Raw genomic sequence first — 58,661 nt, forward strand, 5'->3', positions numbered from 1 at the left:
GTTCTTCCCTCTTGGGGCCAAACAGAACAAACTAATCCTTCTTCCCAATGATAGACAAATATAACCCCCCTAAGTCATTTCCAGCCTACACATTCCCAAATCCCACTCCATTCTGACCTTCTAGAAGGCATTTGCTGTTTAATCTAGGAGTGGTTTCTAAAGATTTAGTAGAGTTAAGAGTAAAGTGTACAAGAAGGACCCAAGAGCCCTTCAAGATCTTGGAGTCCCTTCATGCCATCTGCCCAGAAATAAAATCAAGTCAAATCAAGAAGTGTTTATTAAGTTCCTATTACATGCCAGATGCTCTGTTAAACCAAATAGAATGATAGCTTAGTGCAGTGAAGATTGATGGATTTGGAGTCAAGAGACCTGGGTTTCCAATCCTATTTCTGCACTTTCTACCTATTTAAGCTCATACATGGAATAGTGAAAAAGTCTTGGCTCTGAAGTCAGAGGTTCTGCATTCAAATTCCTCCTCAGAATCTTACTACTAGTAAAACCTTCTTTTCATTCTGCATAATCTCACTCAGTAATCTCATCAATTCCCTTAGGTTCAATTTTAATCTTTATGTAGATTTACACAATATGTACATATATTATATTGACATATATACATATATAATATTCATATATATAATCTACAGGGAGGGTGTATGGATGGATGGATGGATGTGTATGTGTGTGTGTGTGTATTTATCCTGATTCAGTAAAAATATCACCAACTACTTTTTGGACATTTTGAACTAGATGTGTCCCAAGAACATCTCAAATTCAATATAAACAAAGAGGACCTCATGATCATACCCCAAAACAACCCTGCCCTCTTCTGAACTTCCCCATTACTGTCAAGGACACCATCATATTCCCAACAATCCAGGCTCACCTTAGTAACATTCACATCTTTCTTTCATACTCTCCAAATATCCAATCAGTTACCAAATCTTGTCTTTTTTGGCTTCCAGGATCTCTTCTAAATTTTGTCTTTCTTTCCACTTACACCTTAGTTCAAGCCTTTATTATCACACACATGAACTACTTTTCTAGGAGTCTTTTCATTGATCTCCTGGCCTTATGTCTCCTACCTCCAAGCCATTCTTCACTCAACTGACAAGATTTTTCTAATATGTAGATCTGATCTTGTCACCTGTCTGTTCTAATGATTCTCTAATGCTTCTGCTGTTATTGTTGTTTGCTCAGTTTAGTTTTATCCAACTCTTTGTGACCCCATTTGTTTTCTTGACAAAGAGAATAGTTTGCCATTTCCTTCTCCAGCTCATTTGACAGATGAGGAAACTGAGACAGAATTAAGTGACTTGCCCAAGGTCACCCAGCTAGTAAGTATCTGAGGCTAGATTTGATCTCAGAAGAGTTTCCTTACTCCAGGTCCAACACGCTATCCTCTGTGCCACCTGACTGATCTAGGATCAGATTTCTTCTGGGATCAGATATAAAATTCTCTGACTTTGAAAGCCCTTCACATCCTTTTCTCTACTTCTTTCACTTTACTCCCTTCTACAATCCTAGTATTTCTGTAGTTTTTCTAACATGACACTCCATCTCCCATTGCCATGCCATTGTACAATCTATTCTGCCCCCTTTGTTTTTCTCCTCTTTATTTCCCTGACTTTGCTCAAGATTCATCTAAAATCCTATATTCTGCGAGAGGTTTCCTATCTTATTGCCTTTCATATAGTTTGTATCTAACTTGTTTATACCTGGTTATTTATATGGTGTCTCCACCACTAGAATGTGAGCTCCATGAGTTCAAAGACTGTTTGGGTCTTACTTTGTATCCTCAGTACTTAGGACAGTTCCCATCATGGAATTTCATAAATGCTTATTGACTAGTTGACCATTGGCAAGTCACTTAACTTTCCCTAAGTCTCAATTTTCTCAACTACAAAATGAAGGCACTGAACTAGATGTCCTTTGAGATTGTTCCAATCTAAAATACTTGCTCAGAAGTTAACAAAATCTCAGTGCAAATTTATATGGACCTGGACTTAACACTTGTGCTAAATCTTTGCAAAGATCCACCCTCTTATCAAAGCCTGAGTGCTGCCTAGGCAACTTTAACCTAGGCCTGGATGTTTCAGGATGCATTTCCTTGGATGGCAGACCAGGAAAAACAGTCCCTGAATCTTTTTGCAGCTCCCAGAAGGACAGTGCATATCCTGGTAGGCAGATGTCTTGGAAATTAGACCTTGAAGTTCATCTTCCCAGTTCAGCCTACTATCTCATTGCATAAGCCTCAAGCCACTAGAACTCTCTTGACAAGGTTATTAATAGATTCCCATATCATTAATTAATAATTATTAGGATATGTGATATAATTAAATAATATAATAATAATTAATAATTCCAAGATTATTAATAGAACTGTTAGTCATTTATATATGTGCCAAAGACCCTTTGTATTATGGACACATTCATTGGAAGCTCTTTGTTCTTTGGATTTGAGAGGGGAAGGGATCCCCCACTGGTTGTTATCTTTCCAATGTGAATGATCTTAGAGACCAAGAGTGGACAGTAGACCAATTCTTCTGTCACCCAATTAATAAATATTTACTAAGCATTAGCTACATATCTGCTGAATCCCAGGGGATACAAAAATGTAGAACAAACCCCTATCTTCCAGGAATTAACTACTGCTGTACTACTGAAAAGACAAGAGATGCACATAAATGAGAAATAAATTTTTCTAGGCTAAATGCCATAAGAGTGGGAGAGACAGTAGGTCCCCGGGTCTTCAGAATAACAAAAGCAATCAGTTTCAAGTAAAGTTGTTGGGGAAAAGGCAACCTATTCCAAATTCCTAAATCCTAATTCTTGAAGGAGTTAGGCTATAGGAAATCACTGAAATTGATTTAAGGAGCATAAAGAATGCCACACGTAAAGCAGGACGTTAGGAAAATTAGTTGACTCTTTCTTCAAGATGGTCCTTCCCATTAATGTCTAGATCTCTTCTTCAACTTCCTCCTAGGGCTACAAGACAGGAAACAGGAGAGTGATGGAGGCAATATTCTTCCTTCTTTCTTCCTATGAAGAATATGAAATTTGTAAACCAGAGACAAAGTGAATTTCCCTCCAGCCTTGGGGGCAGACACAGTATCTTATAGTCTCAGTCTCCTTCTATCTCTTTTATAATCTCACATCATTGAGGAGAATGCCCCAGAGCAGGGGTCTGTATGCATATGTACCTGTCCTTACCAAGGACTTTGGGATCAGCTCCTCTCTCCCAGATTACAAAGGGTTAGTCTGAATAGACACAGTGGTATATCACACATTTCTGGGGGAGCTTCTCCTTCACTGAGAAAGGAAGGTAATAGCCATTTAAGTACCTATTAAGTGTTAAATGCTTTAGAAATATTATTTCATTTGAACCTCACAACAACCCTGAAAGATAAATACCACTATTGTGTTTTATAGCTAAGGAATCTGAGTTCAAGTGATTTATCCAAGGTTGCCCAGCTAGGAAATGTCTATTTTATGCTGATAAAAGGATTTGAACTCAGATCTTCTAGATTCCAATTCCAAGGCTCTATCTACAATGGTAGTAGGATAACAGGCCCAGAACATCATACTTGAGGGTCTCTTTAGACAAGTATCACACTGGACCATAAAGCTTTCTCAAAAGTTTGAGATAGAAAAAGAGAAAGAAGTCCAGAAAGAGATAGTAAATGAGAGATACAGTATATTAGGGAAGAGATCTGAATTTTTCACCCTAGAGAAACCATACTTTAAATAGTAGAAAGAGGATGATAGCAAAACCAAGGTGAGAGAAAAATATCCAGGAAAGACCAAGTGTCAGATTCAAGGAGGTTGCTTAACTAAAAATGGAAAGTCCCAGAGGGAGGAGGGAAGGAACAGAGTAACAGAGACATGGCCAATTAAGCAATGGAAGGAGCTGTGCTCTGTATGTGTCCCTGAAGGCTCAGTGCTCTGAGCTGGACAAGGTTGTGGAAGGATTAATGCCTGAAGTAGATGGGCTGACCAGTCCCAGCAGGCCCTGTCCTGACCAGGTGGTAATGCTACCCAGAAGCCATAACACAACGAGGCTAATGCCTGGCTCTGTACATCATGTGCTGAGGCTACTGCCAAGGAGTTGTTCAGTCACCTGGTCTGACCCTCATCAGAACAGCCAGCAGAGCTTTATCTGGTCAGAGTTACAATCCCCTGATGCCAGGCCAGGAAGATTTCAATCCTATAATTCTGATAGGTGAACTCCAGACCTAGAGTCATTACTGGGACCCTACCTATGGCTGAAAGCCCTTTGGGGGATAGGAAACTGTAACTGAGACCCCTGAAGAATTCAACTTAGCCTCCCCTTCTAGAGCTGGGTCAATCCATAATTTTTACTGTCATTATTCAGTTTTTCAATCATGACTGACTCTCTGTGACCCCATTTGGGTGGTTTGTTTTTGTTTTTGTTTTTTTGGGCAAAGAACTTAGAGTGGTTTGCCATTTTTCTTCTCCAATTTACAGATGAGGAAACTAAGGCAAATAGGGTTAAGTGACTTGCCCAGGGTCACACAGCTAATAAGTGTCTGAGCTCATATTTGAACTCAAGGATATGAGTCTTCCTGACTGCAGGTCTGGTACTCTATCTACTGTGCTACCTAACTGTCCTAACCCCTAATTACCAGACTTTGATTCATCTCCTCAGCAGAACAAATTGAATCAGTTTGAATTTCCTGACCCACTGAAGTTTGGGGGGGATGGAGGGGGCATGGAGAGTGGTTGGAGAAGAAATAAGAAAATCCTCAGGGATTTGTTTCTAAACCTCAAGGACATTGGTCAATTTGGCAAGGAGTCAGACAGCATTCCTTATGTTCAAAATACTATATTCAGTACAGTACATACAGGGGAGAGGTGGGGTCTGTTGGATCCTGATGGATGTGGTGTGTTCCCCCAAAGAACTTGGTGAGATTTCAGAAGCAAATGTTTATTTGATGAGGCAGCTGAATGTTGGAAAGTTCTCGATTCCAATGCTTTTCTTTTTCTAATTATTTTCTATTTATCATATATATATATATAATTTGCTATATATATATTAATTTTCATGTTATCTTCCCCATTAAATTGGAAGTTGCTTGAGAGGAGGAACTGTCTTTTGCCTCTTTTTGTATCCTCACCACTTAGCACAATACCTAGCATATAGGTGTTCAATAAATGTTTATTGATTGAATGTTTATTGATTGGTCCTCAGGGATTGGTGCTTCCTCCAAGTTCAATGACAACTGAGAGTTTGGGAAATAAACTTGCTAGAGTAGCCTCTTCAAGGTCTAGATAAAACAAAATAATGAGGCCCTCTTTCTTTTCAGCATTTCTTCATCTTTTTTCCTTGCACCTTCTTGCAGAATGAGACAAAATGGAAGAGTGAAGTAGGCTATCTCCCTTTCCTCTTCCTTTTGCCAGGAGTAGTTAATGATGGCTTTCAGGAGAAATGGAGTGAATTAAATGTTTTGATTGCCAAAGTAGTTTAGAAGGGTAGTTCAGAGATCTCAAATTTCTGGATGCTTCTGATTTTTTGCTTCCTTTTAGGGATACCATTAAGAAATTAGAATGCCTGAGAATGAACTTCCCTTGCCCAATAAAATAGCAGTAGTCAGGTCACTGAAAAAGCACATAGTAAAGGAAGTCACATAATTTCATGCAGCCTAAGAGGAAAGACCCTAACCTTAGGGATTACCTGGTGAATAAATCTAAATTATAGTGAAATAGGGCATTGCACATGCCCACATCATGGAAGATGGAGGTCCTCATGTGGGAGATTAGAAGGATCTACTTCTGGGAGAGGGCATTCTGTATTCCCAACCTCATGAACAGGCATTGCCTCAGGAGCCCGGGAGACTCTGAATCTTTAAAACTCCCAGTTTAGGAGAGTCTCACTCTCTTCCCAACAGCACTAAAGAGGTAAAATAGGGGCCAGGGTGAAGGTGCTATTCACTCCTAACATGGGTATACCACACTGAGCTGAGTAGGGTAGAAAGGTTACATTTCATCTTTTCCTTTTAACTCCTGGGACCCCAAGAAACAGACTTGGGAGTTAGATCTCTTTTGTTTATCCTTCTCAGTTGTAAACACAAGCAGTAAAGCCACTGGACCCAAAAGCTCAAGCCACAAGAACAATGGAGACAGAGTTCCAGGTCAGATGTTGCTGCCAACCCAGCAATGAAGGCCTGGGAAGCTAGGGTATGGAGACACAAGTGTGGGACTATGCTACATAGGAACTAAGCTAAACTGTGAATATAATCCCTCTCTCCTCTGCAGATACTGATATAAGAAAGGATACATATATCTACATGTGGAGAAGAGATGTTTGTAAATGTCTTCTTATACCTTGAAGGCTTATTCTATGTTAAACCTTTGCTAAAACTAATCTGATTGTTAAGTGAGTTAGGGGTACAGAAAACCCCTAAAATTGGAGGAACACAATCAGTGTTGAACCAATGGCAAAGTCTGGACACTTAAACCCTATTTATGGTACCAGAGAAGTTTGAAGAGAAAAAAGTGTAGCTAGTCCCACACTGAGGCAGTGAGGGTTAAGGCAAGCATCTTGAAACTAGAGTTTGGTCATTAGCCTCATCAAGGAAGATTTCCCTAACTGTGTCCATTAAGGAAAAGGAGATTGCCAATGTGTCTCTTGTAGTTGAAGGACCAGTAGTAGGAGATCAAAAGATCTGGATGTTGTCACCCATCCCTTTTATTGCCAAGAGTTACATGACCAGGATAGGTCTTTTGGGAAGGGACTATTTTATCTTGGGGCCCTAATTGAATGAAAGGAAATGTTTGCTCTCTAAAGGATGTGTGAGAAGTTATGGAAATGCCTTAGTTGATTCTACATCACTTCATGGGTTCCTATAAATATTTTGCATCATGCATTTCCTGGGTGGGAGGAATAAAATCAGTCACATGCCTAATATATCTTTAATACTTAGATACATGTGTGACAGTTAAAGATCTTTTTATCCCCTTTTGGGGAAACCTAGATAGAACTATATCATGAGTATATTTATAGAATTTTTTCCTACAGTATTCCTGGGGATGGCAAAGAACCAAAGAGAAAAACTGTCTCTGGGCAAATTCCCCAAGAGTGTACCTGGTCCATATGAACTCAGAGTCTAGGGAAACTGGTCTGGGCTGTAGGTCACACAAAGAGGAAAAGGTACATGATGTCTTCCCTTAAGACGTCTACAGTTGGAAAAAGGAATAAGCCTAAATATAGAAGATAGAATATGCTAGAGGTGAAGGAGAGCTCCAGATAGAGTGCTCTAGGGACCTTCAAGAGTAGAGTTCACATTGATCTATACTTTATCATGATTATACAAGTAAGGCCTATGTTGGATTGTTTTCTGCTGTGGGGAGGAGGGAAAGGGAGGGAGAGATGGAGAGCAAATGTAAAATCCAAAACTTTACAGGATAAAATGACTTTAAAGCTACAGTTTTATGTAGTTAAAAAAATAAATTTACTTTATTATTTCCTTTTTTTTGCAAGTCAATGGGGTTAAGTGACTTGCCCAAGGCCAGGCAGCTAGGTGGTTATTAAGTGTCTGAGGCCAGATTTGAACTCCTGACTCCAGGGCTTGTGCTCTATCCACTGCACCACCTAGCCACCCTGAAAAATAAATTTTAAGAAAAGGAGAGGAGTTCATCCTGAGCTGAAGCATTCAGATAGTAATAAATGTAGACCTCAAAATTCCCTGGTCTCTCCTAGGATAGTTAGGTACTCCTCTTCCGGGTATGTCCAGTAGAAACAACAAGGAAACAATGAACCAAGTGGCATTTTGAATCTAGGTAGAGTAATAGGAAGACTTCCTCCAGAATAAGCCTATAATAACTTTGCCCCATTCTCTGACTTCTCATAGTGCTGAGCACCAAGACTACACAATTGAGGAGGCGCCTGGCAGCCATCTCTCCCTCCGGCGGTTGCAGAGCCCTCGGCAGCATCATGTTGGGGCAGAACCTGCGTAGGTTCTCCACCTCCTTGGTTCACAGGAGCCACTATGAGGAGGGCCCAGGAAAGAACCTGCCCTTTTCAGTGGAAAACAAATGGCGGTTGCTAGCAATGATGGCTGTATTCTTTGGATCTAGATTTTCTGCACCTTTCTTTATAGTAAGACATCAGCTGCTTAAGAAATAAAATCCTCCTAATCAGAAATCAGACTTACAGAAGAAAAACAACCTATTAAAGCAGTTTTGAAGAATGGAATAAGCAAACTATTTACCATAGTGCATGCCTTTGTAAATAAATCTATTAAATGGAAAAAAAAAAGATTACACAACTTAGTGTGCTTGTTCTCTTACTTGTTACTTGTTCTCTAACCGCTCAATCAAAGCAATGAATGGAGTAGAGAGGAATGTGCCCTGGACTGAGTCAGGAAACCTAAATTCTACTCCATATCCTGATACTAAGGTATTCCAAGACTTCTATTATTAAAGAAGAATGAATCAAATTTTAGCCATTCAAAAACTTGCTCTCACTCACTTTGTGTTCAATTGGACTCCCCAATTTTTTTCAATCAGAGATTTCTTCCAGCTCTAGAAAATAAAGGCCATGATGATAGAGAACACAACCCAAGGAATTGATTAAGGTATCCAAATGACATAGGCAGAGAGCAGGACAGGGACTTCCCTCCAGGAGATCTGAAAGTTTTTCTGGAGTCCTGGGTGACATCACTGTCTCATTATAGATGAGAATCAGTGGTCTATAAGTTGAGTATATGCCTGGGTGAAGGAGCAAAAAAAATGATCATGTCCTGGTCACTAAAAGATAGGAACAGCTAGATATTGGAGAGTGCTCTACCCAGTCTAGGCAGGAACAACCCCAGGACTATCAAAATTCACCCAATGAAGAGACATGGGACTGGCCTCCAAAACCCAGGCTGCCCAAATCTGGGAGTAGATACCCAAAAAGAGTATTTACAGAAATGGGTTGTAAATCCACTTTGGCTCACACTCACAATTTCCAGTCTCTGCCCAAAGTCAACTTTGCGCCATTGATTTTTCTCTAGTCTGTGGTCTGGATACTGCCAGATATGCAGCCCCATGAGAACATGAGCAATGAGTGAAGTCATTCCCAGAAGGACTGGTCCTGCAGTGTCCTAGAATTAATTACCAATAACTTGTTGTGAAGACTTAAGTAGATCACATCACATCCCTAGGACTCATATGATAAATGAGGAAGTTTGTCCAAGTAATCACCAATATCTCCGCCTCTTGCTCTAAAACTGTTAGGAGTTTTTAGTTCATTTGAAATGAAATCAGCTCACAGAATCTCTAAGTTGGCAGGGATCTTGGGGGGGTCCACTAGTCCAACCCATACTCCAGCAGGAATTTGTCTATGACATCCCCCCCAAAATGGTCATCTAGCTACTACTTGTACACCACCAATGTCAGTGAACCCCTCCTTACCAAGGCAACCTATTCAACTTTCAGACTATTCTATTTGTTTTGAAGTTTTCCATCACATTGAGTCTAAATTGGTCTTTCCAACTGCACTTAATTGCTCTTAATTCTGATTACTGTCTTCTGGGTTCTATCCAGTTGACCAATGTCCTTCCAAAATCTCCATTATTTGAGTGAGGAGAAAGATGGTGGCTTAACACATTCTTCCAAGATGAGCAAAGAGGTCTCTCCCCATTTTTAATTCATATTCTTTGAAATGTTTAATAACTAAAAACAGCTGAAGTATCTCTCTTATCAGGGATATTACATTTTTAACAGAGGAAAATCTTTTACCAAAGCATGAAACTCTAGTAATAGAATGTCAAGCCCTGCCAGTGGATAGGGATAATTAGGGGAAGGGAATTTATTTAAATGACCATAGCCAATTCTATAGTCTATAGTCTATTCTCCGTTTGAATCGGGAAAGTTTTCTCTCCATCACAGCTTTCACCTTGGGAGTAAGCATAGGATGGGATAAAATCCAAAGCCAAAACGTTTTCTGGAAGTCCTGCAGTAACAGAGGTCTTCAAGTCCAGGAGAGAAAGCCTAGGTTGGCAGGTGCTCACCCAGGTGGCCAACAGGCCACCAAGAGGATCATGCTTTCCACAGCAGCAACTGTGACTGAGATTGTTTTCCCCAGCTAATCATTGGGATTTTATAAGGTCCACAGGTGGTTTGGCAGGATCCAAGCCTGTCTGGGAGGCCAGGATTGGAATAACAAAAGCAAAGGTTAATGATTTCCCAGAGGGCTTGCAAAAGCAATCTCCCAGACACTTTTGAAAATATCCGTGGCTCCCTTTCCCTCCTTTCTCTAGTGTCCCAAAGGATTCCTCTTCCTAGGCAGCATCTTTCTCTTAGGAAGTTAGATAGAGACTCTTGTCTAGATTTCTGTTCTCTCGTCAATGTAGCCCTGTCTAGTCCCACTTGTCTGTCAGTAAAGCATAAATGGTTACAAATGACCAATCCTTGTCTAGTTCCCTAGTACCTCAGATACCTGGTCCCTCACTTAAAAACAAAAAATCCCAGTATTAGATTTTGAATAACAGTAGCTATCATTGATACAGGAACAATTCTTATATAAATTAGCTAATCTGGGCCTCAAAACCCTGTGAAATAGATATAATAATCATTATTAGTGCCAGTTTGCCTCAGAGGAAACCAAAATTCAGATTTACACACACACACACACACACACACACCATATTTCTAATCATGCTACTTTTCAAGGAAATCAGTAACTTCATTTTACATATGAGGAAACAGGGTCAGAAATGGTAAGTGGTTTGCCCAGGTGAGTAGGAAATAGTCATTTTTATAACAATTTTCGTTTCACTGCTACTAATTAGCTTTCTTGTGAAACTTTGTTTCCAAGTCCCTCAGTTTTCTTCTATGTCAAATGAGAGGATTGTTTTCTGGAAGAGTGGGAGGGGAATATTTCTTAATAATTCCTCTGGGGCAACTAGGGATAGATTTCAGGAAGCCTATGAATTTGGTTGAGAAAAAAAAATACATCTTTGGTTTCACTAACCTTTTATTTTCTTTGTAATCCTATCTATTTTATTTTATTCATTTAAAAACAATATTCTGAAAAGGGGTTCACTGATTTCACCAGATTTCCAAAAGAGTCCATGGCACAAATAAAAAGGTTAAGAACCCATTAGATAGATCCCAAGATCCTCAGCAGGTCTGATATCCCATGAATCTGTGCTTCTCATAGTAGTCCTAAGGTGTCAGAAAATGAACACTCTGACCCTGATTCCTTCTGATTTCTCTTTAGGACCAAAGATCACAAGGCATGCATAATCACCATCTCCTAGGCAGTCCTTGATGGGCAGTCAAGATATCCAAAAGCTCCTATGGAAACCTGCATCCCCATGGGACTCTCCAGGTCTCCATCTATCTAATATGGACAAGGCAGTGAAGGCCAAATCAGAGGGGACTAGAACTCTAAAGCTCCGAATTCCAAGAAAACAGATGGAACAGCTGGTCCAGGCTAAAAATGGGAAAGGCAGACAGACAACTGCCTGAAAGTCAGGAGCGAGGTTTGAGAAATTCCAAGCATTTCTATACCTCCATAAAACACATCCTCAGGCCCATTGGTGGACATGGGGTGAGAAAAGAAGGGGGGAGAGGAAATATGGAGGGGGAAGAAGGAAAAAGTGGGAGGGAAAGACCAAGTGATAGGGCCAAGAAGCAACAGAGTTCAACTCAGAACAGCATACATAATTGGAATGGGCCTTTCCTGAATCCTTCCAGACCACTGCTACAGGTTCAATTAGTCTTCACCACCCTACAAGTCCCCTTCCCAACCTTGCCGGGCTTCCAGGACTAAAGGGTTCTTCCCCAAAGCAAATTCCCATTGGGCCAAGCGCCATCTGGTGGTAAGAATAGAGAAGTAACATAAGTCTTCCCCTGGGGTCTGATTGTGAGTCTAAAGAAAAATATTCCCAACAGCAAAGACAAGCAGGCTATGTACTGGCTGTTTTTCCAGCTGGATTCTGGCTTTCCATGATGTGAATTAGAATATCCCATTGACCACTGGTACCTCCAAACTCTGATTTCTGTCCTTTCATCAATCTACTTCCAGTTTTGCTTTCAATCATTCGCTTCCAACCCCCAGTTTAGTCTTCTGCTGTCTTAGAAAGATTACTGACTCTATAGTCAAGGAACTGGGGTTCAAATTCCAGTCAACCTATTTTTACTGCATGACCCTGTCCAAGTCATTTCCCTTTTGTGGGCTTCAGTTTTTCCATTTGAAAAGTAAGAGTTAGGGGCAGCTAGGTGGTGTAGTAGATAAAGCACTGGCCTTGGAGTCAGGAGTACCTGGGTTCAAATTTGGTCTCAGACACGTAATGATTGCCTAGCTGTGTGGCCTTGGGCAAGCCACTTAACCCCACTTGCCTTGCAAAAACCTGAAAAATTAGAGTTGGACTAAATGATCACTAATCTCCCTTCTCCATGCTATGTTATTCTTTACTCCAACATCTGATGCTCTAAATCTTTCTTTGCTTACAGATAGCACAGGGCAATTTGACAATGCTAGGAAGGACAAAGTTTTTCCCTCATTGAAAGGATACCTGTCTTCTACTGGCATGCACAGTTAGAAACCCTTTAACACAGCTTGCAGGGATCATCCCCAGGAGGCTAGGTCCTACATAGACTGACCCCCAAGCCAGTTGGCTTTCAAGGAGTCCTCCCAGCTCCTCTCCCCTGCCCTGTTCTCACACACCTACTTCTTTCCCCTCCCATTCTATATACCCCTGCATTGATGCCAAAACTTGGGCTTCAACTTGCCTGTGAACCTTTAAACAGGAGGTCTGAAAGCTGAGTTAAGACCACTGTTCCCAGCCACCTGTCTCCCCCCTTCTTAGGCCTAGCTTTCCACCACCCCTGTTCTCCCTAATAGTTGTAACATATGTGCATCTGGAATTTTTTCCCTCCCTTTTTTCCCTTCCTGAGCCTACAGCGCTGGCTCCCACCTCACAGCAGGCCCTGGGGTTTACAGCTGTGAAGAAACACATGGTGTAGAGACACATACAGAGAGAGAGAGAGAGAGAGAGAGAGAGAGAGAGAGAGAGAGAGAGAACCAATTGTGGAATGTTTTCTTACTCCTGAGCCCCAAGTGTGTTTTATAGCTCCAGAGAAATTTCTCCACCACTGGCCAGGCCTAATGCCTATTGGCCAATCCTGTTTCCTCACAGCACAATTCTCGCTCCTGCAGGAAGCTGAAGGGGGTGGCTGGGCTCTGGGCAGCCTGGATTTGGGGGGGGGGGCGGTATGAAGGAGATAGAGGAGTAATTGCTGATCTTGAACTTAATGAGTCCACTGGGATGTCTCATACTGAGTGGCACAAGCTTTTTAATAAGATATACAGACATTGACTTTCTGGGTTTAGGGGTTTTTGTTTTGTTTTGTTTTGCTTTTCAGAGAAAGCTAGTACTACTAAGGATTGGTTCTAAGTAAGCTACTCTTTCAGCTTCCTTTAGATTTTAATGAAGACTTAGAAATTGTCACTTGCTTTGCCTCTGCCAAGCTCAGAGCAATGTAACCAAGCAGTAAAAACTGCTGAAACAATGCAGCTAAGAAGGAAAAGGTATCATTTTTTTGCTCCTATGATCAGCAAAGCTAATTCTGGGAGGAAACAGAATAGTAAGTAATGCAGGTATCTTGAGAGGCTGTGTCTTCTTGTCCACAAGGCACCTTTCATTATAGAATTTCCATAATCCCTTTCTCCTACTATTCTGGTACCTTTGAAATAGGTGTCAGGCCTGAGAGATAATAAGCAATCAACATAAATGCCCATTTGTCCCAAAGTCAGTTCTAACTTGGGACCCTCCCAACACTACTTGCTTTTTCAAGTCTAGGGTCATCGGAGGCAAAGTGGGTTAATTAGGTTAGTAGTTCTGCAGTGAGGATATGGTAAGAACAGACTCCAAGTTCGTTTTCCTCAATTCAATTTAATCCAATTCAATAAACATTTAGTAAGGAACTACTAAAGTGACTAGCACTGAGAATATAAAATCAAAAATGAAACAATCTTTGTTCTCAAGGAGCTTACTTTCCACCAAGGGATACAACATGCAGATCAATGGTCTCAAAAAGTGTGATAAGGCAAGTTTCACTAGGTGTGCCAGGAAATTTTAGACATTATGCTAGTGCAGATAAAAGAAAATTTAAAAATAATTTCATGTTAGAGAAAAGTCACTTAACCAACTTACAGAATATGGGAATCATGATGTTTGCAAAATAAGCAAAATGTACCTTTTTCATGTATGCATTAGTCTCACGACATCTTAGACCTTGAACTTGAAAAGAACTCAAGCAAAAATAGCAGCTCTTACATAAGAAAACTACATGTGAGAGTCTTACAACTGCCATCTTAAATATTCAATATACTACAGTTCCTCACAGCAAAGCATAAGTATACTGAGGGAATAAAAACAAGTTTAAAAAACCAATGATGCTAAAAAAAAAAGGACCAGTGATGTTGACAGAGAAGTCTAACATTAGTCCCAAAGTCCATTAGCATGGGACCCCTTCCTTACTGAAGGAAGATGAAGGCTCCAACCTTCTTCAGTCTTCAGCAGGATTCTTCAAACTTCCAGTTGCCTGATGCTTTGCGGTCACTTCAGGTTCTTTTATCCAACTTCAAGAGAGAAGATGGAAGAGCCCAACTCCCCTTTAGGTTGCTTAAGAAAAAACTTCTTGAAAGATATTGGAGGAGCTTGATAGTTTTTATCATGCCCCTATCCACAGCTTACTTGCTATACTACAGACTGTGAAGAGTTTCCCCTTGAGTGAGATCTAAGTCTAGAATAGTCTCTCTCTCTCTCTCTCTCTCTCTCTCTCTCTCTCTCTCTCTCTCTCTCTCTCTCATATTGAATCCTATATGTACCTTCTATGGTTTCTGTTTTACTGTGGTTTGAATAAATGGGTTTCTTTGCTATTCATTGTGTTTTCTTTTTGAAACTGATATTATTTAGAAAAGGGGACAAGTCTTAGATATAGAGCTTGGGGTACCTTCCCTCAATAATGAGAAATCACAATCCAAATTAGCCTGAACCTGATCGTATCCCTTAGACTAACACTAAGGGAGTAGAGAGATACATTTCTGGCCTGTAAACATTTCTTTCTGAAGAAAACAGAGTGGCCTCTGGCCCCAACTTACTGTTTCCCCTCCCAGCAGGAATTGATGTCTCCCTTGGAGAAGGGTGAAGAGAAAAAGGCGCTAGGGGTATCTATTCTGCCTCCCTAAGAGCCCCTGAACACTCCCATACTACCTGAGGGATTTTTTAAATAAGTAAATACAAGATACATAAAAATAAATACAAAGTAATTTAGGAGGCAGGGAGAACTAAGAATTTATCAAGAAGGGCTTTTTGCAGAAGAAGGTACCTGAGCTGAGCCTTAAAGAAATGGTGGAAATGAGGTTTAGCATTCTAGATATGGGGTACAGACAATGCAAAGGAATGGAAATGAGAGATAAAATTTCCTAAGATGGGAATAGATATTTGATGAAATCTAGGTTGTATTATAGTAACATTTAATAGATCTGGATAGGATAGATTAAAGTCATATTTTGAAGGGTTCAAATAGGAGTCACTGATGTTACTGGCTTATATCCAAGGTAGGCTGTTAAATTTTGAATATGAATTCCTGTAGTTGGAAATAAGCAAACAATAAAATCAGAGTTTAATTTATAGTTTTGTTAATTATCTGACTTAAGAAAGTGATAAAGAAATTGTTAATAGGACAAATTAGGTTAAAAGTGTATTGTGGGCACTTTTTTCCCCAAAAAAGTCAGTTGTTAAACATGGAGTAGTACACTACTACTTACATAGGATTGAAGAAGGGGTTGGGAAGGAAAAAAACCCATGAATATCGTGCTACTCTCTCTTTATGCTGATACTAAAAAGTAGGACCAGTTCCTTCCTAATTTCCTATTATTCCCATCCTCTGCCCCAGGCTAGCAGACCTCTTCACCATTCCTTGCACCTACTATATTTCATACCTCCATATTATTGCTTATGCTATTTCTTCTACCTAGATTCCCTCTCCTCTCCATTTCCTCTCTATCTATACAATTCCTACCTCTCTTTCAGGGTCCAGCTAATAAAACCTTTCTATTAGTTCTAACCAATGAAACTAATCTCTAGCTTTCCTGATCATCCTCAGAATTTAGTGCTTGCCCCTTAATTTGGCACTTGGTTAGAATGAACTTAGCATACTGGTATTATTCTCTCTTTTGAGTATCTATATTTTGTTTAGATTGTAAGCTCCCAGAGCACAAGCATCATGTGATCATTAATAATAATTCTAGCAGGCATTTATATAGCTCTTGAAGTTTTACAAAATGCTCTGTGTGCATTTCCTCATTTCATCCTTTTTTGTATCATTGACAATACTAATCATAGGTTAGGTTTGTTGTTACAATTCAATAATTATGCAAATTTATGAATCCCTAATTAAAACTATTCAGCCACAGTACAAGAAATCATAAACTGGACCTCTCAGCTCCTACTGGATCCTGGGAATAGAAAGGCAGAAAAGGAAGACAGAAGTTGGTTTATTGAGAATGCTCCTTGCTTCCATTCATTAATCCAATTAAAGAAGAATCTATTAAGCACACATGTTTCAGGGTCCTACACTAAGTACTATGGGAAATAAAATACAGCAATAGAATAGACGTTTACCAGCTATGTTTACCTCCTATATGTAGAGCTCTGTATCAGGCTCTGAGGGAAATGAAAAGGTTAAAAAAAAAGACACATTTCTTCACTTCAGGGAGCTTGCAATCTAGTAGGGGAATGAAACCAAAACTCAGATGACTGTGAGAAATTATATTATACAGTAAGTGCACTGGAAAGCTGTAAACATAAAATTTGAGAAAAATCTTGACTATTAATATCTAAAAAATCACTAAAAATAGCTAATAGTAAGTTAAATGTACATCAAAACAACATCATGATTTCACCTCACACTCAGCAAATTCAAAGATGAAAAAGGTCAGAATGGAAGTGGCCATAGGAAGACAGGTTACCAGTATGATGTTGGTGGACCTGTGAATTGCTTCAAACAATTTTAAAACAACTTGGAATTACACTAAACAAAAAATAACCAAACTGTACATCACTTTTGACCCAAGAATCTCAGCACTAGATAGATAGATATACCATGGTGATAAAAAATGAAAATAAACAAAATGAAAATAAAACAGAAAGCAAGATCCCCAAAACACCAAAATATTCAAAGTAACATTTGTCTCTGTAGTAGCAGAGTCGAAACTAAGTAGATGCCCATCAATTAGAGAATGGCTAAAAAAACTGTGGTACAAGAAGGTAATGGAATATTTTCATACCTTAAATTATGAATATGAAATACTCAGAAAATAGTAATATTAATATGAACTGATTAGGAATAAAATAAATAGAACTGGGAAAATAATATTCACAATGACTGCAATAACATCAAGTCAATAAAATAAAATAAAATAAAATAAAATAAAATAAAATAAAATAAAGCCAAGTGCTATGTAATTATAATGACCATGCCTGACACAGGAGAACAGCTGAGAAAGTGCAGCTCTCTCTTTGCAGAGATAAGGGACTATAGGTGTGGGAAATGACATATCCTATCAAACACAGTTAATGTGTCAACCTTTGCTGAACTTTTTCCCCCTCTTTTAAAATATCTTTGCTATAAAGAATAGCTCATTGTCTAGGGGAAAAGATATATTTGGAAATTAAGGTGCTATAAAAATAAAATGTACTAATAAAAACTGATTAACTTTTTTAAAAGAAAACTTCTAAAGTGAAGTGCATTATGGAGGCTGAAGGGGAAGGCTGTTAACTGACTAGGGTAAGGTAGGTCAATGAAAGTAGAGGAAAGAAGGTAGAATTTGAATTGAACTTTAAAGAATGGTAAGGAATCAACAAGTGAAGGAGGGGAGAGCATTAAAGAACAAAAGCTCAGAGATGGGTAAGACTAACACATAATTCAGTGAGTATCTAGTTTGGATGGAACATAGAGAGAGCATAGAAGGGGATAATATGAAATAAAAGGAGAAAAGAGTGACACCAGATTGTGGAGGGTCCTGAATATCAAGAAGAGAAGCCTGTGGAAAGTTTTAGAAAGAATAGTAACTTGATCAGATCAAAGTATAAAAGGGTCTTTGCATATAAAAATAAATGTCATTATCAAAAGTCTATGGGCTAGGAGAGGTCAAAACTTAAGGATATTAATAGCCATAATACAAAGAAGGTGTTAAAGGTTATAAAAGAGGAATAAAATAACAACAAATAAGCAGAACACAGAGAAAAGAAAGGAAATTACTGCATGAGAGACCAGGGAAAAACTTCATAAAGAAGCAACATCTGAACTGGGCCATGAGAGATGGGTAGGGTTTTGATAAGTGAAGATGAAGAGGAGATAGATAAGTCCATGGAGAGGAATTCATATTAGCAAATTGAGTTGGGTGTGCATATAGTCTGAATCCGACCCTGGTCATCCAGCAAACAGAGAAGGGAAAACCCTTGCTATTGATCACAGGGCATGACCAAAAATTCTGCTCAGAAGGTATAGAGGTCAAGAGTTCCCTGGGAGCCTGTGTCCTCAGCCAAGGTCAGGAATTTATTAGCAACATAACAGGGCTGGGAAACATTCCCTACAGAAGCAGTCAGAGACATCAGAGAATACCCATAGTACCTACATTGAAATGAGACCAGAGAAACACAAAATTAGAGAATCTCAGGGATAAATAGGAATCTCAAAGGCTAAATAAAATGCCTGTAAATCTCTGGTACAAAGCAGGGAAATGTATTTCCAGCTATAGATCACAGTGAAAAAAGGAAAAGAAAGAATAAATGGAAAAAACGGAAAATGAATGAGCATCAAGACTGGGGTGGTATAGAATGAAAGATAACTCTCAGAACCTCAGCTATGGCCTCTCCCAGAAAAGCAAAAACAAATACCCCCATCACACCACCCATCAGCTGTTAACCCCTCCATGTGTTGCTTGCCATCTGAACTGACATTGCTTCTCCCTGGACATTTAAATTTGGGAATGTGTGGTCTTTGATCACAGCTGTGAGTGAGCCCAACTCTCTCCCGGACCACGCTGATTGAGAACATTCAGTTTGTATCTTTTGGCCTCTTTTTTTCCTTTCTTCTTGCTTCCTTTCCTGAATTTTTTGAGAGGAAGAACATTTGGATTGAACAGAACATTGCCCACTTGCACAGGACCATGGGGACCCTTGTTACCAAGTTGCTTCTCCCCACAATCAGCAGTCTCGCCTTCCTCCCCACCATCAGTATTGCTGCCAAGAGGAGGTTCCATATGGAAGCCATGGTCTATCTTTTCACCATGTTCTTCATCGCGGTAAGGATGGGATGGGAATCCTCCTTCCTATTGTGTTCCCTGACTTGAAGTACCTGGTTGGCGGACAATAAGAATATATCATTTGGAGGCAATGTGTGATTGAATGGAACGAGTTTTGAACCTGAGAATTAGAAAACCTGTATTTAGATTTTCTTTCTCTCTTGCTTTCCTTCTTTGTCTTTCCCCTGACCCTACTGGCTATGTGATCTGAACCAAGTAACTTCACTGTGTGACCTTGAGCAAATCACTCACCTTCTCAGAACCTTATAGTTCCCCTCTGTCAAATGAATGAGTTAACTGAGATAATTCCTCAACTCCTTTCTTCTCTGATATTCTGTAAGTCTAAGACTTCCTCTACCTATATGTGTCTGTCTGTCTCTTTCTCCATCTGAGGTTATCTTTCTGTTTATATTCTTCTGTCCAAAGTTGTTTTTCCTTTGTATATTTAGATTCTTCTTCTTCTCTGTCAGTCTTCAATTTCTCCTTCTGTGAAGGGGTTCCCATAATTTGAAAAAAAAGGTCTTTGAATCATCTGCTTTCTTCTTTTCTTGTCTACCATTAAACCTGTCCCTCAATGACAGGCAAACCTCCATGAGACATTTATCATGGAGAGGGAAATATTCCACTCAGATTCAACCAGCAGGGACACACATACACATATATGTGTAGATAAATGTGTGTGTACACACAAATATATATTTACATCTTTATTGATATGCACATATATGATATACATATATATTGATATGCATATAAATACATTGTAAATATGTGCCTGAATCCAGGTAGATACCAAAGACTCCATATGTGACTGTATCTGTATATACAATTTTACTCTATAGGTCACTGTCTTGTATATGTCAATTCCTTTGAAGGTCAAGTTCTCCTGAAATTTCTGAACTTTCACCTTTTGTTTCTCCTCCTTAGACAGGTTATGGGGGTGGCCCTCTGACTTTTATTTTGATCATTTGAGACTGGGCCTGAGTACTTTTAGCAGAACTTCTTTGTGTCTGTTTGTGTGTCTGTGTGTGTGTGTGTGTGTGTGTGCGTGCGCACGTGCACATTTGTGTTATCGGCCCCTTTGACAGACTGGGAAGAGCTGTGGAATTCTTCTCAGAACTTTTTTAAATGTATAAAATAAAATGCATAAGATTACAAAGAAACCCAACTTTGACATACAATGACATGAAACTTTTAAATTTTTTAGCATCAATCCTACAGACCCCAGGTTAAAAATCTCTGTTTCAGAGAACATTTTTCTACAGGGAGCAATGACCATCATGCCTTACATTTGCATTGATGGTAACCAACACATTTATAGGCTCTTTACAATTTTCTCATGAAGTGATTCTTGTGCCCATTTTTGACAGATGAAGAAATCTAGTCCTGGGCCTCAATTTGCTTGGAAGCAAAATAGCAGGGGGAGAATTGAGACTAAAATCCAGCTCTCCTGATTACTGAGTAAGGACTCATTCCATTGAACTGCTGGCTCCCTCTGCTCACAGTCAGCCCTAGGAGCTAAAACAGTCTAGTGAAGGTGAAGGCAATCAGAGGACAGCTGATTCCCCACCCTGTTCCTTTTCAGAGTCTGGGCTCAGAGCCATGGAGGGGGAGGAGAAGAAGAGGGCCTGGACCCAGCAGCTGCTGTTGTGGTCAGCATCAAGTCTTCCTATCCCTGTCACCTCAATCTGAAACATAGATGAAGCAACTGTCCCCCTGAACAAGAGTGTTTTGACATTAACAGACATGCCCCTCTCAATTTCCCCCAAAAAAATCCAGGCCTCCATTCCCAGGAGATTGATCAATAGATTGGCTTGCTTGTTTTTCTTTCTTTCTTTCTTTTTCTTCCTTTCCTCCTTCTTTTCTTTCTTTCTCTTGCTTTCCTTCTTTGTCTTTCCCCTGACCCTGCTGGCTATGTGTTCTGGACCAAGTAATATAACTTACAAGTGTTTTAGGCAACTAAGACTATAGACTGGGGGCAGCTAGGGGGTCACAGTGGCTAGAGCACCCATCCTGGAGTCAGGAGGACCTGAGTTCAAATATGGCCTCAGACACTTAATAATTGCCTAGCTGTGTGACCTTGGGCAAGTCATTTACCCCACTGCCTTAAACAATTTAAAAAAAAATTTTTAAAAACTGAGACTATAGGCTTCAACAAAGGTGCCAACCGGCATGGGTAGAGTTTACATGCTTGGGAATTCCTTACAGTAATGAAAACACAAGTCTAGTCTTCCTTCATTTCTTTGTCTCATTTGTCTCACCTGTCAAATAGATCCCTGCCTGGCCTCCCTTGAGGGTTATTGTTAAAAGTCTGATGGAACAGCTTTGTAAACTATTAAACATTGTGAATGAGTAAGGATTATTATAATTTTAAGCAAACCCTGACCAAAAATTTACTCCTTTCATCTGTTTACTGGCCTCCTAAGAATGAGCTAAACTAATTTGTCTCATTCCCAAGTCACTGACAGTCCTTTGTATGATATGCTTCTGTTTTCTGCTAGATATACCATGCGTGTAATGGGCCAGGCTTGTCAGTGCTATGCTTCATGCGCAACGACATATTGGAGTATTTCAGCATCTATGGGACAGCATTGAGCATGTGGGTGTCATTAATGGGTGAGTGTCAGTCTCTTTTATCTCAGCCCTACCAACAAGGACCCTGTCTACCCATTCTTGAATAAGCCAGCCTACTGATTTTACAAGGAGCATGGAAGGCCACCTGACATTCTTTTTTTCCAGTCTTTATACATGTCTTCTTTACCTTCCATTACCACTTCTCATTGCAAAGGCAATACTTAATCCACATTAGAAAAATAACTTTAAAGAACTTTAGAAAATTCATTTCCCTGACAGAGAAAGAGGAAAAAGTCATATATATATTTCATCCTCTCTCTCCCATTTAAGCACTTTCTTTCCTTCAGTTCCCTCTTTCCATTACAAAGATATTGTTTAACTCATTCTTTAAAATAATAATACTTTACTTTTAATAGTATAATAATAATTTGCATATTATATAAGTATAATAATTTAATAATTAAAGATTAAATCTCTCATTTGAACTTTACAATCCCTAATTATTTCATCTTTGCATTCTGAGTTATCTGCATATCCCTGATTACCTCATCTTCCTGCCCCTTTAAAAATTCAACCTCTCCTCATTTGAATTTCTGTCTCCCTTTGGAGAACCAGCATGCTCCTGATGAGGATGGTCACCCAAATAAATACCCTTTGCTTGAATTGAAAAAAAAGGAAAGCCCTATTATTATTTCTATTTTATAAATGAAGAAACTGAGGGAACTAGAGATTAAATTTGAACTCAGATCTTCCTTGCTTCCCTAGGTATAGTTCTCTATCCATCTAGCTATACCTAACTGTGTAGCTAACACTATTTTCAAGACTTTAAAAAACAATGACAGGCCATCAGTCTTTGACTTGCTGGCCCAAGCTCAGCTTGACTGCTCTTTTGTCTGTCTTTCTTTACCTACCATTTTCATATATGTTGTAACTTTAATAAATTTTTGTTTTATTTCCAAAAAAAGACAAATGTTTAAAATTATCTTTACATGCAATTGATAAAAAAGTAAAATGTTATTTTTTAAAAAGAACTATCTACTCATATTCCTTCATTAAAACAATTCCCTAAAGAATTTTGTTAGCCTCATTCAAGTTGATAAATGAATTGATTAGTAATTAATGTATTTTCTTCAAAATATATATATTACTGGATTTCACTATTATAAGAAATTTCCAGTGAGGAAATTCCCTCTACTAATGCAGACCCACAACTTTTCCACAATTAAGAGTTTTAAAGAGAGATTACCATATTTCCCATGCATAAGATGCTCCAATGTATAAGGCACACCTAATTTTGAAGCCCAAAATTTGAAAAAAAAATGTATTACATAAAGTTATTGAACTCAAGTTTTATTCATCGTGAAATTCAAGGACCTTCTGCTCATAGCTTTCAGGTATCTTTTGGGCAAGTCTGGTGTGTGGACACATGCTTAGACCATTCCATTTCATGAACTTGAAGCACCAATTGTGCCCTCTTTTGAAATCAGTCACTTCTTTTTCATCAGCAATTCTTCTTGCCTCATGTTGAACCATCTTTGGGGACACAGGAATTCCAATTGCCCTTTGATTTTCAATCCATCTCTTCAGTTCCCTCTCTAACTCAGGCCATTTAGCGGACTTGTCTCACACGGCCTTCTTCTGCCAGAGGTTTCAATAGGGTTTCTTCTTCCCATAGCCAGTCTCAGCTTGTTTTCTCAGTTGGAGGAAGACCAAACTGACATTCAGCAGCATGATTTCCATTTACTTTTACAAACTGGATCACTTTGAACTTGAATTCAGCACTTTCTGAAAATCTTTTCTGAGCCATTTTTGGGGCAAATGTGTCAAAATGTAACCTAATATACTGGTCATGAATGCAAAACAATGAGCACAAAGATAACAAGTATGAAAAAGTGAAAATGCAAATAAAAAAATCTACAACCACTGTTTAAGACGCTCTTAATTTTTAGACCCCAGATTTTTCAAAAAAGTGAACATCTCATACGTGGGAAAATACGGTAAATGAATCTCCCGGAGTCCCACAGCTAGTTTATGTCAGAGGTGATTCCTGAACTCAGTTCTTACTAACTCCAAGATGAGGCCAGTTCATTACAATGGATTGCTTCTTGTATGTGTGTGTGTGTGCGTGTGTGTGTGTGTGCATGTATATGTGGTTTGTAGGTATAGCCTATGTCTTTATATACATATGAATATATGATAAAGCATTTTATTAGAAACTTAAATTTGTGCCTGGCATTGGGCTGTGATAAATATGTAAAGAGATGTATATATTTATATAGAGAGAGATATGTATATATTCATTAATATATATGAAGATATGAATATATCTTTGCATTTGTATACTAAAAATCAGACATTTAAAAGAAATCATCATGCTGGGAGTTTGGTGAGATATTAATTCAGAATAAGTATTCGGGAAGCACCTCTCCTTGACCTGTACATGCTGCTATAATTAAGGCCCCAATCAGGTTATTAACAATGGAAAGAGGACTAACCAGGGAGTTGGGAGATTGATGTTCTGGTCAGCAATTCAATTCAACAGACACTTAGTAACAGTCTACTAAATGCAAAACTCTGTCCTGGACACTGGGGATACAAAAAACAACATGGATTCTACCATTAAGAAAATCAAGGCGGGGCAGCTAGGTGGCGCAGTGGATAATGCTCAGGCTCTGGCGTCAGGAGTACCTGGGTTCAAATCCGGTCTCAGACACTTAATAATTACCTAGCCATGTGGCCTTGGGCAAGCCACTTAACCCCATTTGCCTTGCAAAAACCTGAAAAAAAAAATCAAGGGGAAGAACAAGCAAACAAATATCTATGATACAAAGAAGAGATAAATACAAGACACTCAAGTTTTGACTTTGCCACTAACTCTGGTAAAGTCTCTTCTCCCTCACAGGCCTCAGCACCTCCATTTGTAAAAAAAAAAAAGTGGGTCTTATGTAATAAATAAATGAACAGACAAATGGATTAATAGATACAGATAATGTATGTCCTTCATTCTTGAAGAAGACCATGACATCAGGAAGGTAATGCCATGACAAGCACATGAATTGGATTTGAGGAGGGGGTATGCTAAGTCCTCACTTTCTCCTCCAGAGCCATCTGGGTCCAGTGGTCAGATATGAATCAGGACTACTGAAGATGGCTCTGGATGCAAGGCAATCAGAGTTAAGTGACTTGCTCAAGGACACACAGTAAGTGCCAAGTGTCTGATGTTAGATTTGAACTCCCATCCTCCTGACTCTGAGGCCAGTGCTCTATCCACTGAGCTATCCAGATGTCAGAGACAGACAGTCAGGAAGATAGATAGATAGATAGATAGATAGATAGATAGATAGATAGATAGATAGATAGATGATAGATAGAGACAGACACAGACTACTGATGGATAGAGAAGCAAAGAAACAGACAGGCAAAGACTGATAGACAATAGATATAATATAGGCAGACAGATAGAAAGATAGTTAGACAGAAAGTCAGATACAGAGACAGATATATATATAGATAGATGCAAAGATAGACATATAGGTGCAAAGATAGAAACAGACATATACAGTCAGATAGACACAGAGATAGACAGACTGATAGACAGATAGATACAGACAGACACAGACAACTGATAGAGAAAGAGGCAGACAGAGACAAATACAGACAGACAGAGACAGACTGCAAACTGATAGAAAGACAGATAGACAAATAGATATAGATAGATAGCTACAGACAGAGACAGACACAGACTACTAATGGAAGAGAAGCAGAGAGACGGACAGAGAGACAGATGATAGAGGCAGATAGATGCAGATAGATAGATGCAGAGAGAGACAGACAGACTGATAGAAAGGCAAAGAGAGACAAATAGAGACAGAGATGGACAGACAGAAACAGACTGACAGACAGACAAATAAGTAGATAGGTGGATGAATGGAGAGAGAGAAATATATAGTCAAATAAATGTCTAAGTCCCCTTCCAGCTCTGACATTCCATGTTCTAAGGTTTCTTCCAATTCTAACCTTTGATGTCCTAAGGTCCCTTCTAATTCTTTCCATCTCCAGTACCCTGTGTTCCAAGATATCTTCTAGCTCTGACTTTCTGTGTTCTAAAATCTCTTTCAGCACTGGAAGAGCTGTCCTATTTTACATCCTCGGGTCCCTGTTTGTTATGACATTACCACATTCTAGCTCTAACATTCTGATTCCTCAAAAACTAAAGAAATTCCTTAAATGAGAAAATTAGAAATGTCCTCTGAGTCCAGGTGAGTTCTAACCTTTGATTTCTGTCCCCTTCCTTCCCTTTCCAGCCCTAGCAGAATTTGATGAACCAAAAAGGTCGACCTTTGTGATGTTTGGTGTGTTGACCATTGCTGTGAGGATCTACCAGGACCGATGGGGATATGGGGTATACTCAGGGCCTATTGGCACAGCTGTCCTCATCATTGCAGCAAAGTGGGTGAGTGATCAAAAATGATAAAATGAGATAATATTTGCAAAGCACCCTGCATACCTAAAAGTGTAATGTAAATGCTAGGCATTACTATTCCTATTTGTCTAGTTCAGTGATCTTAAGACTGCCCTTCTCATGACTTCAGTTTCCCTATCTATAAAATGAGTGTTGAAGTAGATGATTTCTGAAGTTCCTGCCCATTCTGGTATTTTGTGTAATTGAATCTGTGTTTTTTCCAGCACTTTAGGCATCTTGAAGCACTGTCAGAAAGAGCAGTTAATTGGGAAACTGTCAGGCTTTGGAGGTCAATTGTAGGCCCTCACCTGTTAAGGACAAAGCAATGTGATGACCTACATCTGGCCTCCCAAGTGATTGGCTGAGTTTCCTTACCAGACAGAGAAGAACTGAGGTTCCAGCTGGCTTTATCTCAGTTTTTTCTGAATTACCTACTTATTCTGAAAAATCCTAATAACTGGGTCTTCCCTAGAGATAGCAGGGGGAAAACCCTGGGCTATCAGAGTCTAGACTCTATTCTTCATTAGTAGGCTGACTTGTGGGAGTCTCTTAACCTCAGAACCTTAGTTTCCTCTTTTCTGAAATGGAAGTTGAAAGTAACTTCCCATCCAACTCTGGCATTGTGTTCTAAAATCACTTCCAATTCTGACATACTATGTTATAAGCTCTCTCCCAACCCTACCATTCTGTGATTCAAAGTCCCTTTCAGCTCTGGCATTGAGTGTTCTAAGGTCTCTTCCGGTTCTGACTTTCTATGTTCATACCAGGGTCCCTTTCAGCAACAATATCCTAAGATTCCTTCCACCTGTAACTCTGACTTTAAATGCTGATTCTATTTTTGTTTTCCTATTAATGCTGGCTATAGCTGTCTGATACTGTAGTTACAATTTCCCTTTAAACCCAATGATTTCATTGCTGTTTTTGAGTCTACATCTCACCCTAGTTCCTGATTCAGAGATGTGGTGGCATCTTGAAGAATGAGTTCGACTTGTCAAGCTTTCTATAAGAAGGAAACTTGAGTTTGGGATGTTGAGAAGAGGACCAGGAAGGCTGAACACCAAAGAAAGCTCAAATCAAGAAGCTGGGGAAGTTAGGTGGTGCAGTAGATAGAGCACCAACCCTGGAGTAAGGAGGATTCAAGTTCAAATTTGGCCTAGACTTGATACTTAATAGTCACTTAATCCTGATTGCCTCACAAAAAAAAAAAAATCAAGGATCTGGGATAGGGGAATGAAGTATAGGTGGTGGGTATTCAAAAATGCATTGGTCTACTTTATCTCTATAGACTACCAAAAAAAAGGGGAAGGTATTTCTTTTCCCTATTTGAATAATGTGGCACAGAGATAAAGCAATTTGCAGAAAATCACACAGCCAAACAGTGGCAAAGTCAGACCTTGAATTCAAACATCTTGACTTTTTTGAATGCTCTTCCAGAGAAGGAAGGTTGGGGAAAGAGATTATTTTTTTTGATCCAATTTAGCAATTGGAATTGATGTTACTTGGGGTGACCCAAGGCAGTGCCTCTAAGTTTCCTGCCTTGGGGAGGAGAGACTTGGGGTGATGCAATAGCATGCCTTATTAATTAACATTTTGGAATGCATAAACAATGCTGGCTTCCAGAGATAATCACTGAATTCCAAGTCTCTGTTTATGATAAAAACAGCTCACCCCAAGCCGGAAATGGGATAATTCTCTTCTGATTCAGTCCGGGTGGATTTCCCTCCTCACTCCCCCAACTAGACATTGGGTAATTATCCTCAGAGAGGTTTGGTATGAATCTGCTTCTGAATTATAATTAGGTAGAACAGTATTTACTCATTAAAGCCTGAATGAAATACCACACAGACTTTCCTCTCTCTGGGCAAAGAGACTCAGCAATAGGAATAAAGGGGAGCAGGGAGGGGGAGAAAAGAACAACGCACTAAGTTCTTTAAAGATATTATCTCATCTGATCATCATAACAATCTTGTGAGGTAGGTATATTATCCCCATTTCACTATTGAAGAAACTGAGGCAGGCTCAAGGTCATATAGCTATTAAGTATCAGACTAGTGAACTTAGATCTTCCTGACTCAAGCTCCAGACCTAGTGCTCTACCCAGTTTACCACCTAGTTGCTCCCTTTGGGGAAGGACCAAAGCAAGTTGGCCATATTCCTAATTTAAATAGCACCTAGCCCACTAAGAATGGAATTCAATCTAGGGCTGACTGGGAAGGGAGTTGGTTTCTAGAGTAAGCCCCTCAGGGCTTAACCATTCTCTAAAGGCCATTCCCCCAGTTGCTAGAGGTTTGGGACCAACAAGTTCCACAAGGATGGGTTAGGTGGTAATTGCTGAGGGTTAGCATGGTATAATGGAAAGTTGACTGGATTTAGACTAAGGAGAACCTGAGTTTAAATTTTGTCCCTGATCCTTAATAACCAGTGAACCGGAGAAATTCACAACCTTTCTCAGTCTGAGAAGCTTCATCTGTAAAATGGGGATGATAATAACATTTATTTTGAAAGATTCTTTTAAAATACAAATGGGATAGTGTACATAAAATGTTTTTAAAACCTTACAAATGCTATATAAATATCTGATATTATTATTATTATTATTATTATTATTATTATTATTATTATTGACTCTAGTGTCCATTGCAAGTAAAATGTTTTCTGCTTCCCTTTTTTCTCCTCTCAGAGGGTGGAGAAACAACCTTCAGTATGGATATCCCTTATGGGAATAGAGACCTTGAATAAAGAAGGCAAGTACAGAGTTACATTGAGCCCAGGAATTCATATGATCATAGATCTAGAGCTGCACAGGACCTTAGAAGTCAACCGATGAGAATACTGATGTCCAAGAAGGCCAATGGGGCTTGCCCCAGTTCATATGTGTGATCTGATGCTCTCAACACTGGACCATGTCCAAACCATGCCCTAGATCTTTGCCTTTCTCAATTAACACATTCTTTATTTCACAATGCTTTATTTTATTTATTTATTTTTTTCACCATGCTGCCCTCTGGCCCAGTCTGCATCTCCAAATTAATGTGTTAAGGGCCACTAGTTATTTCTTCTTCTCAAACTGCTTATTCTTCTAACTTCACAATTTCTGTTGGGAGGCCCAGTGGCTCAGTGGCCCAAACTTGTTGTAACCTTGAGGTTAGGGATGACCCTTCTCTGTCCCTCATTTCTCATATCCAGTATTACCAAGGTTTGTCCATTCCAAGGCCTGTCTGGGACATTTGTCTCATTTGTCTCCTTTTCTTTGTTCTCATTGCCACCTTTTTTAACACCACCCCCAGCCTGTCCCATTCTCCTGATGCCATCTAATTTCCTTTGAAGCCTTCTTCCCTCTCCAAAGCATGAAAATTACCAGTGTCAAAACAATCTTTCTTACTCTACTCAGAATTCTTCAGTGGTTCCCTTAGTGCCTTCCAAGGAAAATTGAAACTCCTTTTCTGACATTCAAGATCCTTCACACTCTAAAACCAAGTTCCTACTTTTATCATCTTCCTTTACCTCACTGTGACCCATGTACTCTACACTCTAATCAAACTAGATTGCTTTTTTGCACTTCTCCCCCTTGTATTTTTCTCTCTCTGAAGCCTTACTCACCTTTTTGACCTCTGACTGAAAATTTTCCTTCTCATTTACCCCCTTTTGAATTATTACAAGTCTTTTAAAATTTCTTCTCAAAAGTTATCACCTACATGAAGCCTTCCCTAATCCCCCCGTTGGTCATGATTTTGCACTAAATATTTATAAATACACTTAGTTCTCTAACTCCCAAATCCTTGACTAGTACTATTGTAAAATATTCTTATGGCTTAAGCCTACTAAATCATAACTCCGTGAAGGTAAGGATCATAGGTTATCTAAATGTTGTCTCTCCATCAGAATCTATTACAGTGCTCAGTAAAATACCCTCTATTGAATGTTTAGTAAATGTATATTAATTAAGCAAGTAAATGAATGAATTTAGTAGCTCCCAAGCTCCTTAATTCTCTTACCTTTCCAACTATCTTCAATCTATCAACAAATAATCTTCAGAGCTCCTTTATTGGGCAAGACAAAATATGAAGAGAGGTGTATGCTAAATTCAATGTCAGAAAGATTTAGGTTCCTATGTGACCCTGTGCAAATTACCTAATCCTCTTTGTTTCCCAAAAAAAGATGGGGAACTGGGAGGATAAACATATGGGGTGGAATGGAAGGCATATACTGAGACTGGTGATTTTTAAATGAAGCTCTTCTACTTGCCTCTGATAAGAATATTCTATGCTATCCAAACCAGTGTCTGATCTTAAGAGAAAAAGCATTGCAGTAAGTAACCAAGGGAAGTTACTAGACAGAAGTCACTAGACAGAAAGCATTCAGATGAACCTAAGGATCAACTTGGAAGGGACTCCAGAGGTCATCTAGCCAAAAATGAAGTAAAACAAGAATCCCCACTCCACTATATCTCAGACGAGTTGTGATCTTGCCCCTGCCTGAAGTTCACCAGTGACGAGAAACTCACTATTCACCCAGACAGCCCACTTTTGGACAACTCTAATTGTAAGGAAGCTTTCCTCAGATGGAGTCAAATTTGTCTCTGCTTCCACCCACTGCTCCTCCAGGCCTGCCCTCTGAAGCTGATCTGAATGAGCCTAATCCCTTTTCCAAGTACCAATTCTCCTAGTAATTGAAGATCATGTCCTTACTCCCCTTATAGAACCAGAACTACCCTAGAGGTTTAGAGTCACCTGTCTGAAGAAAGAAGATTAAATCTAATGACTGAAAGTTTCTTTTCTCTTCTAGGATTCTAGAGTTTCCAGGGTTCTAAGATTCTGTGACTAGTATTTTAAATTTCTGTGATTGTGACTTTACAACATTCATTGGGTGATTCCAAATTAGTTGCCTTCCCAGAGGCTGTCAGGAGGTCAGTTTCTTCTTCATCATTTTTGGGGTTCCTCTATATGTGGGGGGTAGCTAGATGGCACAGTGGGTGGAGTACCAGCCCTGAAGACAGGAGGATCTGAGTTCAAAATCAACCTCAGACACTTAGTAGCTATGTGACCTTGGGCAAATCACTTCACCCTGATTGCCTCACATCCAAGGCCTTCTCTAGTCATCCTGATCCATTATCAGGCCACTGAACCCAGATAGCTCTGGAGGAGGAAGTGAGATTGGTAACTTAGCACAGCTCCTTCATTCAAATCCAATTCACTAGCATGTCATGACATCACCTCTCTGATGTGATGGTCTTCTTTGAGAACAAAGAACAAAAGGAATGATGATGATAATCCCCTATTGATAGCTCCAAATGAAAAAGGCTTAGCACTATAATAGTTCTGATATTTATATGGTACATTAGGGCTTTCCTAGCACTTTACATATTTTATCCCATACCCTTTGATGATGATGATGATGATGATGATTAAAAATAATGGCTGATATTCATATAGCAACTCAAGATTTGTTATTTTCTTTTAATCCTGAGTTTTAATCCTTTTAAACTTGACTTCAAATATGGTCTCAGACACTAGCCATGGGAGCCTGGAATAGTTATTTAACACCTGCTTGCCACAGTTTTCTCATATGTAAAATGAGAATAACAATAACAGCTACCGTCCAGGGTTGATATGAAGATCAAATAAGATAAATGGATTAGGACCCTTCTAGCTACATAGTAAGCTCTGTATGGATGTTAATTATCATTATGATTAATCCTCACAGCAACTAATAAGGCTCAGAAAGATCCTTTGTCCAAAATCAAACAACTAGCAAATATGAAGATTCAAACCTGAATCTATTCCAATATCAAGCACATTGACCCTAACCTCACTTCCTCAGAAAAAAGACAAAGCTGTTATGTTGACTATGTTACATTTTTTAATGAGAATTCAGACAGAAGCCAAGTTTTCCTAACTTAGGCAGATTAAAGAAGTATTCTACTTGTCTCCATCTCTCTGTTTCTATCTCCTCCCTGTCCACCTGGACAAATTTCTAAGTAACAACATGTCAACAATATGCTGCCCGTGTCATTAGGTGCAGGGAGGAAATGTAAAGCAAAGAAGAACTCTGTCCACTGTTCTCAAGGCACCTGAAAACTGGAAGAAGTGAAGAATCAATACTAATCAATGTCAGTGTATCAGCAAGGAAGAACAGACACATTCACTGAGTGACACTGTTTCCTCATCTGTTAAATAGGGACAAGAAGTTTTGCTCCATCTCCCTCAGAAAGAAAGAACTCTGGAAACCTTAAAGTACCATAGAAATTAATAAGCCACATTGATTAAAAGGAAAAACATCAGACTTAGAGTCAGGAGGAAACCTAGGTTTGAATCTCAGCTCTAAAATTTAGAGCCTGTGTGACTCTGGGCAAGTCCCTTAGCCTTTCTGGGCCTCAGTCTGCTCATCTGTAAAATGGTGATGATGATACATACACTACCTACCTCACAGGTTAATCACAGAGAAAGCACTTTGCAAATTGGAAAATGTTATAAATGTGAATTATTATTACCTAATTTAAATCTTAGAACAAAGAACAGAACAAAGGAAGGAAAAGATGGGAGTCAAAGAGTTGAAAGAATCTGTTCTTTCACCTAATGGTTTGTTTATTTTTTAACTGATGGCTGTTGTCCCCTTGGGGCACATCAAGGTGGTCTATGTTGAGTCTGGCAAAGTGACTCCTTTTATTCCAGGCTTCCCAGAAGGGATGCATTTTGAGTCTGGCCACCCAGAGCTTCTTCACTGACTTCTGTATTTCCTCCCCAGCTGCAAAAGATGAAAGAGAAGAAGGGTCTTTACCCGGACAAGAGTGTGTATACTCAACAGATAGGACCTGGTTTCTGTTTCGGAGCACTGGCACTGATGCTACGGTTCTTTTTTGAGGTAAGGCCCCTCTGGGTGAGGTTCCTTGGGGAGGGGGGAAATACAGAGAAATTAGAATCACAGTTCCTGTCCCCAGGGAACCCCTGCTGCTGGGGAGACAAGATATCACAATGTGATTGAATGAACCTGAGAGTCACAAGTCTTAGGTCCTAGTCCAAACTATGACACTAACTAGCCCATGTGATTTGGGGAAAGTCATTTACCTTCTCTTGTCCAAGACTACTTCCAGTCCCTTCGCTTCAGGAGGATCTGAGAATATTTCCTCCGGAGGTAGAGATTCCAAATCCATCCAAGCCTTCTCACCCAATGGGATTGTGGTCTGTAGCTTTCCATAATTCTTCCATAGAGTATCCATTTCCTTCTAAAGAGATCACCTTCATCTGATTTGCCCAAGTCATTCATTGAATGAGTGCTGGGCCTGAAGTCAGGACAACCTGAGTTCTAATCTGACCTTAGACACTAACTACCTGTATGATTTGGGGGCAAGTCCCTTCAACCTCTCTTCTATAAAATGAAGAGTTTGGACTGAAATACTAAAGTCTCTTCCAGCTCTCGATTGGCTTTTGATCCGCTCATGTTCTGCTTCTTTTCATTCAATCTGTCCCCAAAATCTTAGGGCAATTTTAAGCTACTAACAACTTGAAATGTTAGTAATGGTATGCAGGCACTTACACCTATCATTCCATTAATCTTGGATGAATCCATAGTTTGAAAACTTCTAAGATTCTAATGGTTCACAGTTTTGCAGCCCCTTCATATCATGGGGAGAATATTGAAGTGGAAGAAACAAGCTTCTGTAGTAAAGAACAGTCAACATGCTGAACAGTTTTCTAAATTATGTTGCAGACCTATGTCCTCACTTTCTATACTGTTCTGCCCAACTCATTGTCCATCTATTTGCCCAACTTAACTAGATAAATACATACATATTTGCATATGTGTTTCTGTGTTGTATGTGTTACATTGGATTTCTCTGATTTTCAGTTTCCACATTCATGAAATGGGGATTGAAAACACTTTCAGTGCCCACCCACCCCTACTGTGGGGAAGTTGATGAAAACTCTATATACAAATCATATATATAATATATATATATATATAAAGTTTGTGATCCGCTTAATATGAGCATTTCCTCCAACAATACAGGTCACATCCTGTTTGTGGTAATCTTATGCAACTGTAGCTATTGTCCTAATCAAAAAGCCAACTGACATGCTGTATGCTTTTCTCAGTGTCTCCTGCCTGAGTATACAAGCAGAACAAATAATTTGTCCTTCAGTTTTCCCTTCCCCAACTCATTTTTCTTTTCAATCACTCATTTTTCCTCTGACATCTTTTTTCATTTCTCCTGCATTATTACTCTATATTGTAATATAGCCTGTTCACACCCACCATAAACCTCTCTTGACATTCTTTGATTAATCCCCAATTTCAGTTTTTGAAAGACAAAAGTGTTCTGTGACTTACTAATTTAACAAGGGCACTTGTTTCAGGGAGAAGTTTGGAATCACCAAAGGTACTTCGTAATTTTTCAAAGATAATTCAGTCTGCTCACCCCTCCTCTTGTTCAATGTTAGGGTCCAGTTTATTCTCCATTGGCAGTGTTTGTCTAAGATACATAAACATTGTTCATCCATTTGGTTTTTCTCATATGGATAATTAGACCAAACTCTTTTGAGTGGTTATGGACCTCTTCCAGAATATTCTGTAATGTTGTAGCGTTTGATACAAATAAGCATGTTATATGTATACAGTAAACCTTCATCTTTAAGGAACCCCTCTGACTCAAACATTATATTAGATCTCCTCCACAACGGTGGTCAATACTTTTTGACAAATTCACACTACTCTTTTTAAAGCTTCATTTGATATAAAAGGTTAATGATAATTAATATCATTTAATCATCATTTGTTATTAATAGCAAGTGAGTTGTTACATATGATTTTCAATAGTACATAAAAGCAATACTTGAAATGTCATAAGGTACTGGGTGATTAATGCTCAGTGTGTAGACAGTGAGTATGATTAATGCCATAGGACTTAGAACAGAGGGATCACTATCAACTGGAATAATAAAATTTTTGTAGAAAATTTTGTAGAAGGCAGAAGGATGAGAAGGTTATCTTAATGTCAGTTGATCATAGATTTAGAACTGGAGGGCGGCTAGGTAGTACAGTACATAGAGCACTGGCCCTGGAGTCAGGAGTATCTGAGTTCAAATCTGGCCTCAGATACTTCATAATTACCTAGCTGTGTGGCCTTGGGCAAGCCACTTAACCCCATAGCTTTGCAAAAATCTAAAAAAAAAGAACGGGAAAGAAATCAGTAAGTCACTTAGGGAATTCCTTGATTTTATAAATTATAGTTAAGTCATATTCAACTTTTTGTGACCCATTTGGGGTTTCTATGGCAAAGATACTGAAATAGTTTGCCATTTCCTTCTCCAGTTCCCTTTATAGATGAAGAACAGAAACAAACAGGGTTAAATGACTTGCCCAGGATCACAGTTTGAAGTCAGGAAGAGTAGTATTCCTAACTCTAGGCCCAGCACTCTATCTACTGTGCCACCTACTTACCCATATTTTATAAGACAAGAAGCTAAATCCCAGAAAGGTAGAAATCACACAGGAAGTATACAGAGGGAAGAATGTGAAGTTATCATTTAGGGGATGTTGTCACACATTAAGAGATCATGGAGTGAAAAATGGCTATGAGGAAGAGCCTTCCAAGCAGCATGAATGTATGAGCAAAAGTGTGGAGGTGTGAAATCATGAATGGTAAAAGATGGTTGGATGGGGAAAATAGGGAAGATTAAGAAGTTCCTTAAATACTGATTTGAGCTTTCTAAGACTGAGGCAACTAATTGACACTTTCTTTCTTTCCCTCCCTCTCCCCCAATTTTCAAAGGAGTGGGATTACACCTATGTTCACAGCTTCTACCACTGTTCATTAGCCATGTCCTTTGTCTTGCTGCTGCCCAAGGTGAACAAGAAAGCTGGGAATGCTGGGACTCCTGCCAAATTGGACTGTTCTACCCTCTGCTGTGCTTGCATCTGACTGTACTGTTCTGACTGAACTCTTTCCCCAACTCTATTTGACTGTGTACCCCTACCTACTCCCCTGATTCCCTCATTCTTTTCATCTCTCAGGTCAAGTTAAGCCAAAAAGTATTTAAGAATCTCAATATAGACCTAGCACTGTCATAACCACCATGAGGAAGAACTATTGCTTTTCCCTTTTCTTCCAAGAATTTTATCTTTAAAAATCATAGTAGGCCAAAACAGTTTTTCCAGAGCCAATCCTCTGTGAAAGACTGCACCCAAATTTCCTAGACAGACAAAACTTTTCCCTTCAAAGAAGATTCTACCAACTAAAAGAAGTCAACTGCAATCTCTCCTCTTTGGACATCTCTTTTGAGATAGTTCTTTCTACACCCATGCTCTCTGAAAGAGCCCTTTGGGATGACAGGGGGACAGTCAGGTAAAGGGTGCCACTATTCCAATACTATATTAGTTCATTTCAGCAGCCACCTCCTGACCCCAAATCCCACCCCTTGGCCCCTGTCCCCTCCTCCAGCTGAGTTCCATGAGGTCTGAGTTCTCCACTCCTAAGAGAGAAATTCCAGACTGAATTGATGTAGGAGCAAAATTATTTTATTTATTTCACTCTAACTCTGTTGGAGGCCATAGGCTCTTTCCCAAGACTGCAGGAGCCCAATGCCAACTCACCATACCTACTGTCCAGCCTAGGGTTGACAAGTATCCCTTTCCCAGATCCACTGAGGTGGGTGGTTTAATGACGAAAGTGTCTGGGCACCAAGGGCACCCTCCTGGGGTCCAACTCATTTGGAAGCTACAGCTCTTGTTCCCTTTGCCCATGGCCAGATCTTTTCCCATAGCTCTCTGATGGATGGGCAGTGAGTACTGAAAAGTCTCTGAATTATTCCAAATAATTCTGTCCCTTGGAAATAACTGGGGGCTGCACAGTCAGACACCCACGTACTTCTTTTTAACAAGCATGGCTCCACATCTGAATAACTCCTTCTGAATAGTAGGAGGATCAACTTAATAGCATTCCTCCCCTGCTCTGTCCTCCTCATACTCCACACACTTCCCTATCCCACCCCAGTCCCGTACCCCAGATCAACTCCATAATCCCAGTAACCCAGGATCCTACCACATGTATTTGGAAAAGCTATGACCTCTCTTCCTGACATAATCCTCTCATCTTGGAGACATTTCCAAACCCTCTCCTGCCCCAAGTTGCCCCCTGCTATACAAGGATTTTTCTAATCTAACCCTTTTGAAACCTCCTTTAAAAATTTTTGAAGTCTTATCCCCTCTCCTGAGAAGCTGTTTCCTCTCCCCAGGGCAGCCTGTGTTCTGGTCTTCAATAAACCTCTTTTGAGGAGGTAGCTTGAGGAATTGATAATTGTCAATCTCATTGCTCTCCCAGTCCTTCCCAAGTTTATAGATGGCAACCACCCCCACCGTCTGTCTCCATCTTTCCAGTCCTAGGAGATTTCAACTTAGCTCAGGCTCGTCCAACTTTCAACTCCACTCCTTTGATCCTTTTATTGGCCATCTCAAACCCTCTTTTTATCTTCTTGGATCCTGTCCTTTACAAGATAAGGAGAAGAATATTCAGAGCTCCCTCTACATTGTTGACGTCCCCACATGCTCCCTCATACACACACACACACACACACACACACACACACACACACACGCCTTTATAGCCCTCTCTCCAACATTTACCCAACAGCCCCATTCCAAGTTTGCAACAGAAGGCATTAAAGAGAGTACAAGTGCCATCTGAGTTTATCTATCACAGCCTCCAGGTTGGGGGTGGGGGGGTAGGGAAGGCAATTACCTAGCATGTAAAAATGCTAGAGGAGTTAAAAATGCAAATTCTGTGTTTCTTAAGGAGACCAAGATGCAGCAATCCCCAAGAGAAGGAAGCTTATGTTCAAGAAGTTCCCCAGGCAATTTTAACCTCAGATTCCCCAGGCCTAGAAAATACTCAAGATCCAAGAACACTGAGGAAGACTTCTTGGGAGGGGGTTGTCCTAGGATTAGTGACCACTTTGTGATGACTCCAAAAGATGGGGTTTCAAGATAGGAAAGATGCTAAATGCAGCTAGTACTGAATAGAAATCATTGTCATGGAGCTACAAAAGAACTTAGACACCATCTAGTCTAACTCCCTCATTTTACAAATGGGAAAAATGAGTCCCAGAGAGAGGTTAAGTGACTTACCCAAGATCACAGAGGAGTCAGAAGGCTGATTACAAATGCCAGATGGAACCTTAAGTAATCGTTTAGCCTCTCTGGACCTCAGTTTCCTCATCTGTAAATGAGGAAGTTGGGCTACCTGGCCTTTGAAGTCTCTGTTACTATGATCCGAATAAGGCACCATCCCTGCCCTCCAGGACCTTAGAGTCTAGTGTAGGTGACAAAAGACACAGAGCCATACAAAAACAACCAAGTTAGCTCACACATGACCCAAAACAGAAATGTGATTGGGACAGAAGGATGGTGTTGACTGTACTTCGAAGCTCAGGTTGATCTTCCAGCAGCTGTAAGAGGAAGGGCAGACCATGGGAGTGGGGTGAGGGCCATGGAACCTGGAGGAGACTGCAGGCAGGTGAGAACATCCCTGGGGCCATTTGCCCCCCACACCCTCTACCTCCTCCTGGTTTGGCTGAAACACTGAGCACTTTGTATTAGCTCTCTCCAGCTCCCTGGCAGCTCATGGAAAATCAGAGGCAAAGAAGGACGCTCCTGAGGAGGGAGGCGGAGAGGTCTGCAAAGCTCATAACATCCCACATTAACAGACTATTTACTAGAGCCAGAGCAACTGATTTATGAAGACTGCCTGGGAGAAACGCCAGGTCCATATGTCATGGACAATTAGGGCAGCACTGATCTACACTGGGGTCCATTGAGACCTGGGTTCCTCCACCTAGTCTTCTTTCAGTCAGACTCTTCAAAGCTCTTCACAAGAATAACAATCCTTCCTTCCCCTTTGTGCAGAGGTTTGGGCTTTCAACAAGTGCTTTCAAAAACATCATCTCTATGGATCCTCACGATAACCCTAAGGGAGCCCCATAGGGAAGATACAATTAATTCTATTTTACAAAATAGCCGCAATAATAATGAGGGTAGTTTTGTGTAGTGAATAGAGAGGGACCTCAGAATCAGGAAGACCCAAGTTCAAGTCACACTTCTGACATATCCTGACTGTGTGACCCTGGGCAAGTCACTTAACCTCTCAGTGTCCCAGGCAACTTACTAAGACTTGAGTTCCAAAGGTGCTGACTTGCAATGGGAGAAAAATCATCTGATAAAAGTTCCTTATGGGGAGTTCCTACACAGAAGAAATAACAAGTCCAATTTTAAAAAAATAATTCCATCAGAAAAAGACAAATATATAGAAAGAATAAGTCCATCAATTAAAAAATAACACCATCAGGGAAAAGATGAGAAGATGGAAAAGAATAATTATGAATCCCAGGTGGAGTCTTGCCTCCCAGGACAATCTATGTGACCTAGGGCAGGTCACCTGACTTCTCTGGGCCTCAGTTTCCTCCTTTGGAAAATAAAGGAGTTGTATTACATGACCTTTATGATTCCTTCCAGCTCTAATCCAGTGACCCAATCATAATAAATCACATTTATGCAATACTTTAAGGTCTGCCAAACACTCTCCTCTTAACAGTTCTGTTATGAGATCAATATTATGTATATTGTTCTGACCATTTCAAAGATGAGGAGACTGAGGCCACACAATCTGGCTTCCTGACTCCTACTCCATGTGCACCAACAGAGGGGCAGCCCATCCCAGTGGCTCTCAGCTCAGGGTAGAACTGGAGAATTGGCTGGAGAACTCTCAAGCCAAGGAGCACTGACTTGATGACCAAGTGGAAAGGAGCACATCCATCCTACTATTTCGTACTGCCCCAAGGGCCTCGAGTCCCTCAACTCCTTTGCAAAAGGAGTTGGAGCATGGAGAATCATTCAAGATCATGAAGCCTATCTCTTCCATGTTGCGCACCAGATAACTGAAGCCAGGAAAGTTCTTGCCCAATGTCACACAATTAATGAGGGTATGATTCAGGGATTCAACTCCAAGTCCCCCAACTGAATATCCAGTACTCCTTCCACTGCATTCCCTTCCTCCCTCACTCACCCCATCCCCAACTCTCTATCCTCTTCCTGGGCAGCAAGACTAGCAACAGCTTCACACACACACACACACACACACACACACACAAACATGCTTTCTGATTTCTGAATATTTTCCAGGGTTGGCTCGGGGAGAACTGCTCTTCGCCACATCCACTAAGCAGCCATGCCACACTTGGATGCCCTGGGTACATGAGCTCTGCTTCTACCCACTCTCAGCTACCCCTGCTTCGTCTCCTCTCTCCCCCCCCTCCCCTCCCCCATGACGCAACCCTCCTGCTAGGAGGGGGAATGGAAGCTGAGCTCTGGTGGAGGGCGAGGCTTACCTCCGGCAGTACAAATGCAGGGAAGCCTTATAAACATTTATAGCAACGTAGACAAAACAGTCTATTGTAACCTCCTGGTGCTGGTGGGAGGCTGGCATGGGAGCTCATTTGAGCCCAAGCCAGCAAGTCCTCTCTGCTTTCATTAAGATGGTGTTTTTGTCTAAGGTGTAGTCTGAGCACTGTGACCTTTGTCGTGTCTGCTACTGAAATTTCCTGTCTCTGTTATTCTCCTCTTCAGTAAGACGATCTGAAACCCAAAACTTTTATTGCCCCTTTTAAAACGGCTTTATAGCTCCCCATCTACTTCATATACTGTCTTGCTCCTCGACACTGGGATTTTACTTAGGGGGAGGGGAGCAGAAGGCTGCTAAAGACATTTGTGATTCCTTGAGCCACAGGGCCTTGGCTAGTCCCACCAGCAGAAAGTGGAATGAGAAGGAAGGGGTTTGGAGAAACTGCATTCCTAAGTTCATGTGGCCTGTGTTGGGTATTTTTCTGCAGAGTGTGCAAAAAATAGATTGTTGGGGTTTTTTAAGGGTGCAAACCAAGTCTCCTTGAACCTTCAGTGTAGGGGCCATGGTGACTTGGTTGACTAGTTATACAAGTGGACAGAATGCACCCCATATTGGGTGTTGACTACTCTTGCTAGGAGTCAAGAGTTTGAGGTTTTAGACTTTGCTGGGCCATCATTTTGAGTTTCATTCATAGGAAAATCCCTTGCATAGCCCTCCTCTCCTGTTTTGTCTCTTTAAGTCCTATTTTTACAAATGAGGATCACCTCCTCTGCCTATTTCACAGGGCGGTTTTGAGGTTCAAATCAGATCATGAATGTGATTGTGCATATGCATGCTGTTGATTATAGAATCATTGAATACCTTTGTGCAGAGAAGACCAAAAGATGTGCTCTAATCAATCAGTAAGCAATTATTAAGACTTTATAATATAGCAAGCTCTGTCCTATGGAATTCCTTCCCTCAGGAAGCTTACATTCTATTAGATAAATCATATATATATGCACAATTAAGTACACAGTACAGTAAGTTGGGGGTAGGTCATCAGCCCAGCTGATGCAACTCCACAATCCAGCCCCTACTTCTGTTTGTAATTTTATCTTAGTCTTTATCTACCCAAACCCTCCCCTTCCTCATTTAATATAGTGCCCACACAAATAGTAGACACTTAATAAAAGGTTATTAACTAACTAACTCTAGCCAAGATAGCCTCCTCACTTTCCCCTCAAGGGTCCTTTCTCTTCTAGTGACTGGTACTTATCAAGGAATTGACAAATATGATTTTTGCAAAAAAAAAATGTCTGCATCTGCTAGAAACAAGGGGAGGGAAGGAATCTTATGAAAGAAAAACCTTAGGAAGAAAATAATTCACACTTTTGTGACACTTTAAGGTTTGCACATCGATTACTTTACAACCACCTCAGCATAGGTAACATGAGTGTAAGTATTCCCATTTTCTAGACAGGGAAAGCTGATGTTTAGCAGAAGGAAATGACCTTCTCAGAATCAGATAGCTGTAAGTGACAAAGTCAGGATTCATTCATGTCTTCTGCCTCCTGTACTTTTCACCATATCACCTCCACCTTGATGGGTAATTAAAAACCTTTTTTCCTGGAACAAAGCTTGGTATCTGAAGGTAGATTAAAGGAAAAAAAGGCATCTCTCCCTTACCTCCTCTTTCCAAACAGATGCACATGTGATCAGATACAACGGGACATGGTGTATATGAATATACTAATGTGAGCCTGGGCATTTTATACATATGATAAAGGATATATACATATGATACAGGAAAATTGTTGGAAGAACATCTTTCTGAGTCTGGTATACAGCTGGAGATTTGCAGGCAACTCCTACAATGTAGAACTGTGAGGAACCTGGGAGATCACCCCTTCTAACCCCTTCATTAGACTCAGTATGGTTAAGAAAATTACCCAAGAATCACACAAGTCTGTCATCCAGTGAAGAGATCTTGGTATTTGGAGTCAGAGGAGCTGGGATCAAATTCTTGTTTATTTGAGTTACTATTAGTATGAACAAATCATTTTATATTTGCCTTCATTTCCTTATCTGTAAAGAGGTTGGGCTAATAGAATTCAAAAGTTTCTAGCACTAAATTTATGTTCTGGATCTTATAAACTGGAGGGCAGATTCTTAAATCCATCTAAATTGACTACTCTTACCAGTGCCCCACCAAACAGGCCTTGCACCTTTCAGTATCTCCATCTTGGGAAGGGATAAAGGGGAAAAAGGGTCAGGGGGAAAATGCATAGAAAACTCCAACAGAGGACAGAAACATGAGTTACCAGAAAGTATAAGGCAATGCTAAGAATCCTTGGGTTCTTAATCAATCATGTATTTTGGTTTTTGTGAGGCAATGGGGTTAAGTGACTTGCCCAAGGTCACACAGCTAAGTAATTATTAAAGTATCTGAGGTTGGATTTGAACTCGGGTTCTCCTGACTCCAAGGTCAGTGCTCCATCCACTGCACCACCTAGCTGCCCCTTCAATCATGTATTTTGACTCTAGATTTATTCTTCACTGTAGATGAAGTATCCACCTGCCAACTAGCTTCTATAGCACATGTTCTCACAGATACCTGGAACAGAATTTTACTACCTGGGAGACAGCCTGAGGAAGAACATACACTCAAGAAAGCAAATAACCAAACAAACTTTACTGGACTGTTCCATTTTTAAGAACCTACAAGGGAACCCCTTTATAACATTGGGGTTTGGAGACTAGTGATTACAGTTATAGATGTCCACTTTAAGGAGTTGGGTTTCAAGGGTCCTGGTCTGTAAAATTTTTTTAACAGCATCTAATTCACAGAGTTGTTGTGAAGATCAAATTATAGCAAATGTGAAGCAAAATTTAAGGCCCCATATAAATGCTCATTATTGCTATTTTTATTATAATGAACTGTTTATGTTGCACCATACCAATTCTCTACATATTTATAAGACCACTTGATTAGGAGATGATAGCAGGCTAATCACAAAAGTGGGATTCCTCCTAGGGGAAGATTACTAGGCTCTGAGGGAGGATCTCCCTAGAGAGAAGTGGTTATCCCTCTCCCTCTACTTTCCCCTATCTATTCCTCCCTCCCTTTTCCTCTCCATTTCTTTCTCCTTTTCCTCTCTCCCATGCCATCTTCCTTTCTCTCTCCTTTTCCTCTCTCTCTCTCTCCCCCCATTCCTTTTCCCTGCCTCTCCTCTCCCCCTCCTTTCCTATCATTCTCTTCTCCCTTTCTCTCATCCTTTTCTTCTCTTTTCCTTACAGCCTTGTCACCCAAAAAAAAAGGCAAAAAGTACTATTTAAGTTTCAGGATCCCTAGAGAAGCCCTATCCAGCCCTTCTAGAGAAACTAAAGTCAGAGGTTCTCTTTTTACATTCCAAAAGGAGGAATATTCTCAATAAAGGAACAAAAGTGACTAAAATAAAAGGACAAATTAACCCTCCCTAAAAAGAAAGAAAGAAAGAAAGAAAGAAAGAAAGAAAGAAAGAAAGAAAGAAAGAAAGAAAGAAAGAAAGAACCTTCCACATAAGCCAACAGTGATTGTTAAAATTCAGGTCTCCCTTCCTATTCTCCTCTAATCTAGATGGGCCAGAAATTCATTTTAAATAATGGGAGATCCAGAATTCTCAGCTTTCCAAAGGCAAAGGGAGAGAAGTGGGATGGAAGCCCCTATAGAGTCCTTATAGCTCTGGGGCTCTGTGATCAATGACTCCAGGACCTAAGATGCTGACAAATCAAATGAACCATAGGAGCAAGTCAATAACTCAAGAGACCCACAAAGGCAGCTGACCAGACAGAGCATCCTGGATGTCACTGCTACCCCTGATGAAGAAAACATTTGTTCACACATGGCAGAAGATATTTTTCTCTCCTTTTTCCTTTTCTTCTTTATTTCTTCCATAGATTCTTAGAGCTGGAAAGGGCCTTAGAGACCATTTATTCAAGAATTACAGAATTTCAGAGTTGGAGCAGATCTCAAAGGCCACAGAGTCTAACCATATCTGAACAAAAGTCCCTACTGAAAGATAATAGTCAACTGAGTCTTCTCTGTCTGTCTGTCTGTCTGTCTGTCTGTCTGTCTGTCTCTCTCTCTCTCTCTCTCTCTCTCTCTCTCTCTCTCTCTCTCTCTCTCTCCAACTGGAGCCAGCACTGCATTTTAAATTGTGGTGAATTAAGAATCTTTGTGAGTTCTCTCCATGGCAGAATTCACTAACTACCTTGGCAGCCCAATCACCTAACCACTGGGAAGTTTGTCCTGACATCATCTATAATTTCCACATATCCCTCCTAGTTCTGGTTTCTGAAAACAAACATATCTAATCCTTCTTCTATAGTCCTCTGAATACTTTAAAAAAGTGATTAAGTCCAATTCTCAACCCAAATCCTTCTCTTCTCCATACCAAACATCTGCAATTCTTTCAACCATTCTCATGTGATGTGCTGATGACTATCGACCCTCTCTCCATTGGGGTAGCCCTTCCTTGAACCCCCTCCAGTTTGTTAAAATATGGATTTTGGGAGACTATAGTCTTAACTGTCTGATATCCTGGTCAAATCATATCTAGTTTATATTTAGTTTCAGGTACCTCCTTTCCTATATTTCTATTTTCCTCAATGTTCACTTGACCCAATGAGAGAGAGAAAAAAAGATTTTTGGTCTGGAATGATCTCTGTTCTGTCAACTGTGAGTCAAGTAAAATAATCTAAATTGACTAAGCAAGACCCCCAATAATTTGAATTTTACTTCTATCCTCTTTTACCAAAAAGGGTTTGAGATAGTGAGGGAACAAGAAATGGACTTGGGATTCTAGCTGTTTAATACCTGCCTTACAGCATTACAAAGTTTTTTCAGGTTTATATACATTTATCTGCTAATATAGGTTAATTATAAAGGAGTTAATCTATTCATTAAAGCAGAATTTCTACTTGACAATTATTCACTATTCTTAGTTTGTGTTAAAATATATATATATATTATATATGTATATATATATATATATATATATATATAGAGAGAGAGAGAGAGAGAGAGAGAGAGATACCTGGGATTATTCAAACTACATTTCTTTAGAAGTATTTTATAATTTAAGCTAATTGATACCTTTCTTTCTCACTCCTAACTTTTCCTCTTCCACCATCATTTATTCTAAATCTGTGAGATTTAGCCATATTTTCATGCCCTCTGATCTCTGGGATGTTCTGCACAGGCCCAGTTCATCCCATGAAGTTCAACTCCAGGAAGCAGTCCATGGTCTGGCTGAAGAGACAATATTAATACAGAAATACTGGGAAAATTCAGCAAGTGTGTAATAAAGTGTTAAAAGTACATGATGTAAATAATTAATGTTATAGGAGTGCAGAAATGGGAAATAATTATGTGGGCTCTAGCAGTTGAAGAAGGTTTTGAAGAAAAAACAGGTCTACTTTCAGGGTCACACATCTCAGGAAGCTAGAGCATGTCCAAGGTGGAGCAACAAAGGGAAACTGGTTGGTGCAGCCAGAGTGAAGATTGCCAAAGTTGGATGGTGCAACCAGGCAGGCATGAAAGCCCTGAGTACTGAGAAATCAGAGTACCAAAGACTAGAGCCCAAGGGGAGTTTTGGACTCCAATCCAGATCTGTACCCTATGAAAACTAAATTAAGCTATGAGTCCAATACTGCTCTTCCCTCCCCAGAGATTGAGGTGGTTCAGGGGCAAGAAAGATTTTATCTTCCACTTGTTGGGGTGAAGGGAGTAAGTTTGTATATTTGTGATTATCTTTTTAAAATAAATATTCCTTTTAAAAGGTCCAGTATTACATAACAGGGGAAATAAGGAAAGGTCAAACTAGGGTCAAAATAGTTGAGCTGACTCAGTGAGGCAGAGGTGAGGAAGGAAGGAAATATGAGAAGGAAGGAAACAAATATTTATTAATCACCTTACTATATTACTTACAAATACTATGTTAAGCAGTTTTCAGCTAATCATCTTATTTGAAACTCACAATAAGTCTATTATTATTATTATTATTTTACAGTCAAGGAAACAGGGGCAAAGAGAAGTTAAATGTGTTGACCAGGCCACACAACTCATAAGTATCTGAAAACAGGTTTGAACTCAGGGCTTCTTAGACTTCTAGGACAAGTTTGAAATATTCAATCAGTGATATGTTATTAAAGTTTAAAGAAGAAGCCAGGGAGATATTTGTGTGTGTGCGAGAGAGAGAGAGAGAGAGAGAGAGAGAGAGAGAGAGAGACAGATAGAGACCAAAAGAGAGAAATAGAGATATAGGCAGAGACAGGGACAAAGAAGACAGAGTCATATGCATAGAGGTGATTTTGTTCATTCAGTCATATCCAACTCTTCATGACCCTGTGAAACATACTGTCCATGGGTTTTTCTTGGCAAAGATACTGAACTGATTTGCCATTTCCTTCTCTGGTGGATTAAAGTCAACAGAAGTTAAATGACTTGTCCAAGAGCACATGACTAAGTGTCTAAGGCCAAGCATTCTATCCATTGAACCATCTAGCTGCCTTCATCAAGATGACTGTTAAATACATGAGATGATATCACCCAGAGACTTTAGAGGAAAAGAGAAGAGGGAACTTTGGGAAAGAACTATGCTTAAAGAGTGCTATGGATGATAATCCCACAAAGGAGAAAAAGAAGTGATCAAGGAGAAGAACCTGGAGAGACTATCCAATTGTCTTCCAGTATGTCTTATAAAAGAAGGATTAGATTTATCCTAATTGAACTAGAAAAATACAAAACTAGGTTCAATGGATGAAGAAGAGGAAATGATAAAGATTCAAACTTGGTGTAAGGAAAAAGTAATTATTAAAGGGATCCAAAAGTGGAATAGACTGATATCCCTGTCCCTGGACATCTTTAAGTGGAGGTTGTTAGAACACTAGTTGAGCATAGAGTGCCAAAGATGGCTCTTCAAGTACAGGTTGAACTACATAATCTCTGAGGGTGCCTTTCAAGTCTGAGATTTGGAGTTTCTAACTTCCTCACTGAGCCCTCCACCCAGCTCCAGGGAAGTCTACAGGGTTGTTTCTATCCCAACCAGGGCCTGGATGGATCACCAAACCAATTGACTTCCTTCTTAGGTCTGAGTTGTGGAGAGGTTAATTTGCCTTTATCTCTGTTTCTATTTTCTAACATCCAGGCTGCTATGGTAGCCTAAGAATTCCTAATGTAGTCAGAGATTTCTGGAAGTCAGAGGATTCCTGCTGCAGCCAGGATACTGATGGCTATGACATCTGGAAGGGATTTGGGCAGACAGTCACAGATAACTTCAAAGCAAAATCTGATAAGGGGTGCCTGCTTTACCAGAGCAAAAGGAAGCCTCTGGTCTTGGAATTCATAGCCTTTACAATGCCTAAGGCTTAATCTGAAGAAGGTAGGTGTGAGGAGCCTTTAAGACTCCCTCAGAGTCTCCCCTCCAGATCTTATTCTGGGAGGAAAGAGAAGCATGCCATAATGGCTGAATCCCTAATTTAAAGTCAATAACACCCAAGTCCTGATCCCACCTTGGATGCCAGCTGTCTGAACAGATCATTTAAACTCTCTATACTTTAGTTTCCTCATCTGTAAAATAAAAAAGTTGTTGTTCATCCTTCATTTTCTAAGAGGACCAATGACATCATGGGGTGATGTCTAGACTTAAGAGTAAATTGGATTTAAGTGAGGTAGAGCTGTAACCTCACTCTCTTTCTCTCTTCCTGAGTCATGGAAGTCCAGTAGCAAGACAAAAGTCAGAATGTCCAGCAATGGCCCAGAATGCAATGGATGATCTTGGCACATTCCATGCCATGAAGCTCTAAGCACTCCACAGTTCCTGCTTCAGTCACCTTCATGGCCTTGGAACAAATTGCTCTCATCTACTCTCGATAACAAAAAATAATTTAATTTAATTTATTTTTTTGCCCATAGCCCAGTTCAGTGACTGCTACATAAATTATTTGCCTGAATACAGATCAGGGATAAAGGCAGTTTTTCTTCTATTAACGTTCCTCTCAAAATTTATCTTTCCAGCTCTTTTTCTTTGTAACTTCTCTCCCTTCCCTATCTTCTCTGCTGTTTCTTCCCTACTTATCTCTCCTCCTGTTCCTTGAGTTCCTTTTTCTCTTTCTTTCTCTTCCTCAACACATTGCTCTCCTAAACTCTAGGAGGGGGTCAAAGGAGAAGTTATTTTGAGTCAGGAGTCATTTTGAAATTTCTATATTTTGTCTTTCCAAATATATCCTAAGCTTCTAAAGGCAAGAGTTATGATGTCTACTTTCTCTGAATACTCCTATAACACCTAGCTAAACCCCCATGGCAGGGGCGGGGGATGCTGGGGGCAGGAGGTAATCAATAGCTGGCACACTGGATAGAGAACTGGATTTGGAATCAGAAAGACTTGAATTCAAATCTAGTTTCAGACATTTATATAATGCCTCTTCCTTCCCTTCCCTTCCCTTCCCTGTAAAGGATTGTTACATGAATGGCTAAAGGATTGCTTGCTATATATTGTGCATAGAGATAAAATGTTCTTCCCAGTTACCAGAAGTCTAATTGCCAAATCCATCCCAAGAAGCAAGCAAAAATTGTGTGGAGATCTTCCTGACAGCAGGAAGGTGACAGCTGATGGATCTATGGACAGACTCCAAGGGTTTGACAAGTAGCCTCCCCACCAGGCTTTCAGAGTAGGACAGTGGGGCACAGGAGCTGTCCTAAAGCCCCATCAAGAACAAAGAGTCCTAGTTTGAACAAAGACCAAAGATTATTACCTTAAATTTTAAAAAACCCAATATCTTACTATATAATTTTGCTATCTCTTATACTTTATTTTTTTTCCTTAAGGATATGATTTCTCTCTCATCACATTCAGCTTAGATCAATGCATACCATGGAAACAATATAAAGACTAACAGACTGCCTTCTGTGGGTGGGGGGAAGGAAGCAAGATTAGGGGGGAAATTGTAAAACTCAAAATAAATAAAAAACCTTTCTAAGAAAAAAAGTCCTAGGACTTTGATGCTGAGGCACTAGCTAACATTAATAACTGCCATCTAAATGGTGCTTTAAAAGTTTGCAAAACACTTTATACAAAAGTGTAAAGAACACTAAAGAGATTTGTTCTATCCCCATTTTACAGATGAGGAAACTGAGGTTAAGCAACTTGCCACGGTCACAAGCATAGTAAATGGAGCAGAATTTGAACACAGATCTTCCTGTTGTCAAGTCTAGTATTCTTATCTGTTCCACAACACTGTCTTTGGCATCAGGGAACCTGAGTTTGAATCCTGGTTCTTCCATTTCCTGCCTTGTGTGACCTTGGGCAATTGACAACCTTTCTGAGCCAAGGTTTCCACTACTGGAAAATTAGATAGCCTCTAAAGATCTTTTTAGTTCTGTTATTCTGATCTAAAGACTCCTCTCCACTCCCATTACCACAAACCTCTTATTTGAGATTTCTCTTAAGTGTTTCTTTGATTCTCCTAGAGGGTGGGTGGCAAATTCAATCTCTCTGATATTGCTCAGAGATAATTGGATGTTGTGGCTACATTGACCCTTTTCCTCTGGCCCCATCCCCAGCCCTTGATGGGATCCTCAATCAGTCAGGATGCCTGCCTGGAAAAGACATGGAACAGTTTCCCTACCCTGGTCCCCATGGTCCCTTTGGCCTCAGTTTCATATGCCTTTGAGAAGGGGGGCAAGTCTGATACTTTTACTAAACTGACCCAAGTGCATTGAATTTATTGAGAAATATTTAGATCTCTTCAACAGTTACTATTTTGGAAGTCAAACATAAGACAATATGTTCCTTGAAGCAGAACATGCACCATGTGTCTGTTTTCAATTCAATTCAACAAATATTTCCAGGGTATAAAGCACTTTGTTGTTTGGGGGCAACTAGGAGACTCAGTGGATAGAGCACCAGTCCTAAAATCAGAGGGACATGAATTGAAATCCAACTCAGACACTTGACAGTAACTGTGTGACAATGGGCAAGTCACTTAACCCAATCAGTTTAATTCATAACTGGCTACTGGACCAGGTGACTCCAAAGGAAAAAGTGAGGCTGGTGACTTAACACAACACCCCTGACTCAAATCCTATTCACTTGCTTGTCATAGTATCACTTCCCTGAAGTCATGGTCTTTTCCAAAAAATGAAGAACAAACAACACAAAGTGCTATATGCTGTAAGCAAGATTAGTTTCTGCCTTCAAGGGGATTATGAAATTTCATAAGTAAAAATCTATGAAGTAGACTATAATAAAGACTCTAACAGTATCAATGTGTCAAAGGAAGAGGACACAAAATTGCACAGTTAGAAGGACTGACCATCGAATCCAAAAAAAGAAAAAGAATCCCTTCAATCACAAGATCAGGTACCCAACGGGTCAGCTAGGTGGTGCAGTGGTTAGAGCACTGGCCCTGGAGTCAGGAGGACCTGAATTCAAATCCGGCCTCAAGACACTTAATAATTGCCTGGCTGTGTGACCTTGGGCAAGTCACTTAACTCCATTGCCTTACATAAATAAAATTAAAAGAAAAAAAAGTCAGGCACCCATTCATTCGTTCCTTAAAGACTACAGGGAGTGTGGGTATTAAAATGGGAACAGGATGAGGCAACCTACTCCCTCTTACAGTCATCCATTCCCTTTTGGACATCTTTGTCAGACAATATCTTCTTATGGAGTAACCACTAGTCTTACATCAAAATCTTTATTAATCTCCTCTCTTCTATCTTCTTCCCATTGTTCCTATTAGAAATCAAAAGAACAAGTCAAATCTCTCTTCCATGTAATTGCCTTAAAGCACTTGAAGATGAGTATCACGTCAATATGATGTTCTTGTGCCTACCCACCCAACCCCCATCTATTCCCTAAGCTAGACAGTCTCAGTTCCTTCAGCCATCATCCATTGCCCTTCTCTGAACACTCATCATTGTCCTTCCTAAAATGTAGTGACCACAGCTAAATATGATACTCTAGATGTGGTCCAAACAGGGTAATGTACACAAGAGCTCTTGCCTCCCTGTTCCTGAAAGCCTAAAATCACATTACTTTCCTGTTTACCATATTACCCCCATTGACTCTTATTGAGCTTGCAGTCCACTAAACACCCAGATCTCTTTTAGCCAAAATTATCCAGTCTTCTTTGTCCTATCTTGACTTTCAACAATGACTTTTTAAATAGATTTTATTGATATGCTTTACTTTTATACCACCTAACTTGTCCCCTGAATTCATCCCCTTACACCTCCCGGAGAGTCATCCCTTATAACAAATAATTTTTAAGAGGAAGAGAAAAAAATGAGCAAAACAAATTAAAATTTCACATACAACATCCCACACTCATAAACTCATTTCTGCAAATGCAGAGGATCAGGGAGATATTTTTTATATTGTTCTTTGGGATACAGATCCCTTTTACACATCAGAACACCAGGCCAGCAGAGTGAAGGATCTTAGATAGGAAGCTATGGATAAGATTTGGAATGGGGGGAAGGGAATGGGGGGGGGGGTGTTTAGGAAAGCTAGATGTTCAGTCTATAGATTTCCTCCCAGAAATGTCAGTCACAGGACTTAGCCCTGTCTTCTCCACTGGATGCTGGCTGGAGGGAGCAAGTCATTTCAACTCCCAATGGAAAAACTGGAAATCAGCTACAGCTCAGCCTCCCAGAGTCCAGGTGTTTGTTCCAAGCTCTTGAATCTGAGTTTCAGGCCAGAATACTCTTGGAGGAGAATCCATAGGTCCTACCTCATCTGATCTAGAAGTGTGAGGGCTCTTGCCTTTACAGTTGTCAACATGTCCACTTCTCTTCCAAAACAGAAATTGCAGAAATGTCTGTCCATTTGGAAACCTTCCCTTCTTTCTCTAATAGCTGATTTGGGGGTAAGGTTTTAGGAAGAACTTCCCATCATCAAGTTGGAGGGATGGGCAACTTCAGTTGGGGTGGGTCAAGAGCAAGATGCTTAGACACCGGAGAGCCTTCCTCCAATAAAGGATAGCTGTGACTTGGCCCCACTTAGAGATAAGTAGACAAACTCAGTAACTACCCTACCCCCACCAGCCTACCAGAGAGGAGTCAATAATGAACTTCTTGAATTTTCCAGCATATCCTGGTTATTTGGGGGGAAGTGGGGTTAGTTCTTACCCCATTCCCATCAATTATCTACATCCCTGGCATCTCCTTCACGATGCTTAGGGAAAGTGAGCCTGAGGGAGTCTTTTATCCAGGGGCCCTTTCAACCCAAGCAGGTCTGGGAGAACACTCAAAGCTCCATCACTTTTCTAAACCAAAGACCACCCACAAGGTGATTCCAGGGGGCCAGAACCCTATGCTCAGAACATTTGGTTCATATTAATTACATCTGGACTTTTTGAGAAGTAAAAGAAAAAAAAACTGGGGCAGGGGCTAAGGAAAAACTAATTTCATCATAACAATAGAAAGGAGAGGGACAAATATTCATTATGATAAGCACCTCCCAAAAATAAGCAGATGGGAGAATCCTACCTCCAAAAAAGTCTTAGCCTTCTTGCCTGGGATCACACTATTCTGTTCACTCAATTTAACATCCACTACCCTTAGCTTTTGGGTGTTCCCAACTTATACCGGAGAAGGCAAAACGGCAGAAGCCAGAGGACTCAGAATGTTCTATTAGTATTTTTTCAAGGTTCTACTCTGGAATTTTCCACAAAGCATTCTTGTTCTTCTGTTCTTGCTCCTGCTTTCTTTGACCTAAATCGAAAAGATATTTTTTTTAAAATGAGGAGGAGTCTTGAAGTCAGGTCCAAAGAGGGTTTGGGCAAAAGACTACAGATCAAAAGGAGACTTGGATTTAGAGTTTGTAATTTGTAGACGATTTGGATGACATAAGTTTGCTGAAACAAGATAATTAGCTAGTCTTTTTGACTAGTCTCCCCAAAAGGGTCTACATTGCTATGATGTCTGAGTGACAAGGGAAGGGGGAAGGGGGTAGTTGAAAAACAAGCAAATAAGGAAGCATTTTATTAAAGCATCTTCTAGTTATTGCTATGCTGAGCAAGAAAGATACAGACAAAAGTCAATAGTTTCTGCCTTCAAAGAACTCATATAACTCAACTTTTAAGCCTGGAACATTTTGTATTTGTTGTTGTTATCACTTTAAGTTGTCTGACTTTTTGTGACTGGTCTGCCATTTCTTTCTCAAGTTCATTTTACAGATGAGAAAACTGAAGCAAACAAGGTTAAGTGACTTCCTGTCAAGTGGCTAGTAAATGTACGAGCTTGGATTTGAACTGAGATCTTCATGACTCCATGTCCTGCTCTCTATTCACTGGGCAACCTACTTGCCCTCTACATTTTGCAGAAGACTCCTACTGTTATTTACTAGGGAGACACAATATATTAAGTCAAATCAACAAACCTATGCTGTGCAGAGGACTGAGAATACAAAGAAAGGCAAAAAAACTCATAAATCCCTGTTCTCTAGGAGCTCACAGACTAATAAGGGAGACAATTTGCATACAACTATAAATAAGCGAGACATATATACAGGAAAAACTGGAGATAGTCACAGAATAAAGGCAATACCACGTAGCAGTAACCCATTTTTTTAAATACCCTGAAGAGAATAGAAGAAAGTTAAGAATGGAACAGAGACAAGACCAATGTTGTTACTATAGTGTTACATTTAATATACACTTTCAAATAATGATCTAGCAGAAGTTGACTCTTTTCTGTTCTTTATATTTTGAACATATTGAAACATTCCTGATTGTCAATGTTTGTTAAATTTATATTAGATATTTTCAGACATGGAAGCTCAATTTACATCTCTGAAGCTCTTTGAATAAATCTTAAGATCACAGCGGTAAACCTGGCATGGACCTAAGAGGCTATTTAATCTAACCCCATCATTTTATAAATGAAGAAACTGAGGTCCAGGGAAACTTAGTCAACTTAGATGAATCTTCTCCAAGGTTCTGAGGTATTAGAGAAGAGAGCTAGAAGAACTAAACAAAAGTCACAGAGAGGTAGATTCCATTTAAGGGAAATTTTCTAACAAAAATATCCAACAATAAAAGAGGTTGCCTCCAGATATAATGGATTTCCCATCAAATGAGAGTTTTCAAGGATCTGAGTGACCAGTTGCTAGGGTGATTCCTGTTCAGGTGCAGGTTGCATTAGATGGCTTCTCTATTTCTTGTAGTCAATGATATAATAGAATGCTGCCTTAGATGAGAGTCTGAGTTCAAATTTTGCCTCACTTACTAGTGACTTAGTGCCTCACTTACTGTGACTATGAGTAAGTCATATAATTTCTCTGGGCCTTATTCCCCTCATATGAGGGGAGTTAAACTAAATGATCTCTAAGGTTCCTTCCAGCTCTAAATTTATGATCTCTTAGACAGCTAGATGGCATGGTAAATAAAGGACCAGGTCTAGAGTCAAGAAAAATTGAGTTCAAAACCAATATCAGACATTCACTTAGTATGATCTTGGGCAAGTCATTTTACCTCTGTCTGCTTCTGTTTCTTCAACTGTAAAAAATGAGAATAATTATAGTCTACCTCCCAGTGTTGCTGAGAGAATCAAATGAGATGATTTCCATAAAAGTGCTTAGTGGCACATAGTAGATACTGTAGAAATGTTAATGATCATCTAGCTGATCCTTCCAACTTTGGGATTCTATGAGAAAAGACCTGGAGCTCTGAAAATAACCCCTGATAGATGATTTTATTACCTTCTCAAGCAAGTTAACTCGAATTTCATCCTGTCCTTAAGGAAACAAGATACTTTCTTTTCTTTTTTCTTTTTTAAATTTTACTTATTTAAAGCAATGAGGTTAAGTGACTTGCCCAAGGTCACACAGCTAGGCAATTATTAAGTGTCTGAGATCAGCCCCTTCACCTTCTTTTCTATTCAATGCATTGAGGAGAGTAAAATAAACTGGCAGTGTCATTCCCATACATTCACATGGAAACTATTATTATCCCTATTTTGCAGATGTAGAAACTAATTCTTGATGGGGAAATTAAGTAGCTTATACAGCCTCACAGAGTATCAGAGGTAGAATTCAAACCCAGATCACTGGTCCCCAGTTATCTCTATCTACTAGGCCAAGATGCCTAAGTCAGCAGTCAGGAGTCAGGAGGACCTGAGTACAAATTTGGCTTCAGACACTTAATAATTACTTAGGTATGTGACCATGGGCAAGTCTCATTTAACCCCATTACCTTGCAAAAGATGAACAAATCAAAAAAGAAAAAAGAAAAAGAAACAGCCTTTTCTGCCTTCAGTCAGAAGGATCCAGCTTTGCTTATGAATTCTAAGTCCTGTCTTGAATGATTTCCTCACCTGGATGTATTCATTCTTTCCCTCCTCTGAACCTTCAGAGTATTAGAACTAGCTCTTATATGGAATTTCTTGCATACTGCATCATATATGTGTATGTGTATGTGCAGATTGATAGAAAGACAGACAGACAAAGAGACAGACAGTAAATACGTAGGAAACAGATAGATACATAAATAGGTAGATAGACAGGTAGACAGACAGGCAGACAGATAGTTTTAGTTCATCTGAGTTCATCTGGTGCCTGGTTCACCTGGCCTCTAGCTCAGGGGCCAGGTCTGATTTAATTGTGTGCCTTCCTCAAGTCTTTCAGGATCCAGGAAGCACTCATTAGCTAGAACTGTAGACTCTTCTATCTGGAAGAGAATTTAGGAATCACTAATCCAATCCCCTCATTTGACAAATGCAATAGAGAATCTGAGCCTCAAAGGAGGAAATCTTAGCTAAGATCACTCAACTAGTTAGTAGCAAAATAAAATCTAATAATGATTTCCCACCTTAGAGTTTTCTCCAGGCCCAATGTCCCATCCACAAAGATATCAGGCAATTTGTTTTGTTTTGTTTTGTTTCTTTCTGTCTCATCCACCTCCTTTGAGATGAGAGAGAGAGAGAGAGAGAGAGAGAGAGAGAGAGAGAGAGTGTGTATTTATTCCATGGTGTATGTCTATGTTCAAATCCATTCCCCTCTCCCTGGACAGTTTCCATGTGTTTGGAATTAGTGCTACAATTTCAAGGGAAGACGGCAGATGGGTCCCCCTCCCTCCTTGACCCCCTCCCCCTTACTCCCTCCCCTCCAGAACATTTGAAGGTTTAATCTCTGAAGAATGCAGAATGTCTGTCTGAGGCCCAGGGCCAACATCAACTCCGTGACACAGGAGGCCAATATAAACGCTCATGTTTTGTGTCACCAAGATTTCATTAGATGTTTTTTTAATGTAATTGCCTAAGTAGAACTACTGTGATGAGTACTCTGGAGCCAACGAATTAGCTGCAGAGTGAAATCTCTCTTCTGAGAAGGCTCTGGCTCCTTAGCTGTGATAAGGAGCTGGGATTAACTTTCTCTGGCCTGAAAGGAAGTACTGAGCCTCCTTCCTTAAAGGGAACAGCAATTTGGGCTCTGGCCTCATGAAAAATCTGGAAATTCCTGGGGGGAGGAGAAAAGCATGATCTCCAAAGAGTCAAATTCAAATTCTGGTCCTCAGACCCCAACAAATAGCACCGCCAGTCTTGGTCCCAATATATATAAATTATGTTCTCCTCTTTATCTTTGAGATTCCTCTGTAAAATGAAGGAATTGGAATCAATGGTCTCTAAGGTCCCTTCTAGCTCAAATAATCTGTTAGTTGAGTCTTACCTAGAAGGGATATGTTTGAGATGCAATTAAGTCCTTACCCTCTCTGAATAAAAGTCCCTCTATCATTGTGAACAGTCCCTCTACCTAGACTCAGAGAACTTCTGATCCTCACAAAAGTCCTATGGGATGGGTAATACCAGCAGCATACAGCATCTACAGATGGGAATACCAAAACCCAGAGAAGTTACAATAAATTAAGCACAAAACTGGGGCTGTAAATTTAATCCTCAGGAGAGTAGCAGGGACCTAAGCCCCCAAAACACTGAGGGATGTTTTGTATATAAAATGATAGAGACTAGACCAGAGATAAGCATGGGATTATATATACTTGCATTCTCCCCTGTAATATTCCCCCAACTTTAAGAATCCAGGCTAACATTGATTTAAGCTTATATGCTGTGCCCTCTGATCCATATCTCACAAAGAAGCCATTTCCCAAGCCACAGCCAGGCATGTTGAGAGATTTTTAGACTGAATATATACTCCAAGGGCAGGGGTCCTAACCATACATCAAATCAAGCTCTTGCAACTCTTAGTCCTCCAACTGCTCCTGACTGCTACCTCCTGATGGCTGGCCATTTCTGTCACAGGCCTATTGTCACCAGCAACCCAAAAGGAGGAAAGGGGTCACTGCATTTTGCTGCTTCTGGAAATCTGTTTTCCCATTCCTGAAGTCTTCCCAAAGGGAACTTCATTCTCCTCTGTTGCTCTAGTGGCTTCCCTGACCAAAGGATACAAATTCAGTATCCAACTCAGACTGCCAACCCATCCTCTCCAGTCCACTCCTTTGCCTTTATCTTAGCATTAAGATATTCTGCAAGTTACATGAAAGAAAAGGAAAATATCAAATACTAGAGGAGATGTGGAAAAATTAGACCATCAATGTATTATTAGGACAATAGTACAATAAGGTGGAGTTGTGAACTGGTCCCACCATTCTGGGAAACAATTTAGAATATACCCAAAGGGCATATCCTTTGACCCAGCAATACCATTACTAGGTCTGTATCCCAAAGAGATCAAAGAATAGGGAAAGGGACCTATTTGTACAAAAATATTGAAAACAGTTCTTTTTGTGGGGGGCAAAGAAATGGAAATCAAAGGGATGCTGTAGTAGATGATTGTGATGAAATACCATTGTATTATAAGAAAAGACAAGCATGATAGTTTCAGAAAACTCTGGGAAGACTTATATGAATTGATGCAGAGAGAGAGAGAGCT

At 39.9% G+C, this 58,661-nt stretch overlaps 1 protein-coding gene and 1 pseudogene across 1 annotated transcript; both read left to right on the plus strand.

Moving 5' to 3' along the window:
* The first annotated feature begins 4,028 nt into the window (after positions 1-4,028).
* MYMK (myomaker, myoblast fusion factor) lies at positions 4,029-36,279 on the plus strand. The gene is given in 8 exon segments (XM_074227696.1): positions 4,029-4,067; positions 4,069-4,138; positions 4,141-4,219; positions 19,186-19,324; positions 21,826-21,940; positions 26,203-26,351; positions 33,105-33,221; positions 36,130-36,279. Coding segments are annotated over 8 exon segments (858 nt in total).
* On the plus strand, positions 7,952-8,143 carry LOC141516685 (cytochrome c oxidase subunit 7C, mitochondrial pseudogene; annotated as a pseudogene).
* Positions 36,280-58,661: the final 22,382 nt, after the last annotated feature.

This window comes from Macrotis lagotis, chromosome 1 (genome assembly GCF_037893015.1).
Source record: "Macrotis lagotis isolate mMagLag1 chromosome 1, bilby.v1.9.chrom.fasta, whole genome shotgun sequence".
NCBI lineage: Eukaryota > Metazoa > Chordata > Mammalia > Peramelemorphia > Peramelidae > Macrotis > Macrotis lagotis.